Consider the following 72089-nt stretch of genomic DNA (forward strand, 5'->3'; position numbering starts at 1 on the left):
GTGACGTGCGGAGCCTCCGCTCGGCTTTCCATGACAAAATCTCTTGTTAAAAGTGAAATCTGCTGGAAAATGGTTGATGTCCAGCTCTTGTGATAACCAGAGAAATGGCACACGATGGTCACTGATCCAGACAGCCAACTGTTTAGTAATGAAATGGTCGTTCAGCCTGTCGATGGCGGCTTCAGAGCGCGGCGCGCCCCACAGCCACTGGGGGCCATCCTTAAAGCGACAGTAACACTCCTTATTCTCTACCAAGCCCGTAACATTTTCACCGAAAGCCAGATAAATTTTTCTAATGGTTTCCACCTGCCAGTCTCTAACAGTTTCTGAAAAATTCTGATGGAAAAAAAGCCCAAATCATTCCGCCATTTCCTGACAATGAAACAATGACGAGGGGGCTGGACCACTCCTCACTCAAAGCCTGCTCACAGGCGAATGACGCAACCGACAGGCGTGGAAAAACTCACGCATGCGCACGAGGGTTCAAGCTTGTCTGACGCAATCACACGTGAAATCCATATGGTTTTTGAAAAAAAAAATAAGGTTGGATACTTTTCTAATAGACCTCGTATATCATATCATATCAATCTTTATTCAAGACACAAAAAGGTCCATAAAAACATATACAATAATACAAAATAAATAAATAAATAAGTTCATAGGATCTAAGAGACCACAGTACATGACATTATTCATAGAGTCACATATAAACTGCGACACCAGTATATATATATGTACATACACACACACATATATATACATACATACATACATACATACATGTACATATACGTGGTGTGTCCATAAAGTAACGGTCCTTTTTATTTTTTTTTTAAAACTATATGGATTTCATTCATATGTTTTTACGTCAGACATGCTTGAACCCTCGTGCGCATGCGTGAGTTTTTCCACACCTGTCGGTGACGTCATTCGCCTGTGAGCACACCTTGTGGAAGGAGTGGTCCCGCCCCCTCGTCGGATTTTCATTGGCTGGAAATGGCGGAATGAAAAGGACTTTTTTCCATCAGAATTTTTTCAGAAGCTGTTAGAGACTGGCACCTGGAAACCATTCGAAAAAGTTATCTGGCTTTTGGTGAATATTTTACGGGCTTCACAGAGAATAAGGACTTTAACTACAGCTTTAAGGACCCCTTTAAGGACGATCGGTGCGCCGCGCTCCGAGCTGCGACGTCGCGGCACAAACCACTGGATCATTTCTGAGCTGATGGCTCTGTGGATACGAGACCGTCATGTGCTCTTTCTCTGGTTATCACAAGACCTGGACATCAGCCATTTTCCAGCAGATTTCAGTTTTAACAAGAGATTTTGTCATGGAAAGCCGCGCGGAGGCTTCGCGCGTCACGACCGATTCTCTGATGAAGCAAGACAAAGGAACACCTCCGTTTCGGAGTGTTAGAGCACAAGTTTGGACACGTCTAGCTCGGCTTTCAGTGCTTACCAGTTGAGTGAGTATAAGAGAACTTGTGGAGAGCTAGACATGTCCAAACTTTTATTGTGGGCAGTCTAAGGCACACCTGTGCACTCATCATGGTGTCTAATCAGCATCTTGGTATGGCACACCTGTGAGGTGGGATGGATTATCTCAGCAAAGGAGAAGTGCTCACTATCACAGATTTAGACTGGTTTGTGAACAATATTTGAGGGAAATGGTGATATTGCGTATGTGGAAAAAGTTTTAGATCTTTGAGTTCATCTCATACAAAATGGGAGCAAAACCAAAAGTGTTGTGTTTATATTTTTGTTGAGTGTATATTTATTCTCCCTTTTGACAGTTTTCTGTTATAAATCAATATATATGGCTTAGTAACATAATACAGTGATACAGCAGTGACCACGGAACACCAGAGTTTTTTGTTTTAATTGGAGCAAGCTGTAGCACGCAGCGTGTCAACAGACAGTGAGGGTTCTGATGATGAAGGAGATGATCCTTTTTGTTCTGGATGAGGAACCAGAGCAGGTGGTCCACTGACGTGCACACAGATCTCCACAGCTTCTGTTTGCAGTTTCTCCAGGACTCAGGCGCTATGAGCTCTGTCCCATTGCTGAGTCCTGGAACTCAGAGATGCAGACACACACTGCTCCAGCTGTGGCTCCAGGCTCATTTCGTTTAAAGCTTTGATTTCATTCAGTCCGTCTTTCGTCCCTTTTGCACTGTTGGTTCGCAGGCTGTTCGGTGATAAAGCTCGTTCATCCACCATTTCTCAACGAATTGTGACTTTTTTTTTTTTTTTTTTACTTTTTTCCCTTCATTCAGGACTTGTCACGTGCCATGTGACTGGGCCATTAGTCTGACTTTAGTCTAAATGCTCCTGTTGTGGATATGATCAGTCATTGATCCTGGATGCCATTGATCCTGGATGTCATTGATCTTACGTTTCGTGGAATGGGGCCCTGATCTTTTAATCTAAACATTCAGTTTTAATTCAATTTATTTTTATTTATATAGCGCCAAATCACAACAGTGCTGCCTCGAGGCGCCTCACACGAGTCAGGTCTTATTGTTTTTCATTTTCAGTATGAATACAGACCATGAAAGCAGGGCCTCACCATCCTTTTGACTTTTTAGGTTTTAATCAGGAGGTGTCAGAAATGTTACCACAGGGAGAACTGGCTTGTGGTGGCCGTGTTCATGGCAACATGATCCTTTTGATCCTTCGATGTCGACTCATCGTGAGGCAGAATTCACCAAGCGTTGGATTGTTGACCCACTAATGGGGAACCTGAGCTGGGTTTAGACCGTCGTGAGACAGGCTAGTTTTACCCTACTGATGATGTGTTGTTTCCGTAGTAATCCTGCTCAGTACGAGAGGAACCACAGATTCAGACATTTGGTGTATGTGCCTGGCTGAAGCTACCATCTGTGGGATTATGACTGAACACCTCTAAGTCACAATCCTGCCTAGACAAAGCGATACCAAATCATCATGGATTTTCGGTTGGCCCCTGAGAGCTGGGCCCGGGACCCCTGGGACCCCTGGGACCCACTGAGCAGAGCTGCTCATGACTGGACTGGGGCGTGGCCGGTTATGTAGCCACCCCTCTCATTGCTCACACCTCGTGTTTGTGGAGAACCTGGTGCTAAATCACGACAGTCAAGTCTAGGCTAAAAAACATTTATTTTGCCATGCTTATGATTAGCATTTTATGTTTTTACAATTTTTATTGTGCTATTTGCCTTTTATTTCATTGTCTTTTAAACTGTGCTTTTTAATCTTTTAATTCTTTTTAATCTGTTTTTAAATTGTTTTCATGTGAGGCGCCTTGAGACAATGTTGTTGTGAGTTGGCGTGGTATAAATTGAATAAATTGAACTGAAAATGTGGTCCAATCTCATGATTTCAATACATTTTTATGTCTACTCACACATTGTTCTTTTTCTGTTCCAAATCAATCAATCAAATTTTTTTTTTATATAGCGCCAAATCACAACAAACAGTTGCCCCAAGGCGCTTTATATTGAAAGGCAAGGCCATACAATAATTATGTAAAACCCCAACGGTCAAAACGACCCCCTGTGAGCAAGCACTTGGCTACAGTGGGAAGGAAAAACTCCCTTTTAACAGGAAGAAACCTCCAGCAGAACCAGGCTCAGGGAGGGGCAGTCTTCTGCTGGGACTGGTTGGGGCTGAGGGAGAGAACCAGGAAAAAGACATGCTGTGGAGGGGAGCAGAGATCGATCACTAATGATTAAATGCAGAGTGGTGCATACAGAGCAAAAAGAGAAAGAAACACTCAGTGCATCATGGGAACCCCCCAGCAGTCTAAGTCTATAGCAGCATAACTAAGGGATGGTTCAGGGTCACCTGATCCAGCCCTAACTATAAGCTTTAGCAAAAAGGAAAGTTTTAAGCCTAATCTTAAAAGTAGAGAGGGTGTCTGTCTCCCTGATCTGAATTGGGAGCTGGTTCCACAGGAGAGGAGCCTGAAAGCTGAAGGCTCTGCCTCCCATTCTACTCTTACAAACCCTAGGAACTACAAGTAAGCCTGCAGTCTGAGAGCGAAGCGCTCTATTGGGGTGATATGGTACTACGAGGTCCCTAAGATAAGATGGGACCTGATTATTCAAAACCTTATAAGTAAGAAGAAGAATTTTAAATTCTATTCTAGAATTAACAGGAAGCCAATGAAGAGAGGCCAATATGGGTGAGATATGCTCTCTCCTTCTAGTCCCCGTCAGTACTCTAGCTGCAGCATTTTGAATTAACTGAAGGCTTTTTAGGGAACTTTTAGGACAACCTGATAATAATGAATTACAATAGTCCAGCCTAGAGGAAATAAATGCATGAATTAGTTTTTCAGCATCACTCTGAGACAAGACCTTTCTGATTTTAGAGATATTGCGTAAATGCAAAAAAGCAGTCCTACATATTTGTTTAATATGCGCTTTGAATGACATATCCTGATCAAAAATGACTCCAAGATTTCTCACAGTATTACTAGAGGTTAGGGTAATGCCATCCAGAGTAAGGATCTGGTTAGACACCATGTTTCTAAGATTTGTGGGGCCAAGTACAATAACTTCAGTTTTATCTGAGTTTAAAAGCAGGAAATTAGAGGTCATCCATGTCTTTATGTCTGTAAGACAATCCTGCAGTTTAGCTAATTGGTGTGTGTCCTCTGGCTTCATGGATAGATAAAGCTGGGTATCATCTGCGTAACAATGAAAATTTAAGCAATACCGTCTAATAATACTGCCTAAGGGAAGCATGTATAAAGTGAATAAAATTGGTCCTAGCACAGAACCTTGTGGAACTCCATAATTAACTTTAGTCTGTGAAGAAGATTCCCCATTTACATGAACAAATTGTAATCTATTAGACAAATATGATTCAAACCACCGCAGCGCAGTGCCTTTAATACCTATGGCATGCTCTAATCTCTGTAATAAAATTTTATGGTCAACAGTATCAAAAGCAGCACTGAGGTCTAACAGAACGAGCACAGAGATGAGTCCACTGTCTGAGGCCATAAGAAGATCATTTGTAACCTTCACTAATGCTGTTTCTGTACTATGATGAATTCTAAAACCTGACTGAAACTCTTCAAATAGATCATTCCTCTGCAGATGATCAGTTAGCTGTTTTACAACTACCCTTTCAAGAATTTTTGAGAGAAAAGGAAGGTTGGAGATTGGCCTATAATTAGCTAAGATAGCTGGGTCAAGTGATGGCTTTTTAAGTAATGGTTTAATTACTGCCACCTTAAAAGCCAGTGGTACATAGCCAACTAACAAAGATAGATTGATCATATTTAAGATCGAAGCATTAAATAATGGTAGGGCTTCCTTGAGCAGCCTGGTAGGAATGGGGTCTAATAAACATGTTGATGGTTTGGATGAAGTAACTAATGAAAATAACTCAGACAGAACAATCGGAGAGAAAGAGTCTAACCAAATACCGGCATCACTGAAAGCAGCCAAAGATAACGATACGTCTTTGGGATGGTTATGAGTAATTTTTTCTCTAATAGTTAAAATTTTGTTAGCAAAGAAAGTCATGAAGTCATTACTAGTTAAAGTTAATGGAATACTCAGCTCAATAGAGCTCTGACTCTTTGTCAGCCTGGCTACAGTGCTGAAAAGAAACCTGGGGTTGCTCTTATTTTCTTCAATTAGTGATGAGTAGAAAGATGTCCTAGCTTTACGGAGGGCTTTTTTATAGAGCAACAGACTCTTTTTCCAGGCTAAGTGAAAATCTTCTAAATTAGTGAGATGCCATTTCCTCTCCAACTTACGGGTTATCTGCTTTAAGCTACGAGTTTGTGAGTTATACCACGGAGTCAGGCACTTCTGATTTAAAGCTCTCTTTTTCAGAGGAGCTACAGCATCCAAAGTTGTCTTCAATGAGGATGTAAAACTATTGACGAGATACTCTATCTCACTTACAGAGTTTAGGTAGCTACTCTGCACTGTGTTGGTATATGGCATTAGAGAACATAAAGAAGGAATCATATCCTTAAACCTAGTTACAGCACTTTCTGAAAGACTTCTAGTGTAATGAAACTTATTCCCCACTGCTGGGTAGTCCATCAGAGTAAATGTAAATGTTATTAAGAAATGATCAGACAGAAGGGAGTTTTCAGGGAATACTGTTAAGTCTTCTATTTCCATACCATAAGTCAGAACAAGATCTAAGATATGATTAAAGTGGTGGGTGGACTCATTTACTTTTTGAGCAAAGCCAATAGAGTCTAATAATAGATTAAATGCAGTGTTGAGGCTGTCATTCTCAGCATCTGTGTGGATGTTAAAATCGCCCACTATAATTATCTTATCTGAGCTAAGCACTAAGTCAGACAAAAGGTCTGAAAATTCACAGAGAAACTCACAGTAACGACCAGGTGGACGATAGATAATAACAAATAAAACTGGTTTTTGGGACTTCCAATTTGGATGGACAAGACTAAGAGTCAAGCTTTCAAATGAATTAAAGCTCTGTTTGGGTTTTTGATTAATTAATAAGCTGGAATGGAAGATTGCTGCTAATCCTCCGCCTCGGCCCGTGCTACGAGCATTCTGACAGTTTGTGTGACTCGGGGGTGTTGACTCATTTAAACTAACATATTCATCCTGCTGTAACCAGGTTCCTGTAAGGCAGAATAAATCAATATGTTGATCAATTATTATATCATTTACCAACAGGGACTTAGAAGAGAGAGACCTAATGTTTAATAGACCACATTTAACTGTTTTAGTCTGTGGTGCAGTTGAAGGTGCTATATTATTTTTTCTTTTTGAATTTTTATGCTTAAATAGATTTTTGCTGGTTATTGGTAGTCTGGGAGCAGGCACCGTCTCTACGGGGATGGGGTAATGAGGGGATGGCAGGGGGAGAGAAGCTGCAGAGAGGTGTGTAAGACTACAACTCTGCTTCCTGGTCCCAACCCTGGATAGTCACGGTTTGGAGGATTTAAGAAAATTGGCCAGATTTCTAGAAATGAGAGCTGCTCCATCCAAAGTGGGATGGATGCCGTCTCTCCTAACAAGACCAGGTTTTCCCCAGAAGCTTTGCCAATTATCTATGAAGCCCACCTCATTTTTTGGACACCACTCAGACAGCCATCAATTCAAGGAGAACATGCGGCTAAACATGTCACTCCCGGTCCGATTGGGGAGGGGCCCAGAGAAAACTACAGAGTCCGACATTGTTTTTGCAAAGTTACACACCGATTTAATGTTAATTTTAGTGACCTCCGATTGGCGTAACCGGGTGTCATTACTGCCGACGTGAATTACAATCTTACCAAATTTATGCTTAGCCTTAGCCAGCAGTTTCAAATTTCCTTCAATGTCGCCTGCTCTGGCCCCCGGAAGACAATTGACTATGGTTGCTGGTGTCGCTAACTTCACATTTCTCAAAACAGAGTCGCCAATAACCAGAGTTTGATCCTCGGCGGGTGTGTCGTCGAGTGGGGAAAAATGGTTAGAAATGTGAACGGGTTGGCAGTGTACACGGGGCTTCTGTTTAGAACTATGCTTCCTCCTCACAGTCACCCAGTCGGCCTGCTTTCCCGGCTGCTTGGGATCTGCCAGGGGGTAACTAACGGCGGCTAAGCTACCTTGGTCCGCACCGAATACAGGGGCCTGGCTAGCTGTAGAATTTTCCACGGTGCGGAGCCGAGTCTCCAATTCGCCCAGCCTGGCCTCCAAAGCTATGAATAAGCTACACTTATTACAAGTACCGTTACTGCTAAAGGAGGCCGAGGAATAACTAAACATTTCACACCCAGAGCAGAAAAGTGCGGGAGAGACAGGAGAAGCCGCCATGCTAAATTGGCTAAGAGCTAGTAGCTGCGCTAAGCTAGCGGATTCCTAAAAACACGCAAAGTGAATAATGTGTAAATAATTTAGAGGTGATTCAGCAGAAGGAGTGCTTTAGTTAAGGCACGTAAAGATTACACTGGGAAACAAATCGTAATCTAGATAACTAGATCAATCTAACTGCGCAGATTAAACAGCTAACAGATACAGAAAAACACCGCTGTGCTCCGGAACAGGAAGTGATACAATACCGCAGTGAGAGTCAACCACCAGTAGAGGCCAATATGTGGCCAATCACGTTGCTCAAGACACAAAGCGAGTCAGGAGAAGAGTCTGTCCTGTGCCTGTTCTGCTTTTTGATGGATCAACCAGCACTGTGGCTGTGGGTAACAACCCTGTGACCTCTCTCCCACAAGGGATGTTGGTGTTAACAGCGCGTGGCTACGTTTAACATGCCCTAAATGCATTGCAATGCTCATCTTTGTTACAAAACAATCCACCATCAAGACGACACGAGTGCACACAATAAAGTATCGGCTGATTGGAAATCTTTCTTTGAGAGTGGAGCAGTTTGTTACGTCAGTAGTTCTTGCAATAGTTGTGTGTTTCTGCACGATTGCTACAGGGTCACGCGTTTATTTGCTTAAATTCCTCAGCGGGATTCCACCAGATCTCGAGTCTTACCTCACTGTATTCAGGATACGCTCACAGCTGAGAGGGCTGAGACTTCGTGGGTTGTGAAAAATGCTATTCAAATGTTTCACTGTAAAGACTGACTGGATGACTGCACGGCGACACTGAGTCCCTGCTGAGGATGTTGAGTGTTAAATAAAAGCTGTCTGCTCTTAGCAGACATTCTGCTTGTGACTTCTGGAGGTCCGACTCCGTTCCACGATGCCGAGTGCCGTTCATCAGGACCATCTGTCTGCATCTGGGCGGCTGCACTGACAACTCGTTTGAATTCAGACAATAACTGGGTCACGTCTGACCCGGTCTGAGGTGCAAAGGCAGCGATCAGATACCTGCTGGTGATTTTACTCGTTAACATGCCAATGGAACAGTTCAGACGTCACTGAGGACCAAACGGGGTCAACGAGGGGGACAAAGAGACGGCAGCGTTGGTGTTACCATAGAAACACTTTCACGGGGAGCGCTTCAGAAAAGTGAGAAAACCTGGAAAAGTGCTCAAGACATAGATCGAGAGAGTGAGGAAGCAGAGGACTCACGGGGCAGCAGGTCGGCTCCGTCATCATCAGGCCTGTTGAGGAAGAGCAGCGAGAGGTCCGTCTGCAGGACGCCGTCTGCTGTGGCTCGGGCCAAAGCTGCAGCCAGCGAGCACGGACAGTTACTGTGGAGACGGGAGATGGCACATGTTCAGCAACAAATACAGGAATCAGACACACAACCCGCTGCACCCATTCAGCCCTGACGGAGCCACGTGCACTGTAGGCTGTCTCAGTTCTCTGGGGGTCTGTGGACACGCCGGTGCGTCTCAGGGTGTTTTTGTCATGTTTTTTATGAATAGATCAGTGATGGAACATTAGAGACTTTATTTGACCACTTTCTGAAACAACAAGCTGTCATCTGAAAAATGTATCTCTGCCCTGGATGACCTTTGACTCACAGCCAATGCTGGATGGCGGACAAGGTCACATGTTCCATTTGCCCGCTCTGCTTTCTGCTTGAGGCTGCAGATCCTCCCTCAAATGCCAAAGTGAAATAAAACCTGCCAACCTGAAAATACTGTTTAGTCTTACAAAGAAAATCAATGTGGGAAAAAGTATTTTCTTGAGGAAAGGTGCAGCATTCATGTTTTCTGAAAGTGCTGATTGATGTTGCAGACCACAGGGGCTGGGATATATCCCAGCAGTCTTATTACAGAGATTAGAGCATGCCATAGGTATTAAAGGCACTGCGCTGCGGTGGTTTGAATCATATTTATCTAATAGATTACAATTTCTTCATGTAAATGGGGAATCTTCTTCAGAGACTAAGGTTAATTATGGAGTTCCACAAGGTTCTGTGCTAGGACCAATTTTATTCACTTTATACATGTTTCCCTTAGGCAGTATTATTAGACGGTATTGCTTAAATTTTCATTGTTATGCAGATGATACCCAGCTTTATCTATCCATGAAGCCAGAGGACACACACCAATTAGCTAAACTGCAGGATTGTCTTACAGACATAAAGACATGGATGACCTCTAATTTCCTGCTTTTAAACTCAGATAAAACTGAAGTTATTGTACTTGGCCCCACAAATCTTAGAAACATGGTGTCTAACCAGATCCTTACTCTGGATGGCATTACCCTGACCTCTAGTAATACTGTGAGAAATCTTGGAGTCATTTTTGATCAGGATATGTCAAAGCGCATATTAAACAAATATGTAGGACTGCTTTTTTGCATTTACGCAATATCTCTAAAATTAGAAAGGTCTTGTCTCAGAGTGATGCTGAAAAACTAATTCATGCATTTATTTCCTCTAGGCTGGACTATTGTAATTCATTATTATCAGGTTGTCCTAAAAGTTCCCTGAAAAGCCTTCAGTTAATTCAAAATGCTGCAGCTAGAGTACTGACGGGGACTAGAAGGAGAGAGCATATCTCACCCATATTGGCCTCTCTTCATTGGCTTCCTGTTAATTCTAGAATAGAATTTAAAATTCTTCTTCTTACTTATAAGGTTTTGAATAATCAGGTCCCATCTTATCTTAGGGACCTCGTAGTACCATATCACCCCAATAGAGCGCTTCGCTCTCAGACTGCAGGCTTACTTGTAGTTCCTAGGGTTTGTAAGAGTAGAATGGGAGGCAGAGCCTTCAGCTTTCAGGCTCCTCTCCTGTGGAACCAGCTCCCAATTCAGATCAGGGAGACAGACACCCTCTCTACTTTTAAGATTAGGCTTAAAACTTTCCTTTTTGCTAAAGCTTATAGTTAGGGCTGGATCAGGTGACCCTGAACCATCCCTTAGTTATGCTGCTATAGACGTAGACTGCTGGGGGGTTCCCATGATGCACTGTTTCTTTCTCTTTTTGCTCTGTATGCACCACTCTGCATTTAATCATTAGTGATCGATCTCTGCTCCCCTCCACAGCATGTCTTTTTCCTGGTTCTCTCCCTCAGCCCCAACCAGTCCCAGCAGAAGACTGCCCCTCCCTGAGCCTGGTTCTGCTGGAGGTTTCTTCCTGTTAAAAGGGAGTTTTTCCTTCCCACTGTTGCCAAGTGCTTGCTCACAGGGGGTTGTTTTGACCGTTGGGGTTTCCTTACAATATAAAGCGCCTTGGGGCAACTGTTTGCTGTGATTTGGTGCTATATAAATTAAATTGATTTGATTTGAGCAGTCACTGGGTGAGAGACGGGGCTTACTCTAAAAATACGGCCAGTCTGTTGAAGGGTCACTTCTAAGAAGACAAACTCCTTCACACTCTCACAGCCAGTTCACCGAACCTGCACGTATGTTGAAGTGGGAGAACATGCAAACTCCACCCAGAAGGGACCAGGTGGACCAGAACCTGGGACTTTCTCACTGTCAGGCAGCAGCCACCACACTGCCTGACAGTGCAGCAATTATTTTGCAAGATGACAACGGACATTTTTTGACATCACTTTTCAACACAAAGTTATATGACAAGAACAGCAGACAAATAAAATTATGTATATGTGTGTGTATATATGTATATATATATATATATATATATATATATATATATATATATATATATATATATACATACACACACACACACACAAAGTTGTTTGCAGTTTGAGTTTTATGTTTTTTGACTGGGCTGGGCCACCGTACTGTTCCTGTGCATCTCCACAGTGTTGAAGCCTCAAATGTGTCTTTTTGACATATTATCTGTCTGTAAGCACTTTAATGAAAGTCTTGTTAGCTTGCTTTAGATTCCAAAGTGAGGTATTGTAGGACGTTTCCAATTTGTATTTGTACTGAAAATATAAAGCGCTAACAGCTTTAACATCCCTGTGGCTTTTTCCATATAAATTAGCATCGTGCTAACCACTACCTAATGCAATCCAATCAGTTTTGAGGTTCTAACTAACATTAGGTTACTTATATGCATATCATGTAGATACATTATGTATGTTATTTTTTAATGCATGATTGTAATGTGCATCTCTTTTTTATTGTTAGTTTTACAGTTATTCCAGTAAATTACACCAAAACAGCAAGAAGCTTCCTGGATTTTTAGTGGAGACTGTTCACTACCTGCAAAGCTGGTTCTTAAACACTAGTAAAGGCAGAATAGTACGTAAAAAGACATGATCAACGACCAGCCAAAAGATGATACAGAAAACAACACTGCTGACCACGACCTCCAAAGTAATGATACAGACAGCGACAGGACGGAACTGTTCCAGCAAGCAGAGCCCAACGCCGACCTCCTTAAACTGCATCTACAGAGTGCTGCTGCAGGAGCCACTGCCGAAGCAGAGGTCCTGGAGGCGGCTGCCGAGGATGAAGTTGGAGATACCTGCTCTCTAAGCAACAGCAAGGATGTTGTTCAACAAAAGCCAGTCCCACCTCCGCCAGCTCATACCCAATTTGACTCTGCACAAGCCACCACACTCTTACCTCCAGCAGGCCTGCAAGTAATGGACAGTGGTGACTTTGCCCAAAATAAAGTCAAACATGGTACAGTAAGTTCCAAGAGCTACCAGTGATGCAGTCACCAAAGTACAACACCAACAGTGCTGCAGAACCTTTTTATGCTCCAAGCTCATTCAAAAATACCATCTTCACATCTCACCCGCAGTATCCAACCTCAGTTACAACAGACCAAAGACTTCAGCCATTCTCTAAGAGCCATCCAGTCAGCTTCCAGCCCACACAATCACCTCCACGCCCTCTTGTCAGTGCTAACAAGTCAGATCGCTTTGCCAAATATTTGGTTCACAGGGAGTTGGTTAGCTCAGTATCAAAGCATTTGGGTCCAAATCTGAAAGCCCCAGACGAGCACGATGGGGAGCAACCAGAAAGTCCCTCCCAAGCCATTGTATCCAAATGCACAGAAATCTGTGGAAAGGGTAACAGTTCACACTCTTGCTCCAAAATCTGTCTAGTAAACATCTATCCAGATGGACACAAAGAAAAAGCAGTGAAAGCCTATGTTGTGTTGCATGAGCAAAGTAATAGATCTCAAGCAAAGAGAATTTTTTTGAGATCTTTAACATTAACACAAACGTTTACACTCTGAAAACATGTTCCGGTGTGGGAGAGACAAGGGCACAGCAAGCTCACGGCTTCATACTATAGTCTCCAGACGACAACACTAGCGCTCAGCTTCCGACCTTACTTGAGTGTGACATGCTCCCAGGTGATAGATCTGAGATCCCAACACCTGAGGTCACAAAGCTCCACACTCACCTGAAACACCTGGCAGACAAGATTTCAGATTTGGACCCAAATGCTTTGATACTGGTCCTTCTTGGTCGTAACATACCAAGAATGCAGATCAGAGAACACCACAGTGGCCCTCACGATGCCCTGTAATCCCAGCACCTCGACCTTGGCTGGGCCATCATAGGTGAGGTCTGCCTCGGGGGGGCTCACATGCCTAGCAATGTCAATGTTTACCGTATAACAGTGTTGAACAATGGCCGCACATCTCTCTTGGACTCATTCCATGTCAAAGAAAAGGTCCATGCGACTGACTCCCCCTAACATGACCAGCTTGATTGACATAGATGAAAATGACTGTTTCAGCAAGAAACTGTTTATGAGAAACTCACATGATGACAAACCTGCTATGTCAGTGGACAATGAATTGTTCCTCAAGATCAAGGATGAACAAATGTTTATGAATGAGTCCAACAGCTGGGTGGCGCCACTACCTTTCAAACAAAACAGGTGCAGATTACCCAACAACCAAGTCCAAGCAGCCAAACATCTCACTTCACTGTGCCACATGCTTGCTAAACATGAAAGAACACTTCTTCAACTTCATGCAGAAGATGTTTGAATTAGGACATGCTGAACCAGTCCCGCTACTTGACAAAGATCAAGAGTGTTGGTACCTACTGATTTTTGGTGTCTACCAGCCCTGCAAACCAAACCAGATACGTGTAGTATTTGACTCTAGTGCCACTCATGAAGACACCTCTGGCTATCATCAGCATAACAATGAAAAGTGACACCATGCTTTCTGAGGACAGAGCCGACAGGAAGCATATACAGGGAGAAAAGCAAAGGTCGTAAAAGTGAACCCTGTGGGACCCCATGTAAGAGGAGGATTCACAAACCCCAAGACCAACGCTCATAGTCCTGTCTGTTAAGTAGGAAATGAACCAGTCCAGGGCACTACCACCAATGCCCACTAGCTGCTGCAGATGTAATGCTGCATTTACACATAACGACGACAAGTCATGAATGCCACGAAGTATACATTCTTGGACGCTGATCACGAATGTGATGATTTGAGGCAGAGGCGATTGCACGCAACAGCGCATGGTTCTATCACAACGTTCTGTCACGTTGTGAATGAGGCGAACTGTCTCCACACACACACACACACACACCCATATTCATCCATCAGATAAGATAAGATAAGATGCCTTTTATTGTCACTGAATAAAATTCAACAAAATTTAAATTGCAGCTTCACCTTGTCTAACATAAAACCTCATACAACAATTTAAGACAAAAGACAAAAATACACATTCAACTATATACACATAAAATACAGTAGGCAAAGAAATGCAGTAGGGAATATCAAAAAGTGCTGTACACATAGCAGCTCTATAGATAAAAGTGCTGTGTGCATGACAGTTCTATAAACAAAGTGCAATGTGCCAGGAGCTGCAAACCCTGTACATAAATAAATAAAACAGGCCAGATATACTGAATGCATGATTACAATCCCTAAAAAGATGTGTGTGTGTGTGTGTGTGTGCATATGTTTCTATGTGTCGATAACTACAAAATGATGGGGTGTATATGAAAAAAACTACAAGGGATGGGGGCAAGGGCTAATAGCTCTGACAACCCGAGAAAAAAACTGTCTCAGTCTATTTGTAGTAACCCTTATATTTCTGTACCGCTTGCCTGATGGAAGCGGTACAAACAGTCTATGGCCCGGGTGACTGGGGTCCGCAGTGATAGATTTGGCCCTTTTCTTGACACGACCCTCATAAATGGAGTCCAAGTCTGGGAGGGGGCAGCCAACAATGCCCTGTGCTGTCCGCACCACCCGCGCCAGACTCTTCTTCTCCTGGGTCGTACAGCTGCCGTACCACACAGTCACACTAAGACAGAGGATGCTTTCTATTGTGACCCTGTAAAAGTTTGCCAGCAGTCGGGAGGATAGTCCAGCGCGTTTCAGTTTCCTGAGGAAGAAGAGCCTTTGTTGCGCCCTCTTCACCAGATGGGAGGTATTCATAGACCAAGACAGATCAGATGTAATATGGAGGCCCAGAAATTTGATGTTATCCACACGCTCCACCACTTCTCCACCTATAAGGAGGGGGACGTGGTCCGTTTTCTTGGCCCTCCTAAAATCCACAATGACCTCCTTGGTCTTCCCTGTGTTCAGTGTCAGATTGTTAACTGAACACCACTGAACAAGCCGCTGGACCTCCTCTCTGTAGTGGGTCTCATTATTATCTGAAATGAGACCCACTACTGTGGTATCATCTGCAAACTTCACAACTGTGTGTGTGGGGTGGATGGCAGTACAATCGTGTGTGCAAAGAGTGAAGATGGCTGGGCTAAGCACACAGCCTTGCGGAGTGCCTGTGTTAAGGACCAGAGAAGACGATGTAAGGTCACCTATTCTCACCACCTGAGACCTATTGGTAAGAAAGTCTCTGATCTAAGAGCACAGCAGCGCAGGCAAACCCAACTGGTGTAGCTTCAGTGTCAGCTTGTCTGGTATGACTGTGTTAAAAGCTGAGCTGAAGTCTACAAATATCATCCTAACATATGTGTTAGGGTGCTGCAGATGAGTCAGGGCTGTGTGCAGAGCGATGGAAACAGCATCCTCTGTTGAACGGTTCCCTCTATAAGCGAACTGAAGGCTGTCCAGGTCCGCAGGAATGAAGTCTCTGATATACCTTAAAAGAATCCGCTCAAAGCATTTCATGATTACCGGGGTCAGAGCAACAGGCCGGTAATCATTCAGGCAGGTGATGGATGTCTTCTTTGGTATTGGTATTATGATGGAGGACTTGAGGCACCCAGGAACCTTGGCCAAACGCAAAGACAGATTGAAAATATCTGAAAACACTCCTGCTAGTTGATTAGCACATGTTCTCAGAGTCTGACCCGGCACCCCATCCGGTCTTGCAGCCTTCCGGACATTAATCCTCTGCAATGTAGACATCACCTGATGGTGCTGCAGGACAAGGGGCTGATGCTGCTCCCCATGTTGGGGTAAATGTAAATGTACAGCCTCCCTGCTGTTTAAAGTATCAAAACGGGCAAAGAAGTTGTTCAAGGTGTCAGGCAGGGTGCGGTCATGGCTGGCCAGTTGGTTCTTGCGCTTATAATCTGTCATGGTCCTGATGCCTTGCCACATATTCTGCGGGTCCTTATTATTGAAATGCTCCTCTATGCGCTGTTTATACCGGGATTTTGCCTACTTAATTCCACTCCTCAGTTCAGCTCGAGCCCTGCAGTAAGCCAGCCTGTCTCCAGCCCAGTACGCAGCATCTCAGGCCTTCAGCAGGGACCATACTGTGCTGTCCAACCATGGTTTCTGATTGGGAATCTCCTTAATTATCTTTACAGGGAGGATAGCATCAGTACAGAACTGGATGTAACCCAGGACAGATGATGTATATTCTTCCAGGTCTGCCCCATCCCTAAACACACTCTAGTCCGTATCCTCAAAGCAGGCCTGTAGTGCGGAGGAGGCCTCATCAGACCAAACGTGAACTGTCCTGATGGTTGGCTTTAATCTACAACAAACACTGCCTTTAATTCAACATGATTAAAATCTCCAGCCACAATCACAGCCGCCTCTGGGTTGGCGTTCATCTGCTCATTAATCAGGCTGTACAGCGCCTCTAACGCTACTTTAGCATTCGCCCGTGGTGGTATATAGACAGTTCTGATCACCATACATGTGAGCTCTCTCACCAGCTTAAAAGGTCTGCATTTCACCGCCAAGTATTCCAAATCAGGAGAGCAGAATGTTGCAACAATATATGTGGCTGTGCACCAAAGATTGTTTACATACAGCGCCAGGCGCCCACCTCTGCTCTTACCCGAAGCCACAGTCCCGTCCGCCCGGAAGAGAAAGCGTCCCTCTATCTCCACCGCTGTATCTGGGATATTATCATCCAACCAGGTCTTTGTAACAGCGGCCACACAACTGTCCATTCTTCGCGAGATAATCCTGAGTCGGATCTCGTCAATCTTGTTGGCAAGAGACCATTGGCAAGGAAGAGACTAGGAAGGGCCGGTCTGTACGGACTAGCTTGTAGCCTAGCATGCAAGCCGCTCTCTTACCCCTTTTCTGTTTATGGAAATGCCATCTCCTGGGCAGCTGCGTGGAAAAAAAATCATAAGCTCAGTAGTCCTTCGCAACTCTGGTAAAATAAAATCCAGTTTCGGGGATATGTGAAGCCTGCATTGTAGCCCAATATTCCATAATTCCGACCTACTGTACTGCACTAGTGCCTCCACTACCATTGTGTACACAGACATAAGTAAAAACAAAAACAAACAAACGAACACAAACATAGCCACGGGAGCTGCAAGCCGCAGCGTATACATGCGCTGCCATCTTGAAACAACATCAGCTGCTGAACAATTCAGATCACTCCAGTTTGCTCCTCAAAATCCAGCAGAAGAACTTTGTGACTGCATGCTTAGTTGGGCTCTGTGCCATGGAGTGGCACTGACAGAGAGGAGGAGGAGACAGAGAGCCAGATGTGTGGCTTCATGCGGCTCTCGTCTTGCTTGTTTTCCCAAACATCAGGCACAGCAGCAGCAGCAGGTGGAACCTCTGCAGGAACACACTGAGGAGCATTGGAACGAGACTTTTAGCCAACTTGGTGTCACTGTCCTTCTTCAGCATACTGCAGCAATGAAACTGAATGTGGTGCAACAAAGTTTAATTGTGTGCACGTGAGAGAAGAACACTGTCACACTCTATTATTCACTCTGTCTCAGAGTGATGCTGAAAAACTAATTCATGCATTTATTTCCTCTAGGCTGGACTATTGTAATTCATTATTATCAGGTTGTCCTAAAAGTTCCCTAAAAAGCCTTCAGTTAATTCAAAATGCTGCAGCTAGAGTACTGACGGGGACTAGAAGGAGAGAGCATATCTCACCCATATTGGCCTCTCTTCATTGGCTTCCTGTTAATTCTAGAATAGAATTTAAAATTCTTCTTCTTACTTATAAGGTTTTGAATAATCAGGTCCCATCTTATCTTAGGGACCTCATAGTACCATATTACCCCAATAGAGCGCTTCGCTCTCAGACTGCAGGCTTACTTGTAGTTCCTAGGGTTTGTAAGAGTAGAATGGGAGGCAGAGCCTTCAGCTTTCAGGCTCCTCTCCTGTGGAACCAGCTCCCAATTCAGATCAGGGAGACAGACACCCTCTCTACTTTTAAGATTAGGCTTAAAACTTTCCTTTTTGCTAAAGCTTATAGTTAGGGCTGGATCAGGTGACCCTGAACCATCCCTTAGTTATGCTGCTATAGACGTAGACTGCTGGGGGGTTCCCATGATGCACTGAGTGTTTCTTTCTCTTTTTGCTCTGTATGCACCACTCTGCATTTAATCATTAGTGATTGATCTCTGCTCCCCTCCACAGCATGTCTTTTTCCTGGTTCTCTCCCTCAGCCCCAACCAGTCCCAGCAGAAGACTGCCCCTCCCTGAGCCTGGTTCTGCTGGAGGTTTCTTCCTGTTAAAAGGGAGTTTTTCCTTCCCACTGTAGCCAAGTGCTTGCTCATAGGGGGTCGTTTTGACCGTTGGGGTTTTTCTGTGATTATTGTATGGCTTTTGCCTTGCAATATAAAGCGCCTTGGGGCAACTGTTTGTTGTGATTTGGCGCTATATAAAAAAAATTGATTTGATTTGATTTATTAAGGATCACCACTAATCAAGACGGATCAGCATGCTCAGTTGCGACCTCCACGACATGAGGCAAAATAAGGGTGGTGTGTGACATTCATGTAAGATTTTTTTGACAGCCAAAAACATGCACCACGAAAATCACGATTATCACGCACCAACACGCAGTATTAAGAAACCTATTCAGATGCATTAAGTCACGTTAAGAATGTCAGGAATGTGCCAAGAATGACACAAATATGACATTTGTAACACATCCTGCCTATGTGTAAATGCAACATAACAAAAATACTGTGATCTACAGTGTCAAAGGCAGCAGTCAGGTCAAGCAAGACAAGAACAACATAGTTGCCACTAACATTTGCCATTAAAATATCATAAAAAAATTTCAAAGGGCACTTTCTGTGCTATGACTGAAAAACCTTCATAACGTGTTCATCAAGGAAACTTTTCTCCAGGATTTTAGAGAGAAACAGCAGCTAAGAGATTGGCCTGAAATTCACTAAAACTGTGCTATCAAGGCCAGGCTTCTTCAGCAGAGGTTGCATTACCGCATGTTTGAAGCTTACAGGGACACCACCAGAGGACACACTGCTATTTATAACGGTCACAACTGACTGCCCTAAGGTAGAGAAAACCTCTTTAAAGAAGTGAGGTGGGACCACATCACAAGGAGAACCTGGTGGTTTTATGTGGGCCACCACATCCTCCAACAGTGACAGAGTCACAGGTTCAAATCCACTGAAGACTGCTGGGCAAGGAGCAGCGGCAGAGGGGTCAAAGGTGGGTGGAGAAATGAGAGCTCTTGCAGAAGCAACCTTCTCAATGAAAAGGTATAGAAAACTATTACAAACATCAATGGATGTTTCCAAACCTACAGGCTGTAGGACATTCAGGACAGAGTCCACTGTTCTGAACAGTTCTTGTAGCTCTCTGTGATTATGCTTGACAGATACCCTCCTTTGGATTCCTTAAGAATGTCTTGATAAGAACACCAGCGGTCCTTTAAAATTTGAAATGAAACCTGCAGCTTGTCCTTCCACCTATGTTCAGCTCTGCGACATTCCCTTCTGGCTGCACGGGTTCTGTCAGTGTACCAGGCTTCAGGCCGAGTCTTAGACTGAATGAGGAGAGGAGCCACAGAGTCCATTACAGAAAGGCAGGAGGAGTTAAAGCAGGAGCAGAACTCCTTTGTATCAACACAGGCTGAATCGGGGTGCACACAGACAGCAGAGAAGGCAAAAAAATTAATTCCATGTGACAATCCAACCCGCGCGATGTCGTGAGTTGCATTGTGCTCCTGAAGTGAGCAAAAAAGAAAAAATAAAGTTTAAAGTTCCCTGGAAAGGCTCCTGATGCAGGGGACAGCATGGCACACTGCCAGCAAACTTTCAGCGAAGCTGCCCAGTGGCACTAAGTTGGTCATGCAGCATTATCCATACAGACACACACAGAGACACACGGCTGAGTGATAACTGCAGCCCCACGAGTTTGCACGTGAGGAACACAGCGCTCCGGCCTCGTGTTTTTCATCCAGATGTTTGGACATCGGGCAGTCTTCAGCACTTTTATGGTCGTCTAACAGCAGTCTGTGTCATCTACCTGTTGTCTACATGCACTTTGGATGCCATCGTGCAGGTGGACGAGGTAATCTGGATGCGTTCTGACATGGCTGACCACGCCTCTTTTCCTCCTGACTGTGTTGGATTATGGCAATATTTGCCGTGTTGGGCTGGTTCCTGCACATTCTTTCTATGTGTAATGGAGGCTTAATGGCCCAGTCACACGGCACTTAACAAAGGGCAACGAAGCCCAAATGCAACAAGAAATCTGGACTTTCTTTGACTTTTGTGGGCATCATTTAACCTTTGCGCAGCATCATTCCTGCAGCTGGCGCTTTGTCAGGATTTTTAAACTGTTGAAATGTTTGAATGAATGCCCCTTAATTATTGTCTTTTTTATACTTTATACAACCCTAATTCCAGTGAAGTTGGGATGTTGTGTGAAATGTAAATAAAAACAGAATCCAATGATTTGCAAATCCTCTTCAATCTATATTCAATTGAATACACCACAAAGACAAGATATTTAATGTTAAAACTGATAAACTTTGTTGTTTTGTGCAAAAATGTGCTCATTTTGAAATGGATGCCTGCAACACATTTAAAAAAAACTGGGACAGTGGCAACAAAAGACTGGGAAAGTTGATGAATGCTCAAAGAACACCTAATAAAAACCTAAAGGAGCATTCCCAAAAGGCTCAGCTGTTCACAAGTAAAGATGGGGCGAGGATCACCACTTTGTGAACAACTGCATGAAAAAAATAGCCCAACAGTTTAAGAACAATGTTTCTCAACATTCAACTGCAAGGAATTTAGGGATTCCATCATCTACAATCCATAATATAATCAGAAGATTCAGAGAATCTGGAGAACATAACATACACATAAGCGGCAAGGCCGAAAACAAACATTGAATGCCCGTGACCTTCGATCGCTCAGGCGGCACTGCACTAAAAACTGACATCATCATAGGATCGTACCGCGAGGGCTCAGGAACACTTCAGAAAACCATTGTCAGTTAACACAGTTCGTCGCAACATCTACAAGTGCAAGTTAAAACTCTACCATGCAAAGTGAAAGTCAAACAACAACATCCAGAAACACCGCTGCCTTCTCTGGACCCGAGCTCATTTGAAATGGACAGACGCAAAGTGAAAAAGTGTGCTGCGGTCTGATGAGTCCACATTTCAAATTGTTTTTGGAAACTATGGACAAAAGAGGAAAAAGACCATCCAGATTGTTACCAGCACAAAGTTCAAAAGCCAGCATCTGTGATGGTATGGGGGTGTGTTAGTGCCCATGGCATGGACAACTTACACATCTGTGATGGCTCCATCAATGCGGAAAGGTACATCCAGGTTTTGGAGCAACACATGCTGCCATCCAAGCAACGTCTTTTTCAGGGACGTCCCTGCTTATTTCAGCAAGACAATGTCAAGCCACATTCTGCACGTGTTACAACAGCGTGGCTTCGTAGTAAAAGAGTGCAGGTACTAGACTGGCCTGCCTGCAGTCCAGACCTGTCGCCCACTGAAAATGTGTGGCACATTATGAAGCACTAAATACATCAACGGAGACCCCGGACTGTTGAACAACTGAAGTCGTACATCAAGCAAGAATGTGAAAGAATTCCACCTACAAAGCTTCAACAATTAGTGTCCTCAGTTCCCAAACACTTATTGAGTGTTGTTAGAAGGAAAGGTGATGTAACACAGTGGGAAACATACCACTGTCCCAGCTTTTTAGAAACATGTTGCAGGCATCCATTTCAAAATGAACAAATATTTGCACAAAAACAATAAAGTTTATCAGTTTGAACATTAAATATCTGGTCTTTGAGGTGTATTCAATTGAATATAGATTGAAGAGGATTTGCAAATTATTGTATTCTGTTTTTGACATTTTACACAACATCCCAACTTCACTGGAATTGGGGTTGTAGTTTGGTGGCCAGTAAATGACGGCACAAAGCACCAGGTCTGAGTGACCAACTTCAAAAACAGTCAGCTCAAACTGGAGAAGGATGCAGGACACTGTTTATAGTTAAAGGTTCCTTTAAAAACAGTTACCGGTCCTCCACCTAGCATCTGGCAGAGCTGGAACTTGTGGTCCAGCAAATTGCTGAACACAGAGTTGCGTCCTCAAGTTGTGAGGATTCATCCCACGCCAGCAGAGCCACGAAGAGAGGGAGCCGCGCAGCCATAACCAAATCAGTTACAGGTACCAGACAGCTGTCAATGAGATCAAGGAAGAGCCAGGGCACTGTGAGCGGATACCATGGTCCTTGTGCAGCATAGGAGTCATATGAGGAACATGCCAGACAGATCCTTAACTTTACTACCCGGCTGCTGCATTTACTGCGGCAACGACAACGACAAGTCCACCAGGAAGGTAGCGCTGAGGCTCGGAGAAGGTAAGTCAGAATCACTGACAACAGCGGAGGTAAAGTTTTTGTTGCCCACTATGATTAAAAACACTTAAGTTTCAGACATTTTGTCATAAGTCCAAGAGGGACTGGTGATCATAGACAAGCAGAGATTCGATCTGAGAGCTGTTAAAACTGAAAAACACAGACAAAAGTAGGAGCAACAGATGGCGTGCCGCACACACTGACGCCATCTTCCTGGTGCGTAATACCAACTGTTACAGGGCATACAGGTCACAGGTCACAAGTCAAATCAGTGCAGTTACCATCCTCAATCAGGTGAAGCTGTGGAAAGGGAGAATAGCACGCTGAAACAAACAAATTGGCAATACGCACTGCTGAAACAGGCCTGAACTGGGTGAAATGTCTCTAGTCCTGATGCAAATGAGATTTCACACGCGGCAGAGAAATGACCTGTCAGCCTTTGAGATCCTGCTTTGATCACCTTCTCACACAGTTAAACCAGGCCAGCGAAACCTCGGGCCTCAACCAGGCCCCAGCGGTGGCCAAACATCGGGACGGGCCTTTCACTGTGGGACGGTGCAGCTGCAGCTCAGTGGACTAAGGTAAAGCTTTCTCCATAACTGTCCATCATACCAAAAAAAAACAAAAAAAAAACATAAGTAGTGAAGACTTGGATGAAATTCAGCTGTCTCTGAATTTCATGTCTGAGGACCTAAGTGGAGTGGTAAAAAAAAACAAACCTAACTGCTTGGTTTACTGAAGGAAGTCTGAGAACTCAGAAAAATGCTGCAGGAGAAAGACAATAAAAATACTGATTTTGGAAAACCGTGTGGAGGAGTTGGAGCAGCATATTAAGATGGACGTGGTGACTGTGTCTGGATTGAACATTGCCAGGGCTGCTGCTCTCAGCAGCGGTACCAGCGTGGATGAAGACACTCCAGGAGAAATTCACTCCCTGGAGGAACAGATCATTGATTTTTTTTTTCATCTCAGGACATCAATAACAATGATGTTGCAGACTGTCACTCACTTCCAAAAAAAGATAAAAAGTTTAAACCGGTCATTATTATCCAGTTTGCAAACAGGAAACTTAAGAAGGAATTGTTAAGGCAAACAAAAAAGCTGAGAGGAACTGAGGTGGATGTAAACGAACATTTGACAAAGAAAAATGCAGATATTACAAGACAAGCCAGAGCTCTAAAAAAATAGAAAAAAAAATACAAGTAACTTGGACGAGGAACTGTAAAGTGATGATTAAGTTAAACGGATCTCTGGAGGAAGCTAAAATCATAATGGTAAGAGAGATTCGGACTTTGAAAAATTTAAATGATGAGTTTTGTTATTCGTTCATTGAGGGTTATGTTTGTGTTTTCAAATGAACTTGAGTATAAGCAATTCTGGAAAATGACTTTCATATTAGGTGAGTGTTTACATGATGTAGTGGGACCTAATTTGACTGGTTTTTGTTTTTGGGTTTTGGTTTGTGGGCTTTTCTTTTTCTTATATGATGACAGCTGATTCCTTTGATTTTACTTCTGTGCAGGAATTACAATCTTGTCAGTAAACTAAGCACCATATACAGGATCTGGAATATTTAGATAAATCCAGATAATCATTTCTATTAGTAATTATCAGTCATTAGTAATAGTAATAATAGTAAAATAGTAATTATCAGTATTACACAGATGAACAATACAATCGCATTTCAAACTAGAAGCACTCAGAGAGTGCAAACCTCCGCCAAGGCCATGGGGTCACTGACGCCATAACATCATCTACACGCCGTGGAATCATTGAACTTAAAAAAGTCTAACAATGATGTTTGCTCAGTAGTAAAAAAGTTTCATCTGCTGTGACTGGATAGCATGTATCCTTAACGCTTGGTATCACAGTTTATTGCAACTTGCACCTTTCCCAGAAGCTACTGTCATCTGAGCACTGATATTGATATTGCATGTGCTTATAGACAAAAACAAATAAGAGACAAAATTCAATTTATTATTCAACTAAACTGCAAATATATGAATTTTTTAACATTTATGAAACACTTCTCTAAACAAGGCCATAGGGTCACTGACCCTAAAGAGATTCCCTCCTTGGCACAGTGATCTATTTCTTTTTGTCTCTTTCTCTAAAATTATATATAATAATCATTAGATTATTAATATATAAACAAAAATAAATTTAAGAAAAATTACAATTTGAAAACAAATGCACCCGAACGTGATGACAGCTGCAACTGCTTAATGCTAACTTTTAACATTGAAAATGCCATAGACATGCTAACACATTAGCATCGTGGTCCGGATCACCACTAAAATTTAATCACTTGTTCCTCTTGTCATTTCCAACCACTCCACAAAATTTCATCAAAATCCACTCAAAACGTTTTGAGTTATCCTGCTGACAGACAGACAAACAAACAGACAAACAAACGCGACCGAAAACATTACCTCCTTGACGGAGGTAATGATAAAATACAATGAATACAATACAATAAATTAACAATACAATCCATCATTACCTCCTTGATGGAGGTAATGATGGGAAATTATCAATAATCCACTATAACAGTCAGAGTATGTACTGATTATTTAAAACAATTTTGTCATCCTTTTGGTATAATTGTCATATCGGAAACTTCGCTTGCAGAGGTTGATGACAGGAATTACGAATTGGACGTTTAGAAATTCAATCATTTGAATAGGCAAAACAGAGGAGGAGGAGCATTTTATGTTGACAAAAGGCGTAAATATAAAATTAAAGATCATTTGACAATGGCCATGTGATAATCTGTTGGAATGCATGACAACTGAAATATGCATGGAAAAAGGTAAAAATCAGCTACTGTCATTGACAATATATTTATGAATGATATTGATATCCAAACACTAACTGGCTTATTAATCAATTATAGTGACCATTTACCAATTTTACAATAACTGATCTAAACTTAAATAAAAAAAATGTACTGAGAAAATACAATATGGTAAGCATTTGGAATCTGAAGAAGCTATTACTGCCTTAAAACATGATTTACTTTTACAGAATTGGAATCCCATTTATGCAAAACAGGATGCTAACTTGGCATATGCAGAACATATACAACAAAAACTGTCCAGTTATACAGTATAGTAATAAGAATAAATATAAAGCATCCATGGAGAACTAAAGGTCTTCAAAAGGCTTGCAAGAAAAAAATGTTATACAGAGAATTCATTAAAACTAAATCAAAAGAGGCAGAGATTAAATATAAGGACTATAAAAATAAATTAACAACTATCATGTGGAATTGTAAAAAAATCATACTTTGGAAAAATACAAAATGACAATAAAACAACATAAAGGAAACATGGAAAATACTGAATACTATTATAACAAATAAATCCAGATCAAATAACTATCCAACATATTTTACGTATAAGAACAAAGATAAATGTGATAGGAGTCAAGTAGTGGATAGTTTCAATAAATTCTTTGCTAATGTTGGGCCAGATCTGGCAGTTGAAATTCCACACAGCCCATGGGAAAATCAGCAATTAATTGACAGAAATCCACACACAGTGTTTCTTGGTCCAGTAGATAAAAAGGAAATTAATAAGGTAGTTAGTACATGAAAAAGTAAAAGGTCAGTGGATCATAATGATGTACATATGTCTTTAGTAAAGCAAATAATTACTGAAATTGCAAAACCATTATCATATATTTTTAATAAATCATTTCAAATTTAAATCTGGCAGTAAACATCTTTTTACAAATTACAGGCCTGTGTCTCTATTGTCACAATTTTCTAAGATATGGAAAAGCTGTACAATAGCAGGTTGTATAAATGTATAGAACAACAACTTGCTAGATGAAAGTCAATATGGTTTTAGAGCAGGTAGGTCCATGGCATTGGCTCTGCTCAATTCAGTAGAAGACATCAGTAGTCATGTGGACCAAAGGGAAATAGTAATAGGTTTATTTATTGACCTGAAGCTTTTGATACAATTGATCACAACATATTTCAAAAGATGGAACTGTACGGTATCAGAGGAGTGGCTTTGAACTGGATTAAAAATTACTTACAAAACCAGAAACTGTTAAACTTGAGGACTGCTGCTCTTTGCATCTGGACATCATTTGTGGGCTTCCTCAAGGGACCAAAATTATTTATTTTTTACATTAATGATTTATGTAAAGTTTCAGATCTGTTTAAGGCAGTTCTGTTTGCAGATGATACAACCCTGTTTTGTTCAGGAGAAAATCTGCAGAAATTACTGTCCCATTTACATACTGGAATGATAAAGTTAAAGAGATGGTTTGATATTAATAAATTATCACTAAATTTGTCTAAAACTAAAATAATGTTATTTGGGAATTACAACAAAGACATACAAATTCAGTTAAATATACAAGTAAACAGAGTGTGTCAAAGAAAATAAGTTCTTAGGTGTCACTATTGATGAAAGAATTAATTGGAAAGCTCATATTCAACATATTCAAAAGAAAGTGTCAAAAAGTATTGCAGTACTAAATAAGGTAAGGCATGTTCTTGGCTGCAAAGCACTCCATACTCTGTATTGTTCATTGGTTGCTCCCTACCTGACTTACTGTGCTGAAGTTTGGGGCAATAATTATAAAACCACATTGCAATCATTGTTCATTCTTCAAAAAAAGAGCATTAAGAACATTTCACAATGTAGGTTATCGAGATCACACCAATTCATTGTTTATTAAATCTAAAACATTAAAACTACACAATATGATTACATTTAAGACTGTGCAAATAATGTATAAAGTGAAAAGTAAGCAACTGCCCTTTAGAAGTCAAGACTTTTTCAGTGAGAGTGAAGGAAAATATAATTTAAGGAGCTTGTATCATTTTCAAATTGCTGGCGCTCGGACGACCAGGAAAGGTTTCTGTGTTTCTACTTGTGGCCCAAAACTATGGAATAATTTGATGAAGGAACTCAAGCGATGTCCAAATGTCAATCAGTTTAAACACCAATATAAGGAACTGATGTTTTCTGAATAGGTGAACATTTTCTAAATTCTCTGAAAATACAATTCATGTTTAAAAGACTATATAGCTGTTCTTTAAAGTATGGACAATTGTGTTATTGATTTTGTATTATACAGTATATATAGATAATGTGATGTGTGCTGTTATTGGTGTGGATATGATGAGGAATTTGAGTGTATTGATTATTTTAAGATGTCTGTGTTTTGCTGTTCTGATCAGGTTGTTTGCTTTGTTTTGGTTTTGCTGTGATAAGTAAAAGTTACTGAGGTAAAAGGGGTCGGTGTATATAAGCTTTGTTTCTACCTACACTCTTTCGGTTGCATGGGTTGACTGGCTGAGAAATCAGTTTTATTTATTTTGTTTTATTTTGTTTTATTTTGTGGTAAAGTTCTTTTCCTTGAACCGAATAAACTTGAACGTGAACTTAACCTTAACAGTTAACATGGAACAATGAGCACATGACTGATGCACAATGCGCTGTCTCCAAGTTCACAGGAACTATTAGCGCATAACTGACGCACAATGCACTGTCTCCAAGTTCACAGGAACTATTAGCGCATAACTGACGCACAATGCGCTGTCTCCAAGTTCACAGGAACTATTAGCGCATAACTGACGCACAATGCGGTGTCTCCAAGTTCACAGGAACTATTAGCGCATAACTGACGCACAATGCGCTGTCTCCAAGTTCACAGGAACTATTAGCGCATAACTGACGCACAATGCGCTGTCTCCAAGTTCACAGGAACTATTAGCGCATAACTGACGCACAATGCGCTGTCTCCAAGTTCACAGGAACTATTAGCGCATAACTGACGCACAATGCGCTGTCTCCAAGTTCACAGGAACTATTAGCGCATAACTGACGCACAATGCGCTGTCTCCAAGTTCACAGGAACTATTAGCGCATAACTGACGCACAATGCGCTGTCTCCAAGTTCACAGGAACTATTAGCGCATAACTGACGCACAATGCGCTGTCTCCAAGTTCACAGGAACTATTAGCGCATAACTGACGCACAATGCGCTGTCTCCAAGTTCACAGGAACTATTAGCGCATAACTGACGCAAAAATGCGCTGTCTCCAAGTTCACAGGAACTATTAGCGCATAACTGACGCACATTGCGCTGTCTCCAAGTTCACAGGAACTATTAGCGCATGATTGACGCACATTGCGCTGTCTCCAAGTTCACAGGAACTATTAGTGCATAACTGACGCACAATGCGCTGTCTCCAAGTTCACAGGAACTATTAGTTCATAACTGACGCACAATGCGCTGTCTCCAAGTTCACAGGAACTATTAGTGGATGATTGACGCACAATGCGCTGTCTCCAAGTTCACAGGAACTATTAGTGCATAACTGACGCACAATGCGCTGTCTCCAAGTTCACAGGAACTATTAGTGCATAACTGACGCACAATGCGCTGTCTCCAAGTTCACAGGAACTATTAGCGCATGATTGACGCACAGTGGGCCTCATGCATCAACACTGCGTCCGGCGATATTTGAGCGTATATGGGGTGTACGCCAAAACGGCTGCGCTACTTGGCATTTATCAATGTGGTCGTTGGCGTACGCTGCGCTGAAAATATACACCAGGTCGAGAGGTGGCGTAAATTATACACCAAAATGAACCAGCGCTGGAATCCACATAGAAATGAAGATGATCAACATGATAAACAGTGCCATTATACAAATCAATGCATATGTTACATAAATAACACTTTCCTGATTATACTACATAATAATTAATACAAATTGTTGATCTATCGAGCACAATCCGTGGCCACAGCGCTGACTGCAAAGAAAGCGCTGCTCGCCTTTTTCTCCAGAGCCTGGAGCCAGAGCAGCGCTGAGCTTAACTTCATGTGGTGTGATCGTTTTAGACAATGAAATTGATAATAACAACTGTAGTTTCATCATTCCCTTAATTCGCCCGTGCTGCAACCAGGTTTTGTCGTCTCCATTCGGTTGTCACAATAAAATAAATAAAGAAATACATTTAAAAAATAAGAAATCTGACAGATTAGGCGTCTTATTAATTGAGCGAGAAAATATCCACATGTCAAGAATTATTGACATGTGAAAAGAGAATACAGTGGTCCCTCGCTATAACACCGTTCACCTTTCACGGCCTCATCGTTTCGCGGATTTCTTTAGTCCAATTTTGCATCCTTTTTTTTTTTTTTTACAGTGTTCTGTGTGTCTGTTTATAAGAATCTTCTCGCCCAGAAGAAAAAAGAGCGCAAACAACTACTCATAACTGTGTTTGTCACTCAGAAACAGACACCTGCAGCCAGGTTTGACTCAGTGGAAAAAGGCGCGGCGTCAGGACGAAGAGGCGCGATCAGAGGAACTGTGAAATACTGGTCAGTCACTATTAATAATTTCTTATGTGTCCAACCTCGTACGTTGATCGTTAGAATTAAATTCGTTAGTTCTAAAAGCCATAATAATTATTTATAGGAAAACGTTCTATTTTTATTTCTCAAACAAATGTTTGGGCCTGAAAACAGGTTGGTCTTATTTCTCTACAAAGGTTTGAACATTGAGAGTGTTTACAGCTTTAAAATGTCTATAATAATTGTAAAAATAACGCTGAGTACTTAACTCCCGCAATAAACAAGGCACCACTGTAACACTTTTTTGATTATACTACAAAACAATTGATACGACGGCCGCTTTTGACGCTCTATTGGCACGCGTCGTGATTGGTGGAGTTCTTTTTCTTTGCCGTCTTCCCGGCTTCCATGTCGTAAAATGAGGGTGTGTCTGAAGCGGAGTCTGAATATTTATGGGCGTGTTTATTATAATTAAGATTGTTTTCACCCGCCGCATTTATCAAGGTCACGTCAGGCGTACGCCGGAAATGGGCAGGTGCGCACTGCTTGATACATGTCACGGCAACTTTGGTGTACTTCAAATTTACACTGTAAATTTACGCCACAAGTGCACAACTTTGATACATGAGGCTCAATGGAACACATGGAACTATTAGTGCATGATTGACGCAAAATGCTCTGTCTCCAAGTTCACAGGAACTATTAGCACATGATTGACACACAATGCGCTGTCTCCAAGTTCACATGGAACTATTAGCGCATGATTGACGCACAATGCGCTGTCTCCAAGTTCACATAGAACTATTAGCGCATGACTGACGCACAATGCGCTGTCTCCAAGTTCACATGGAACTATTAGCGCATGACTGACGCACAATGCGCTGTCTCCAAGTTCACATAGAACTATTAGCGCATGACTGATGCACAATGCGCTGTCTCCAAGTTCACATGGAACTATTAGCGCATGACTAACAACAATTGTCACAACTGTCGCCACGTTTCTGGCAGAATTTATTGCAATAGCGCTGCTCCAAGCGTTCTGCCATTTTCCGCACAAACAGAACTCCGACGAGGGGGGTGGAGCACTCCTCCCACAAGGCGTGTTCACAGGCGAATGACGTAACCGACAGGCATGAAAAAACTCAAGCATGCGCATGAAGGTTCAAGCTTGTCTGATGCAATCACACGTGATTCAAATCCATATGGTTTTTGAAAAAAATAAAAAGGTACGATACTTATCTCACAGACCTCGTAAGTGATAACAAAACCTGGCATTAAAGCCCTACAGATAACAATAAATGAAAACACAACTGACTGAAGAAAACTAGAACAGAACTGAAGAAAAGGCCAAAGTAAAAAGTAACAACATAACAGAGAATAAACCAGGATGAAAATAAACAACTAATAACTCAAAGCTGGGGCAGGAAGAGAACAGAAAGAGGAAAAAATGGGCTCAAAGCCCAGATCAGGCCAAAACCATGACAGTACTCCTCCCCCACACGGGTGCCACCAGGCGTCCACACAAAAACAACCTGACACTGGGAGGGCGGCGGGGGACCCAGGACAGGGGGCAAAAAGAGACTGGAGAAACACAAAAAGGCCTAAAAGACTGGAGATTCCAAGGATAACCTACAACCTGACCAACAATAGACAAGGGAACTAACGGGCGGTAAACTTAGCAGGAGGCCGGCCACATGGCGTTACCTGGTGCATGACTGAGTTAGAGGATAGGCCTGAGATAGGGGTCAGGAGGACAGCCATGAGGCTTTTCACAGTACACGGTAGTATTAGGGGTCCGACTATGGGGAGTACTGGACACAGAGGCAGAGTCAGGGACACATAAACAGCTCAACTCAGGGATGAAACACCTGGAATAATAATAATAATGAGGGAATCAGCCGCTTAAAGGGAAAACTCACCAAGTGGGGAACCCATTGAAACAGATTAAATAGTAGCACCCAGATTATTCCATCAACCCAATGAGAGGGAAAACCGTACATCTTAAAATCCCACCTCCAGATAGCAACACATTCCAAAAAATACAGGAACCAATGATTGAATGAATTAAACAGAGGCTTTTCTGACTCAACCAGAGACCCACTGAAAGAATCAAGAAAAAGACGAAATGAGGCCCACAGGTGCATAATGCAAATCCACAAACAGTTTTGCCCCTCTTCCTGTGATTTGCTACACGGCCACTGGGATGAGATTCCACCATATAAAGAGGTCTTTTGGACAATCTCTTTCCACACAGAGTGCAAAAACTGAAAGATTCACCCTGATATATCCTGAGCAACATCAAAGTGGAAAAACCAATCTTGGAACCGGTATGAGAGTTCAAACATAGCCTGGGTGTCATTAAAACTTCCCAAATGACAACTAACTCCCGAGGAAGACCCACAGAATGAAATAATTCTGTAGCACATCAGAAAGCACACGGGAATGATTAATTTCCTAAGATGTGACACTTTAAATAGATTCCCAACTGATTTACAAAAAAGCCATTTCAAGTTCAAACGTGGCCTTTTAAACAGATTTCCCACAGAATGACAAGCATGAAAACAAATCAACATAAACCAAACAAAAAAGAAAAGTCACTAACCATCCCACAGTTAATGTTCTCTGAGGTTGTCTTTAGAACACGTGCTGGAGATGGCTGCAGCAGCTCAGGGACGGTTGCAGTGTTCAGCTGTGTGAGCGCGTGAAACGCACCCATCAGTGCAGCTGCTGGCCGGGAACCAGAGCGTGTGGAGATCTTTTCAGCGGCCGCTGAAGGTGAATGTGCAGTGGAACACATGGAGGCTGAGTTGACAGCGAGCGATGATGAGGCAGAATGTGCCGGTAAACACACGGCTGACGTCACAGAAACAGCAGCTTTGCGTGACGTCTCCAGCAGAGTGGCCGCGTCGTACACGGAAACAGAGCCAGCTGCCAGAGGTGGAGAGACTGAGTGGGCTGCGAATGATTCCGTTGATGATGAAGACAAAGCAGACGTAGATAGCGCAGAGACGGGATCAGCTGATGCCGCAGAGAGAGCCATGCTGAATGACGCAGATGAAGCGGGTCCAGGCAAGCTCCATCTGCATAGCTACCGCTGCGTGCACTGAGGTGGAGCTGGCAGGTGCAGCCGAGGAGGTATTCACCTGTATCGCGAGGAAAACTCTCACGGTAGCCGGGCTAGTAAGCCTTCCGGCTCTTAGCGCCCGTCCGCCTTCCACAGAGCTTTATCCACTCATCAAACTTAACTGAAGTTGCTGTGACTACGTGAGAGGGGAGCGAAATCCATTGGTTAATAACTTGCTGGCTGAAGTAATTTTTTCTCAAATCAAGATTACATCTTGTCTTTTCCAGTTTCATTGTGTGGCCTCTGGTCCCGTGGGTATTAGCTACTCTGCAGAAGAACTTGCCCGATTCAACACATTCGAAACCTCCCATGATTTTAAATGTCTCGATTAAGTCTCCTCTTGTTCTACGTACTTCTAGTGTAGTCAGCCTCAGTTTTTCTAGTCTTGCTTCATACTTGAGGTTCTTCAACTCAGGAATCATCTTTGTTGCTGCTCTTTGTACTCTCTCTAACAGGTTTATATCTTTTCTATACCAAGGGGACCAAGCTTGTATGGCATATTCAAGATGTGGCCTAACAAGTTGTTTACACAATTTGCCCATTATGTATGTCGTCTTGTTGGATATGTTACGTCTGAGCATTCCTAGAATCTGGTTGGCTTTCTTCACACTTGCAATACATTGTTGAGTTGGTTTCAGGTCACTAGTTATGATTATCCCCAGGTCTTTCTCTGCAGTAGTAGAATTTAGATTTACCCCTTCCATTGAATATTGGTAGTGGTTGTTTTTATTTACCATATGCATTATCTTACATTTTTCAATATTGAAGACCATTTGCCAGTCTTCAGACCACTTTATTAACATGTCAAGATCATTTTGAAGTTGCTGCCTATGATATGGGCTAGGGACTTCCAAGTAAATTTTAGTGCCCTTTTTGTATATACATGTCACATTTGCACTCCTCCAGTCTGAGGGAACTATTCCTTCAGTTAAGCTTATTTGGTAGATAATACTCAGAGGGGTTGCCAGTACAGCCGCACTCTCCCTTAGTATTTTAGGGTAGAGTAAGTCTGGACCCAGTGCCTTGTTCTTCTTTAGAGTACTTAATTTTTTCTTCACTTCCTCCTCTACTATTATTATGGATGTCAGGACCCTTATAGACGTTTTTTGGCTTGGGTATGTGTCCTCCTTAGTAAATGTGGATGCGAAGTAGCTATTAAGTAGAGTGGCAGCCTCTTCATTGGATGTGATGGTTTCACCATTTTCCCTCTTGAGTGGTCCAACTGTACTACGTGTTTTTGTTTCTCCCACACGTATGCGTAAAACGACTTAGGGTCTTTTTTTATATTCTCTGCAAGTTTGGTTTCAAAGTTCTTTTTGGCTGCCTTAATAGCTTTCTTTGTCTCCCTTTGTACTTTACAGTATTCCATATAAGTTTCATATTCCCTAGTTTCCCGGTATCTTTTACAGAGTTTTGATTTCTTCCTTAATATTCTGATAGCACTCCTATTCATCCATAAGGGTTTCTTCCTCCCGGCCCTTTTTTTAAATTTAATGTTTTGTCTAACAGCTTCGTCAACTGTTCCTTTAAAACTCTCCCAGGCCTGCTCTAGTGGGAGCAAGCTTAGGGTTGTCCAGTCTGCCTCTTGTAGGTCCTTTTTAAGTCCCTTAAAGTTGGAATTCCTATAATCCGGAACCTGCAATATATTATCTACCCGTTGCATCTTTGTATTGATAGTGCATAATATAATATCATGGTCGCTGTCACCTAGCTTACCCGCTCCTATGTTCTCGATTCAGTCAGGTTCACTTGAGAGGATTAAGTCGAAAAATGTTATCGCCTCGAGTTGGTATTTCTACATGCTGTGTTAAACAATGGTCCAGACACCAATCTAGGATTTGACTCCCATCCTTGTCAGCATAAAGATCCTTCCAACTGACATTTGGGTAGTTAAAATCCCAATACAGAGCGGCATTAGTGGGTTGTAACAGGTGGCAAAGTGACTGTAGCAGGTCATGATAGGTGGCAGAGGGGCTGTAGAAGGTGGCAGAGTGACTGTAGTAGGTCATAGTAGGTGGCAGAATGGCTGTAGTACATCATAGTAGGTGGCAGAGTGGCTGTAGTAAGTGGCAGAGTGGCTGTAGTAGGTCGTAGTAGGTGGCAGAGTGGCTGTAGTAGGTCGTAGTAGGTGGCAGAGTGGCTGTAGTAGGTCGTAGTAGGTGGCAGAATGGCTGTAGTAGGTGGCAGAGTGGCTGTAGTAGGTGGCAGAATGGCTGTAGTAGGTAGTAGAGTGGCTGTAGTAGGTCATAGCAGGTGGCAAAATGTCTGTAGTAGGTAGAGTGGCTGTAGTAGGTCATAGCAAGTGGCAGAGTGGCTGTAGTAGATCATAGTAGGCAGCAGAATGGCTGTAGTAGGTCGTAGTAGGTGGCAAAATGTCTGTAGTAGGTAGAGTGGCTGTAGTAGGTCATAGTAGGCGGCAGAATGGCTGTAGTAGATCATAGTAGGTGGCAGAATGGCTGTAGTAGATCATAGTAGGTGGCAGAATGGCTGTAGTAGATCATAGTAGGTGGCAGAATGGCTGTAGTAGGTGGCAGAATGGCTGTAGTAGATCATAGTAGGTGGCAGAATGGCTGTAGTAGGTCGTAGCAGGTGGCAGAATGCCGTTATTTTGTACCGCGTTACTCTTATCTGGCCATTTTTTTCAGTAACGAGTAATCTAACGAGTAATCTATTCAAATCAGTAACAAGATTAAAGTTACTTTTCCAAGTCACTGTGTGTTAATATTATTTTGGCCATAGTAGGTGGCAGAGTGGCTGTAGTAGGTCGTAGTAGGTGGCAGAGTGGCTGTAGTAGGTCATAGTAGGTGGCAGAGTGGCTGTAGTAGATCATAGTAGGTGGCAGAGTGGCTGTAGCAGGTGGCAGAGTGGCTGTAGTAGATCATAGTAGGTGGCAGAATGGCTGCAGTAGGTGGCAGAGTGGATGTAGTAGGTCATAGTAGGTGGCAGAATGGCTGTAGTAGGTCATAGTAGGTGGCAGAATGGCTGTAGTAGATCATAGTAGGTGGCAGAGTGGCTGTAGTAGATCATAGTAGGTGGCAGAGTGGCTGTAGTAGGTGGCAGAGTGGCTGTAGTAGGTGGCAGAGTGGCTGTAGTAGGTGGCTGTAGTAGGTGGCTGTAGTACGTGGCAGAGTGGCTGTAGTACGTGGTAGTAGGTGGCAGAGTGGCTGTAGTAGGTGGCAGAGTGGCTGTAGTAGGTGGCAGAGTGGCTGTAGTAGGTGGTAGTAGGTGGCAGAGTGGCTGTAGTAGATCATAGTAGGTGGCAGAATGGCTGTAGTAGATCATAGTAGGTGGCAGAATGGCTGTAGTAGGTAGTAGAGTGGCTATAGTAGGTCATAGCAGGTGGCAGAGTGGCTGTAGTAGATCATAGCAGATGGCAGAATGGCTGTAGCAGGTGGCAGAGTGGCTGTAGTAGATCATAGTAGGTGGCAGAATGGCTGTAGTAGATCATAGTAGGTGGCAGAATGGCTGTAGTAGGTGGCAGAGTGGCTGTAGTAGGTCATAGTCGATGGCAGAATGGCTGTAGTAGGTCATAGTCGGTGGCAGAATGGCTGTAGTAGGTCATAGTAGGTGGCAGAGTGGCTGTAGTAGGTGGCAGAGTGGCTGTAGTAGGTGGCTGTAGTAGGTGGCTGTAGTACGTGGCAGAGTGGCTGTAGTACGTGGTAGTAGGTGGCAGAGTGGCTGTAGTAGGTGGCAGAGTGGCTGTAGTAGGTGGCAGAGTGGCTGTAGTAGGTGGCAGAGTGGCTGTAGTAGGTGGTAGTAGGTGGCAGAGTGGCTGTAGTAGATCATAGTAGGTGGCAGAAGTAGGTGGCAGAGTGGCTGTAGTAGATCATAGTAGGTGGCAGAATGGCTGTAGTAGGTAGTAGAGTGGCTATAGTAGGTCATAGCAGGTGGCAGAGTGGCTGTAGTAGATCATAGCAGATGGCAGAATGGCTGTAGCAGGTGGCAGAGTGGCTGTAGTAGATCATAGTAGGTGGCAGAATGGCTGTAGTAGATCGTAGTAGGTGGCAGAATGGCTGTAGTAGGTCGTAGCAGATGGCAGAATGGCTGTAGCAGGTGGCAGAGTGGCTGTAGTAGATCATAGTAGGTGGCAGAATGGCTGTAGTAGATCATAGTAGGTGGCAGAATGGCTGTAGTAGGTGGCAGAGTGGCTGTAGTAGGTCATAGTCGATGGCAGAATGGCTGTAGTAGGTCATAGTCGGTGGCAGAATGGCTGTAGTAGGTCATAGTAGGTGGCAGAGTGGCTGTAGTAGGTGGCAGAGTGGCTGTAGTAGGTGGCTGTAGTAGGTGGCTGTAGTAGGTGGCAGAGTGGCTGTAGTACGTGGTAGTAGGTGGCAGAGTGGCTGTAGTAGGTGGCAGAGTGGCTGTAGTAGGTGGCAGAGTGGCTGTAGTAGGTGGCAGAGTGGCTGTAGTAGGTGGTAGTAGGTGGCAGAGTGGCTGTAGTAGATCATAGTAGGTGGCAGAAGTAGGTGGCAGAGTGGCTGTAGTAGATCATAGTAGGTGGCAGAATGGCTGTAGTAGGTAGTAGAGTGGCTATAGTAGGTCATAGCAGGTGGCAGAGTGGCTGTAGTAGATCATAGCAGATGGCAGAATGGCTGTAGCAGGTGGCAGAGTGGCTGTAGTAGATCATAGTAGGTGGCAGAATGGCTGTAGTAGATCGTAGTAGGTGGCAGAATGGCTGTAGTAGGTCGTAGCAGGTGGCAGAATGGCGTTATTTTGTACCGCGTTACTCTTATCTGGCCATTTTTTCAGTAACGAGTAATCTAACGAGTAATCTATTCAAATCAGTAACAAGATTAAAGTTACTTTTCCAAGTCACTGTGTGTTAATATTATTTTGGCCATAGTAGGTGGCAGAGTGGCTGTAGTAGGTCATAGTAGGTGGCAGAGTGGCTGTAGTAGGTCGTAGTAGGTGGCAGAATGGCTGTAGTAGGTCATCGTTGGTGGCAGAATGGCTGTAGTAGATCATAGTCGATGGCAGAGTGGCTGTAGTAGGTGGCAGAGTGGCTGTAGTAGGTGGTAGGAGGTGGCAGAGTGGCTGTAGTAGGTGGTAGGAGGTGGCAGAATGGCTGTAGTAGGTCATAGTAGGTGGCAGAGTGGCTGTAGTAGGTCGTAGTCGGTGGCAGAATGGCTGTAGTAGATCGTAGTCGATGGCAGAGTGGCTGTAGTAGGTCGTAGTCGGTGGCAGAGTGGCTGTAGTAGGTGGAAGAGTGGCTGTAGTAGGTGGTAGGAGGTGGCAGAATGGCTGTAGTAGGTCATAGTAGGTGGCAGAGTGGCTGTAGTAGGTGGCAGAATGGCTGTAGTACAGGGGTGGCCAGGTTCAATCCTCGAGAGCCACCTTCTTGATACTCTTAGTTGTCTCCCTGCTCCAACACACCTGAATCCAATGAAAGACTCGTTAGCAGACTTTTAATGAGTCTTTCATTGGATTCAGGTGTGTTGGAGCAGGGAGACAACTACGAGTGTCAGGAAGGTGGCGCTCGAGGACCAAACTTGGCCACCCCTGCTGTAGTAGATTATAGTAAGTGGCAGAATGGCTGTAGTAGGTAGCAGAGTGGCTGTAGTAGATCATACTGTAGTAGGTAGCAGAGTGGCTGTAGTAGATCATACTGTAGTAGGTAGCAGAGTGGCTGTAGTAGATCATACTGTAGTAGGTAGCAGAGTGGCTGTAGTAGATCATACTGTAGTAGGTAGTAGAGTGGCTGTAGTAGATCATACTGTAGTAGGTAGCAGAGTGGCTGTAGTAGATCATACTGTAGTAGGTAGCAGAGTGGCTGTAGTAGATCATACTGTAGTAGGTAGTAGAGTGGCTGTAGTAGATCATACTGTAGTAGGTAGTAGAGTGGCTGTAGTAGATCATACTGTAGTAGGTAGTAGAGTGGCTGTAGTAGATCATACTGTAGTAGGTAGTAGAGTGGCTGTAGTAGATCATACTGTAGTAGGTAGTAGAGTGGCTGTAGTAGATCATACTGTAGTAGGTAGTAGAGTGGCTGTAGTAGATCATACTGTAGTAGGTAGTAGAGTGGCTGTAGTAGATCATACTGTAGTAGGTAGTAGAGTGGCTGTAGTAGATCATAGTAAGTGGCAGAATGGCTCTAGTAGGTCGTAGGCAGTGATGCCCGTACCGCGTTACTTTGTACCGCGTTACTCTAATCTGGCTATTTTTTCAGTAACGAGTAATCTAATGAGTAATCTATTCAAATCAGTAACAAGATTAAAGTTACTTTTCCAAGTCACTGTGTGTTAATATTATTTTGTATTCTTATGCAGTAGAAATCTATATTTTTGCTTTTTATTCTTCCGACCTGGAGAGTGATGATGATGATGTCACTTTTTTAGATCTGTCAGAAATCCTCTCAGCTGAAAGTGATGGTCAGCTATCACTTCCCCCACACTGCAGGTGTGCTTCACACACCATCAACATCATTTCCACAAGTGATGTGGAGAAGTACTTAACTTCTAACGCAGAGAGCAAGGCTGTGGACAAAAGCTGTTTGGACAAAATCAAGTAGATCTACCCTCGCAGCTGAAACAGCGGAGGAATTCACCAAAAGAAAGCTTCTGGTACCTACGTCCACAAGGTGGAATTCCTTTTTTGATGCTGTAAAGAGAATCACAGAAATACTCTTGAATGATCTGAATACTCTGTGTGTCAAGATGGGCGTTAAGTGCTTCAAAGACAAAGAGTACCAGTTCCTGCATGAGTACTGCACTGCCATGAAGCCTCTGAGTTCAGCACTGGACATCTTACAAGGTGACTGTCCTTATGGGACTTTACTACCCACACTTGAAGTTCTGATGCAGAAGACCCTGACTGTGAAAGATGCCCTCTCCAAGATGACTGCAGGCCTTCCAGATGCCATAGCGCAGGTATGTTCCACCATTAATTTAGTTACAAGTTCTTACATCACACTATTCACAAACATGGAACAGAATAGTCATTATAAATGTAAAAGGTTAAAACAAATAAAAATGTCAGGAAGTAACCTAAAACAATATTAAATCCATAAATCCATAATATTGGGCATTAGGCATTAGGCGTGGTTTGCAAATAGTTTAATGGCATACTAAATAGTAGGCCTTGTAGCCTACAACAAGATAATACTCAAAAACGTATCATATTTCTCAGGCAATCCAGACTCATTTTGCCAGTGTGATGGACAACAAAGATGCCCTTCTCGCAGCTGTCAGTTGTCCAAAATTCAAACTCCGTTGGCTGAGAGCTGAAGGTAGGAGGCAGCGCGTAAAGGAGCTTCTGACAGCAGAATGTTGCACAACTGCTCGTGCAGCACAGAGCACTGCCAGTTTGCCCACAACATCTGCCAGTGCCAGCCAAGGTGAGATGGACTTTTTCCCTTTTGTGTCAGAGCCGAGGAGACCTACTCAGCAGAAAAGGAAGTAATGGACTACCTGACGTCAGCCTATGACCTTCAGGTTCTGCATCAGTTTCCAAACATAGAGAAAATTTTCTTGAAGTATAACACTCCAACACCATCAAGCGCTCCTGTGGAGCAGCTTTTCAGTATTGGAGGTTTGGTGCTCACACCTAAAAGAAATAGACTCTCTGACAAGAGGTTTGAGAAGCTCCTGTTGATGACGTACAACCACTGGTATAGTTGCCCCACTCCACAGTTTCACTCATAACATAAAATTAGGCTAAAGTAACAAATCACAGACCTAATATTTTCAACGTAAAAAATGTTATGTTAGAAAGAATTTCATAGTTACATTTATAAACCATAAATTGTAAAATTTACCGTTACAGTGCTGTCAAGATAGTTAAATATGAGGTCAAGTCTGTCTTTGTTTTATTTTTTTATAAAACAAGTATTTACGTTCATAGACATCAAGAAAGACTATTTTATTCTTTGAAAAAGTACTTACGTTCATAAAAGTCAAGAAAGATAGTCATTTTATTTTTTTATAAAACAAAAGTATTTATATTCATTGACGTGAAGAAAAACTCTATTCTTCATAAAAGTACTTATGTTCATAAAAGTCAAGAAAGACTGTGTTTTATTTTTTATACAAGTATTTATGTTCATAGAAGTCAAGAAAGACTGTCTTTATTTTATTTTTTTACGTAAACTTTTTTCAGGAAATAAGTTCAACTTAAAAGGTCAGGAGGACATACATTGTTTACATTGCTATTATAAAAGCACTTCCAATAAAGTGAGTTCTGAGAGGTGGCAGGGCATTGTTGTTGGCAGTTGCAGAAAGTAACTAAAAAAGTAACTAGTAATCTAACAGTTACTTTTAAAATGGAGTAATCAGTAAAGTAACAAAGTTACTTTTTCAAGGAGTAATCAGTAATCTGTAATTGGATTACTTTTTCAAAGTAACTGTGGCAACACTGGTCGTAGCAGGTGGAAGAGCAACTGTACTATAATTTAGTAGGTCATAGTAGATGGCAGAGTGGCTGTACTATGATGGAGTAGGTCGTAGTAGGTGGCAGAGTGGCTGTAGTAGGATGTAGTAGGTCATAGTAGGTAGCAGACTGGCTGTAGAAGGTCATAGTAGGTGGCAGATTGGTTGTAGTAAGTGGAGGAGTGGCTGTAGGAGATCATAGTAGGTCAAAGTGCGGCTGTACTATGATCAAGTAGGTCATAGTAGGTGGAAGAGGAGCTGTAGTAGGTCATAGTAGGCAGCAGAGTGGCTGTACTAGGTCATAGTAGGCGGCAGCGTGGCTGTACTAGGTCGAAGTGGGGGGCAGAGTGGCTGTACTAGGTCGTAGTAGGTGGCAGAGTGGCTGCAGTAAGTCATAGAAGGTCATAGTAAGTGGCAGAGTGGCTGTAGTAGCTCATAGTAGGTAGCAGACTGGCTGTAGTAGGTCATAGTAGGTGGCAGAGTGGCTGTAGTAGGTCATAGCAGGTGGAGGAGTGGCTGTACTCAGTCGTAGTAGAAGGAAGAGTGGCTATACAAGGTCACAGAAGGTCATAGTAGGTGGCAGAGTGGCTGTAGTAGGTCGTAGAAGGTGGCAGAGTGACTGTAGTAGGTTGTAGAAGGTGGCAGAGTGGCTGTAGAAGGTGGTAGTACGTGACAGAGTGACTGCAGTACTTTGTAGTAGGCGGCAGAGCGGTTGTAGTAGGTAGTATTAGGCGGCAGAGAGGCTGTATTGTAATGGAGTAGGTCGTAGTAGGTGGCTGTAGTAGGTGAAAGGGGCTGTAGTAGGTCATAGTAGGTGGCAGAGAGGCTGTATTGTAATGGAGTAGGTCGTAGAAGGTGGCTGTAGTAGGTCGTAGTAGGTGGCAGAGTGGCTGTAGTAGAATGTCGTAGGTCGTAGTAGGTGGCAGACTAGCTGTAGTAGGATGTAATTGGTCATATTAGGTGACAGACTGGCTGTAGTAGGTCATAGTAGGTGACAGACTGGCTGTAGCAGGATGTAGTAGGTCATCGTAGGTGGCAGACTGGCTGTAGTAGGATGTACTAGGTCATAATAGCTGGCAGAGTGGTTGTAGTAGGTCATAGTAGCTGGCACATTGGTTGTAGTAGGTCATAGTAGTTTGAAGATTGGTTGTAGTAGGTCATAGTAGCTGGCAGATTGGTTGTAGTAGGTGGAGGAGTGGCTGTAGTAGATCATAGGTCAAAGTGTGGCTGTACTATGATGGAGTAGCTCATAGTAGGCAGCAGACGGCTGTAGTAATTCATAGTAGGCGGCAGATTGGTTGTAGTAGGTCATAGTAGGCGGCAGATTGGTTGTAGCAGGTCATAGTAGGCAGCAGAGTGGCTGTACAAAGGTCATAGTAGGAGGCAGAGTGGCTGTACTAGGTCATAGTAGGTGGCAAAGTGACTGCAGTAGGTCATAGTAGGTGGCAAAGTGACTGCAGTAGGTCATAGTACATGACAGAGTGGCTGTACTAGGTCGTAGTATGAGGCAGAGTAGCTGGACTAGGTCATAGAAGAAGGTCGGCTGTAGAAGGTCGTAGTAGGCGGCAGGGCGGCTGTAGTAGGTCATAGGAGGCAGCAGAGTGGCTGTAGTAGGACGTATTAGGTGGTAAACTGGCTGTAGTAGGTCACAGTAGGCGGCAGAGTGGCTGTAGTAGGTCGCAATAGGTGGCAGTGTGGCTGTATGAGGTCGTAGAAAGTCATAGTAGGTGGCAGAGTGGCTGTAGAAGGTCGTAGTACGTGGCAGAGTGACTGCAGTAGGTGGCAGAGTGGCCGTAGTAGGCGGCAGAGTGGCTGTACTATAATGGAGTAGGTCGTAGTTGGTGGCAGACTGGCTGTAGTAGGATGTAGTAGGTCATAGTAGGTGGCAGATTGGTTGTAGTAGGTCATAGTAGCTGGCAGATTGTTGGCTGGCAGATTGGTTGTAGTAGGTCATAGTAGCTGGCAGATTGGTTGTAGTAGGTGGAGGAGTGGCTGTAGTAGATCATAGTAGGTCAAAGTGTGGCTTTACTATGATGGAGTAGCTCATAGTAGGCAGCAGATTGGTTGTAGTAGGTCATAGTAGGTGGCAGAGTGGCTGTACTAGGTTTTAGAAGGCTGTACTAGGTTGTAGAAGGTCATAGTAGGTGGCACAGTGACTGCAGTAGGTCGTGATAGGTGGCAGAGTGGCTGTAGAAGGTCGTAGTACGTGGCAGGGTGACTGCAGTAGGTCATGGTACGTGGCAGAGTGACTGCAGTAGGTCGAAGTAGGAGGCAGAGTGGCTGTAGGAGGTGGCAGGGCGGTTGTAGTAGATCGCAGGAGGTGGCAGAGTGGCTGTAGTAGGTCGTAGTAGGTGGCAAACTGGCTGTAGTAGGTCATAGTAGCCAGCAGATTGGTTGTAGTAGGTCATAGTAGGTGGCAGAGTGGCTGTAGTAGGTCGCAATATGTGGCAGTGTGGCTGTACGAGGTCGTAGAAGGTCATAGTCGGTGGCAGAGTGGCTGTCGTAGGTCATAGAAGGTGGCAGAGTGGCTGTAGAATGTGGAAGAGCGGCTGTAGTAGGTCCTACTAGGTAGCAGACTGGCTGTAGTAGGTCATAGTCGGCGGCAGATTGGCTGTAGTAGGTCAAAGTAGCTGGTAGATTGGTTGTAGTAGGTGGAGGACTGGCTGTAGTAGATCATAGTAGGTCAAAGTGCGGCTGTACTATGATGGAGTAGCTCATAGTAGGCAGCAGACTGGCTGTAGTAGGTCATAGTCAGTGGCAGATTGGCTGTAGTACGTCAGTCGGCGGCAGATTGGCAGTAGTAGGTCATAGTAGGCGGCAGATTGGTTGTAGTAGGTCATAGAAGGTGGCAGAGTGACTGCAGTAGGTCGTAGTAGGTGTCAGAGGGGCTGTAGAAGGTCGTAGTACATGGCAGAGTGGCTGTGGAAGGTCGTAGTGGGCGGCAGGGCAGCTGTAGGAGGTGGCAGGGCGGCTGTAGTAGGTCGTAGGAGGCAGCAGAGTGGCTGTAGTAGGTCGTAGTAGGCGGCAAACTGGCTGTAGTAGGTCGTAGTAGGCGGCAGAGTGGCTGTAGTAGGTCACAACAGGTGTCAGTGTGGCTGTACGAGGTCGTAGAAAGTGACAGAGTGGCCGTAGTAGGCGGCAGAGCGGCTGTAGTCGGCTGAGTGGCTGTAATAGGCGGCAGAGCGGCTGTACTATAATGGAGTAGGTCGTAGTTGGTGGCAGAGTGGCTGTAGTACGTCGTAGTTGGTGGCAGAGTGGCTGTAGTAGGTCATCGTAGTTGGTGGCAGAGTGGCTGTCGTAGGTCATCGTAGTTGGTGGCAGACTGGCTGTAGTAGGTCATCGTAGGTAGCAGACTGGATGTAGTAGGTCATCGTAGGTAGCAGACTGGATGTAGTAGGTCATCGTAGGTAGCAGACTGGCTGTAGTAGCTCATAGTAGCTGGTTGTAGCAGGTCGTAGTAGGCGGCAGAGCGGCCGTAGCAGGTGGTAGTAGGTGGAAGAGTGGCTGTAGTAGGTCGTAGTAGGTGGCCGAGTGGCTGTAGTAGGATGTCGTAGGTCGTAGTAGGTGGCCGAGTGGCTGTAGTAGGATGTCGTAGGTCGTAGTAGGTGGCCGAGTGGCTGTAGTAGGATGTCGTAGGTCGTAGTAGGTGGCAGACTGGCTGTAGTAGGATGTCTTAGGTCGTAGTAGGTGGCAGACTGGCTGTAGTAGGATGTCTTAGGTCGTAGTAGGTGGCAGACTGGCTGTAGTAGGATGTAGTTGGTCATAGTAGGTGGCAGACTGGCTGTAGTAGGATGTAGTAGGTCATAGTACGTGGCAGACTGGCTGTAGTAGGATGTACTAGGTCATAGTAGGTGGCAGATTGGATGTAGTAGGTCATAGTAGCTGGCAGATTGGTTGTAGTAGGTAGAGGAGTGGCTGTAGTAGATCATAGTACGTCAAAGTGCGGCTGTACTGTGATGGAGTAGCTATAATATAATAATAATAATTTATTAATTTCTATAGCGCCAAATCACGACAAAGTCGCCCCAAGGCGCTTCACATAATTCACAACAACACAAATTAATCTAAAATCAAAATTAAAAGCAAGAAAAGCACAGTAAAAAGATAAAACACAGTAAATAAAAAGAAATTACAAAGCAAACACAAACAGATTAAAAAATTAATGATAAGACAGTCTAAAAAAGTGGGTCTTCAGTTTAGATTTAAAAATCTCCACCATGTCAGACTGCCGAATAACAGCAGGTAGATCGTTCCAAAGAGCCGGACCACGGTAGGAGAAGGCTCTATACCCCACAGACTTTTTGTTCATCCTCGGAACACACAGAAGCCCTGCGCCCTGCGAACGCAAAGGCCTCGCAGGTACGTAGGGCTTAACCAAGTCCGCCAGGTAGGAAGGTGCCAGTCCATGAACAATTTTAAAAACCAACAATAAAACTTTAAAATCCGATCTGACAGAAACCGGTAGCCAATGAAGGGATGCCAGAATGGAAGTAATGTGGTCAAACCTTCTACTTTGTGTCAAAAGTCTGGCAGCAGCATTCTGTACCAACTGAAGTCCTCGAATGCTAGACTGCAGCAGGCCAGAAAATAAAGCATTACAATAATCCAATCTAGAAGAGACAACTGCATGAATCAGAGTCTCAGCATCAGCCATAGACAGGATGGGGCGAATCTTTGCTATATTTCTCAGATGAAAGAAAGCAGTCCTCGTAATGTTCCTAACGTGGAGGTCAAAGGACAACGTAGGATCAAAGATTACCCCAAGGATCCTCACTTTGTCAGTATGATGTATAACACATGAACCTAGGCTAAGCGCCAGCTGATCAAATTGATGCCGATGTCTTGCTGGACCAAGAACCATCATTTCAGTCTCAAGTTTGGAACTACGCCATTTCTGTTCCAACCCTCTAGCCTTCTGCCTAAGGTCACGCAAATAACTGTTGAACCAAGGTGTCTGTGCTTTGGGAAAGCGTGGCTTTAATAGAGGAGGCGCAATCTTATCAAGTATGGTTTTTAGCACTAAATTCAGGCTATCTGCAAGACTGTCTACCAACTGAAATTTCATCAAGCTTGAAGTTAGGATTTCAGGTAGTCTCGCTTCGAGTTCAGTCAAAGTTGAAGGTTTAATTTGTCGCTGCAATGATAGGCAAGGTTGTTGCTCCACTAAACACGGCAGTGTAATTGTAAACCTAATAAGCGAGTGGTCAGAGACCACTGATGCAAGAGGCAGGATGTCGATATTTGTGACAGCAAGGCCACGTGCAAGAACCAAATCCAGAGTATTACCACTGATATGTGTTGAACCATGAATGAACTGCCAAAATCCTAGTGCATCCATGATTTCCATAAATGATTTACCAAGGGGATCAGAGGGCTTATTGATATGAATGTTAAAGTCACCAATAATCAAAATGTTGTTTACACTAGTTGAAAGACTAGAGATGAACACGCCAAATTCATCTAAAACATGAGAATATGGGCCAGGAGGCCTGTAGACAGTGACAATATAACATAGCTGATTTCCAGTTTTATGACCTTGGCAGTACTTAGAATCATGGGCATAAAGGAGAATCAGATACTCAAATGAATTATATTTATGACCCCCAACAGATACTAAAGTAAACCTGGATTTATAAATAAAAGCAACACCCCCACCTTTCCTCACATCACGTGAAACATGACTAAAAGTGTATGCCGGTGGGCAGGCCTCATTCAGAGGAAGGACAGCTGTGGATTTCATCCAGGTTTCACATAATCCAAGCATATCCAGGCGATGATCCACAATTAAGTCATTCACCGGCAATGACTTCAGAGACAATGATCTGATGTTAATGAGACCCAAACTAAGGATCTCGGTGGGATCAGCAGATTTTAATGAAGTCATGCGGAATTCTGCTCCTCAGCAGCCAGTGATGCAGCGTGTTTCAGTGGCTGGAGGAGCTCAGGTGAAACCGCAGACGACAGCACCGGAGTAAAAACTCCGCAGCCCGGCGAGAGGCAGCAGCAGGAAGCTGCGGCAAAAATGGACACAGCTTTAGTGGAGCCGGTCCGGTCATCAGAGAGGACAGTCCAGGAACGACAGGACGAATCCAGCAGCCTCTCGTATAGTCCATCCCACAGGAGGCGAGGATCAGACCCTCTAGTGAAGGCTGCCAGGTAGAACTTAAATTTCACTGATGCACCGCTCCGCTTTCCACGCCTTCTAAAGCGCCTCCTCCGGAGAGGAGCGCAAGGAAAACGGAGCAGGTGGAGCGGGACGTCCACGAGCACAGGTGGCAGAGCAGGGCGGGGCCCTCCCAGCCCGGACCCAGACAACAACAGCGGCTCATAAAGAGCATTAATGTCCAAGAGAGACTGGCGATTATACACAAGCAAGGCAGAGGTGTCCCGGCAGAACACACAGAGCAAAAACACAGCTACAAATAACAAAAAACTCGACGAGCGGTAAACACAGAGCTGACGGCATGCCAAACACACAGGCGCCATCTTGCCACCTCATAGTAGCTCATAGTAGGCGGCAGGGTGGCTGCAGGAGGTCGTAGCAGGCGGCAGGTGTGGCTGCAGGAGGTCGTAGCAGGCGGCAGGGTGGCTGCAGGAGGTCGTAGCAGGCGGCAGGGTGGCTGCAGGAGGTCGTAGCAGGCGGCAGGGTGGCTGCAGGAGGTCGTAGCAGGCGGCAGGGTGGCTGCAGGAGGTCGTAGTAGGTGGCAGAATGGCTGTAGGAAGTGGCAGGGCGGCTGTAGTAAGTCATAGGAGGCAGCAGAGTAGTCGGCCGTAGAAGTAGTAGGTCGTAGAAGGTGGCAGAGTGACTGTAGTAGGTGGCAGAATGGCTGTAGAAGGTCGTAGTACGTGGCAGAGTGACTGCACTAAGTGGAAGAGTGGCTGTAGTAGGCAGCAGAGCGGCCGTAGTCGGTCATATTATGTGGCAGAGCGGCTGTAATAGGTCGTAGTTGGTGGCAGAGTGGCTGTCATAGGTCATAGTTGGTGGCAGAGTGGCTGTCGTAGGACATCGTAGGTGGCAGACTGGCTGTAGTAGGTCATCATAGGTGGCAGACTGGCTGTAGTAGCTCATAGTAGGCGGCAGAGAGGTTGTATTGTAATGGAGTAGGTCGTAGTAGGTGGCACAGTGGCTGTAGTAGCCCGTAGTAGCCAGCAGAGTGGCTGTAGTAGGATGTCGTAGGTCGTAGTAGGTGGCAGACTGGCTGTAGTAGGATGTAGCAGGTCATTGTAGGTAGCAGACTGGCTGTAGTAGGATGTACTAGGTCATAGTAGGTGGCAGATTGGTTGTAGTAGGTCATAATAGGTGGCAGATTGGATGTAGTAGGTCATAGTAGCTGGCAGATTGGTTGTAGTAGGTAATAATAGCTGGCAGATTGCTTGTAGTGGGTCATAGTAGCTGGCAGATTGGTTGTAGTAGGTGGAGGAGTGGCTGTAATAGATCATAGTAGGTCAAAGTGTGGCTTTACAATGATGGAGTAGCTCATAGTAGGTGCCAGATTGGTTGTACTAGATCATAGTAGGTGGCACAGTGACTACAGTAGGTCGTGATAGGTGGCAGAGTGGCTGTAGAAGGTCGTAGTACGTGGCAGAGTGACTGTAGAAGGTCATAGTACGTGGCAGAGTGGCTGTAGAAGGTCGTAGTACGTGGCAGAGTGACTGCAGTAGGTCGTAGTACATGGCAGAGTGACTGCAGTAGGTCATAGGTGGTGGCCGAGTGGCTGAACTAGGTTATAAAAGGTGGCAGAGTGTCTGCAGTAGGTCGTAGTCAGTGGCAGAGTGGCTGTAGAAGGTCGTAGTAGGTGGCAGAGTGGCTGTAGTAGGTCGCAGGAGGTGGCAGAGTGGCTGTAGTAGGTTGTAGTAGATGGCAAACTGGCTGTAGTAGTTCATAGTAGTCAGCAGATTGGTTGTAGTAGGTCATAGTAGGTGGCAGAGTGGCTGTAGTAGGTCGCAATAGGTGGCAGTGTGGCTGTACGAGGTCGTAGAAGGTCATAGTCGGTGGGAGATTGGCTGTCGTAGGTCATAGAAGGTGGCAGAGTGACTGTAGTAGGTTGTAGTAGGTGGCAGAGTGACTGCAGTAGGTGGCAGAGTGGCCGTAGTAGAAGGCAGAGTGGCTGTAGTAGGTCATAGTAGGTGGTAGAGTGGCTGTAATCGGCGGCAGAGCGGCTGTAGTAGGGTCGTATTTGGTGGCAGAGCGGCTGTAGTAGGGTCGTATTTGGTGGCAAAGTGGCTGTCGTAGGTCAACGTAGGTAGCAGACTGGCTGTAGTAGCTCAAAGTAGCTGGGAGATTGCTTGCAGTAGGTGGAGGAGTGGCTGTAGTAGATAATAGTATGTCAAAGTGCGGCTGTACTATGATGGAGTAGATCATAGTAGGTGGCAGACTGGCTGTAGTAGGTCATACTAGGTAGCAGCCTGGCTGTAGTAGGTCATAGTCGGCAGCAGATTGGCTGTAGTAGGTCATAGTAGGCGGCAGATTGGTTGTAGTAGGCTGTAGTCTGTCAAAGCGCGGCTGCAGAGTGACTGCAGTAGGCCGTAGTATGTGGCAGAGTGGCTGTACTAGGTTATAAAAGGTGGCAGAGTGTCTGCAGTAGGTCGTAGTCAGTAGCAGAGTGGCTGTAGAAGGTCGTAGTAGGCGGCAGCGTGGCTGTAGTAGGTCGCAGGACGTGGCAGAGTGGCTGTTGTAGGTCGTAGTAGGTGGCAAACTGGCTGTAGTAGTTCATAGTAGTCAGCAGATTGGTTGTAGTAGGTCATAGTAGTCAGCAGATTGGTTGTAGTAGGTCATAGTAGGTGGCAGAGTGGCTGTAGTAGACCGCAATAGGTGGCAGTGTGGCTGTACGAGGTCGTAGAAGGTCATAGTCGGTGGGAGATTGGCTGTCGTAGGTCATAGAAGGTGGCAGATTGACTGTAGTAGGTTGTAGTAGGTGGTAGAGTGGCTGTAGAAGGTCGTAGTATGTGGCAGAGTGACTGCAGTAGGTGGCAGAGTGGCCGTAGTAGGCAGCAGAGCAGCTGTAGTAGGTTGTAGTAGGCGGCGGAGTGGCTGTAATAGGCGGAAGAGCGACTGTAGTAGGTCGTAGTAGGTGGTAGACCAGCTGTAATCAGCGGCAGAGTGGCTGTCATAGGTCATCGTAGGTAGCAGACTGGCTGTAGTAGGATGTAGTAGGTCATCGTAGGTAGCAGACTGGCTGTAGTAGCTCAAAGTAGCTGGCAGATTGGTTGCAGTAGGTGGAGGAGTGGCTGTAGTAAATAGTGTGTCAAAGTGCGGCTGTACTATGATGGAGTAGATCATAGTAGGTGGCAGACTGGCTGTAGTAGGTCATACTAGGTAGCAGCCTGGCTGTAGTAGGTCACAGGCGGCAGCAGATTGGCTGTAGTAGGTCATAGTCGGCGGAAGATTGGCTGTAGTAGGTCATAGTAGGCGGCGGATTGGTTATAGTAGGCCGTAGTCTGTCAAAACGCGGCTACAGAGTGACTGCAGTAGGTCGTAGTCAGTGGCAGAGTGGCTGTAGAAGGTCATAGTAGGCGGCAGCGCGGCTGTAGTAGGTCGCAGAGTGGCTGTCCTAGGTCGTAGTAGGTGGCAAACTGGCTGTAGTAGTTCATAGTAGTCAGCAGATTGGTTGTAGTAGGTCATAGTAGGTGGCAGAGTGGCTGTAGTAGGTTGCAATAGGTGGCAGTGTGGCTGTACGAGGTTGTAGAAGGTCATAGTAGGTGGCAGAGTGGCTGTCGTAGGTCATAGAAGGTGGCAGATTGACTGCAGTAGGTCGTAGCTGGTGGCCGAGTGGCTGTACTAGGTTATAAAAGGTGGCAGAGTGTCTGCAGTAGGTCGTAGTCAGTGGCAGAGTGACTGTAGAAGGTCGTAGTACATGGCAATGTGGCTGTAGTAGGTGGAAGAGCGGCTGTAGTAGGTCTTAACAGGCAGTAGAGCGGCTGTACTATAATGGAATAGGTTTAGTAGGTGGAAGAGTGACTGCAGTAGGTGGGAGTGGCCGTGGTAGGCAGCAGAGCGGCTGCAGTAGGTCGTAGTACGTGGCAGAGTGACTGCAGTAGGTCGTAGTTGGTGGCCGAGTGGCTGTACTAGGTTATAAAAGGAGGCAGAGTGTCTGCAGTAGGTCGTAGTCAGTGGCAGAGTGGCTGTAGTAGGTGGCAGAGCAGCTGTAGTAGGTGGCAGAGCGGCTGTAGTAGGTCTTAATAGGCAGTAGAGCGGCTGTACTATAATGGAATAGGTCGTGGTTGGTGGCAGAGTGGCTGTTGTAGGTCGTAGTTGGTGGCAGAGTGGCTGTAGTAGGTCGTACTAGGTGCCAGAGTGGTTGTAGTAGGTCGTAGTTGGTGGCAGAGTGGCTGTGGTAGGTTGTACTTGTAGTTGGTGGGAGACTGGCTGTGGTAGGTTGTACTTGTAGTTGGTGGGAGACTGGCTGTAATAGCTCGTAGTAGGTGGCAGAGTGGCTGTAGTAGGTCGTAGTTGGTGGCAGAGTGACTGTGGTAGGTCGTAGTTGGTGGCAGACTGACTGTGGTAGGTCGTAGTTGGTGGGAGACTGGCTGTAGTAGGTGGTAGTAGGTGGCAGAGTGGCTGAAGTAGATCATAGTATTTCAAAGTGCGGCTGTACTATGATGGAGTCGGTCATACCTGGGTGTTTCAAATACCTGGGTGTTCACCTCAACAGCAAACTGGACTGGACTCACAACACTGACGCCCTGTACAAATAAGGCCAGAGTCGCCTCCACCTCCTGAGGAGACTGAGATCCTTTGGAGTGAGCAGGCCTCTGCTTAAGACCTTCTATGACTCTGTTGTAGCCTCTGCTCTCCTCTATGCTGTCATCTGTTGGGCCTCGGGGAGCACAGAGCGGAAGAGAAAGAGACTGAATAAGCTGGTCAGGAAGTCCAGCTCTGTCCTGGGCTGTCCTCTGGACTCTCTGGAGGAGGTGGCTGAGAGGAGGGTGTTAACCAAGTTCAAATCCATCATGAACAACTCCTCTCACCCTCTGCACCAGACTGTAGTGGAGCTGAGCAGCTCATTCATTGACAGACTGAGGCACCTTCAGTGCAAGAAGGAACCATACCGCAGGTCGTTCCTTCCTGCTGCTGTCAGACTGTACAATAACACTGAAGTAACCACATGCAATAATATGTCCACAAATCACGTACAATAACAATTCGTTTACAAATCCCTGCACTAATGTCACCTTATCACATCTAAACTCCAATTCACATATTGTAATTAAGATGCTCCTATCTCTTTCAATCACAATTATGTTTATATATGTGCATATGTACTTATATATGTGCGTACATATATTTATGCATATGTATATGTGTATATATGTTTGTATTGTCATGCTGTTTTTGATTGTTTTAATCCTGTATCTATTTGTGAGCTGACTAAAATGGTTAATCATCTTAAGTCTTCTTCCTGCACTTTGGACATAGTTCCAGGTCATTTGTTTAAAGATGTTTTTCAGTGTATTGGTCCGTACACTGCTGAACTTGTGAACGCTTCTCAATCAAGTGGCTGTTTTCCATCAGCTCTTAAACATGCTGTAGTCCAGCCGCTCATCAAAAAGAGCAATCTTGACCCAAATATGTTGTCCAACTATAGACCGAACTCTAAATTGCCATTTGTGTCTTAAGTCTTAGAGAAAGCTGTCTATGATCAATTGCAGGCTCATCTGGATCTTAATGAAATAGGGGAGAAGTTTCAATCTGGTTTTAAATTAAGACAGTACTGAAACAGCCCTTTTTAAAGTTTTTAATGACCTTCTTTTAACTGTTGATGCTGGGAACTCTGTGGTTCTTCTGCTTTTAGATTTATCTGCAGCCTTTGACACAGTGGACCACAGTGTCCTTGTGACTCGACTCAAGACGCACATAGGTATTAAGGGTTCAGCGCTGAATTGGTTTCGGTCCTATCTTTCCAACAGAAGTTTTTCTGTTAATGTAGGACAGTACTCTTCCTCTGTGTCTCCTCTTAAATATGGCGTGCCCCAGGGCTCAATTTTAGCACCGCTTCTCTTTGCTTTGTACATGATCCCTCTTAGGTCTGTTTTTAAAAGCACAGTCTGTTTTCATTGTTTTGCAGACGACATTCAGATTTACCTTCCTGTAATTTCGTGTGATACCCAGGCTGCTGTAAAAATACTACAGGACTGTCTGAATGATGTACAAGTCTGGATGAGAGCTAATTTTCTGAATCTTAATAAAAATAAAACTGAGATTTTAGTGTTCGGGCAAAGTAACCCTCTACAAGGACAAGACAGTGTTATTGGTCCTCTGTCCACTTTTTGCTGCCCTTTTGTAAAAAATCTAGGGGTGATAGTTGACCCATTGTTCAGATTTGATAAGCACATCAGCTCTGTCATCAGGGCCAGCTTCTTTCAGCTGAGGACTCTTTCCAAGATTAAATCTTATTTTACTCTAGTTGATTTTGAAAGAGCTATCCATGCATTTATAACGTCACATCTGGATTATTGTAATGCTCTTTACGTTGGGCTGGACCAGCGCTCCCTGCAGCACCTGCAGAGTGTACAGAATGCTGCAGCCCGCCTTTAGACTAAAACAAAGAAGCATGAGCACATCACCCCTGTGCTCTGCACCTTACACTGGCTCCCTGTCAGTTTTCGTGTTAAATATAAAGTTTTGCTGATTGTTTTTAAGTGTGTGCACTGTATAGGCCCAACGTATCTGAGTGAGCTCTTGCAGCCGTACGCTCCACGTAGGGCTCTGAGGTCAGCTGACCAGCTTCTCCTGGCTGTTCCTAAAGCCAGGCTTAAATCCAGAGGTGATAGAGCCTTTTCTGTTGCAGCACCACAACTCTGAAATGATCTTTCGCTGACTGTCAGGTCCTCAGAGTCTGTGGGACAGTTTAAATCCAGACTGAAAACTCATCTCTTCTCCCTGGCTTTCAACACTGGCTAAGTGGTATATGCTTTGCTCTGTATTTTTAGATTTTTTATTTATTTTTATTCTTTTCCTTTGTTAATATTTTACACTTTTGCATTGCTATTATTGTGAAGCACTTTGATCAGCTGCAGCTGTGTTTTAAATGTGCTATATAAATAAATTTGAATTGAATATACACACATATATACATATATATACACATACATATTCACATATATATATATACACTCAAAAATATAAACGCAACACTTTTGGTTTTGCTCCCATTTTGTATGAGATGAACTCAAAGATCTAAAACTTTTTCCACATATACAATATCACCATTTCTCTCAAATATTGTTCACAAACCAGTCTAAATCTGTGTTAGTGAGCACTTCTCCTTTGCTGAGATAATCCATCCCACCTCACAGGTGTGCCATACCAGGATGCTGATTAGACACCATGATTAGTGCACAGGTGTGCCTTAGACTGCCCACAATAAAAGGCCACTCTGAAAGGTGCAGTTTTATCACACAGCACAATGCCACAGATGTCACAAGATTTGAGGGAGCGTGCAGTTGGCATGCTGACAGCAGGAATGTCAACCAGAGCTGTTGCTCGTGTATTGAATGTTCATTTCTCTACCATAAGCCGTCTCCAAAGGCGTTTCAGAGAATTTGGCAGTACATCCAACCAGCCTCACAACCGCAGACCACGTGTAACCACACCAGCCCAGGACCTCCACATCCAGCATGTTCACCTCCAAGATCGTCTGAGACCAGCCACTCGGACAGCTGCTGAAACAATCGGTTTGCATAACCAAAGAATTTCTGCACAAACTGTCAGAAACCGTCTCAGGGAAGCTCATCTGCATGCTCGTCGTCCTCATCGAGGTCTCGACCTGACTCCAGTTCGTCGTCGTAACCGACTTGAGTGGGCAAACGCTCACATTCGCTGGCGTTTGGCACATTGGAGAGGTGTTCTCTTCACGGATGAATCCCGGTTCACACTGTCCAGGGCAGATGGCAGACAGCGTGTGTGGCGTCGTGTGGGTGAGCGGTTTTCTGATGTCAGTGTTGTGGATCGAGTGGCCCATGGTGGCGGTGGGGTTATGGTATGGGCAGGCGTCTGTTATGGACGAAGAACACAGGTGCATTTTATTGATGGCATTTTGAATGCACAGAGATACCGTAACGAGATCCTGAGGCCCATTGTTGTGCCATACATCCAAGAACATCACCTCATGTTGCAGCAGGATAATGCACGGCCCCATGTTGCAAGGATCTGTACACAATTCTTGGAAGCTGAAAATGTCCCAGTTCTTGCATGGCCGGCATACTCACCGGACATGTCACCCATTGAGCATGTTTGGGATGCTCTGGACCGGCGTATACGACAGCGTGTACCAGTTCCTGCCAATATCCAGCAACTTCGCACAGCCATTGAAGAGGAGTGGACCAACATTCCACAGGCCACAATTGACAACCTGATCAACTCTATGCGAAGGAGATGTGTTGCACTGCATGAGGCAAATGGTGGTCACACCAGATACTGACTGGTATCCCCCCAATAAAACAAAACTGCACCTTTCAGAGTGGCCTTTTATTGTGGGCAGTCTAAGGCACACCTGTGCACTAATCATGGTGTCTAATCAGCATCTTGATATGGCACACCTGTGAGGTGGGATGGATTATCTCAGCAAAGGAGAAGTGCTCACTATCACAGATTTAGACTGGTTTGTGAACAATATTTGAGGGAAATGGTGATATTGTGTATGTGGAAAAAGTTTTAGATCTTTGAGTTCATCTCATACAAAATGGGAGCAAAACCAAAAGAGTTGCATTTATATTTTTGTTGAGTGTGTATATATATATATATATATATATATATATATATATATATATATATATATATATATATGTGGGCTTGAGTCCAGAAGATCATGGGTTCAAATCCCCGCCTGACTGGGAAATCACTAAGGGCCCTTGCGCAAGGCCTTTATTCCCCTATTACTCCCGCTGTGTAGTGAGCACCTTGTATGGCAGCACCCTGACATCGGGGTGAGGAATAATCGTAAAGCGCTTCGAGCGTCTGATGCAGATGGAAAAGCGCTATATAAACGCAGTCCATTTACATACATACATACATACATACATATATATTAGTACTATGATGGAGTAGGTGGCTGTAGTAGGTCGTAGTAGGTGGCTGTAGTAGGTCGTAGTAGGTGGCTGTAGTAGGTCGTAGTTGGTGGCTGTAGTAGGTCGTAGTAGGTGGCTGTAGTAGGTCGTAGTTGGTGGCTGTAGTAGGTCGTAGTAGGTCGTAGTAGGTGGCTGTAGTAGGTCGTAGTAGGTGGCTGTAGTAGGTCGTAGGTCGTAGTTGGTGGCTGTAGTAGGTCGTAGTTGGTGGCTGTAGTAGGTCGTAGTAGGTGGCTGTAGTAGGTCGTAGTAGGTGGCTGTAGTAGGTCGTAGTTGGTGGCTGTAGTAGGTCGTAGTAGGTGGCTGTAGTAGGTCGTAGTAGGTGGCTGTAGTAGGTCGTAGTAGGTGGCTGTAGTAGGTCGTAGTTGGTGGCTGTAGTAGGTCGTAGTAGGTGGCTGTAGTAGGTCGTAGTTGGTGGCTGTAGTAGGTCGTAGTAGGTGGCTGTAGTAGGTCGTAGTTGGTGGCTGTAGTAGGTCGTAGTTGGTGGCAGAATGGCGGTCGTGGTTTTGAACAGTTGTATGTGTCTAGCAGGGTTTTGCCGTATTTTCCCCATAGACAGCCCATAGTAGGCCGTAGGGTGGGTTGTGAGTGAGGTTGCTGTCTGCTGTCTTTGTCTCACTTCAGGCTCATTGTTCTTCTGTCTCCACCTTTCATTGTCTCTGCTTCCTTGGTCTTCCTCCTAGTTTTTTGAAACGTCTTCTCTGGCTTTTGCCTGCAGCAGCCTGTCACATGTCGCACACAGACACTGTGGAGGAGAAGCTTCATGTGTTTGAATGTGGCGTCTTCACACCGGCCTCCTGTGAGTGAGAAAGATGCTCCACACTCTGAGGGAGTGTTAGTGGATGACTCATGTCAGCAGCCATGTTTCATACCCGCGTGTTCTCATCGCTCGTCCTTTTCAACAGAAGTAGCTCTCAGTGAAACAAGGTTGTTTCCACGGCAACAGAGAAGCCAGTGATTGACAGTTAATGTGTTAGTCACCCCGCTCCCAACGCCATCACTATAAAAAAAAAAAAAACTGCAACAAGCAGAAACCAGCTGCAGGTCCAAACTGTCCCCCGACAGACACGGAGTCCAGCGCCCCATCCCGCCTGTGACGGTATAATGCTGTAACGACCTTCACACCGGCACCTGCACGCGGTTTCCGGTTCAGAGCCCCAGTCAGGTGGGCGGGGACAAGGAAAGAAAGCACTTCAGCATTTCCTTCATTCTGCTTCATGCACCTGTAGGCCTGACCCCTGACCCCTGACCCTCTGGAATGGTGTTTGTTTCTCACGCACACACACACACCCCCTCCTGAGCTGATATGTCACCTCGGGACACAGTTTACTGCTCGACACACAGATGGAACCATCCACCGGCCTGGTGTGGCGCCTGAGCTGCTCTGCAGACGTGACAGCCTTCTGTGAGGTCACCTGGTCTGCTTTATCTTCAGAACATCAGCAACTCTGAACAGTGTGAGAACCACGAAGCCAACAGGAAGCCACCACACTTTGAAGGTCACTGCACTTCCAAAAACCGCTCTGTTAGCAGACACAATGTGAGCCACTGCTGGAAGATCCTCAATCTCTACACTGTTCCAGATGACATCACAAAGTGATGACGTCAACAAAAAACTATATTTACATTATTGTGTAAATACGCTCCGGTGACGGTTGGCGGCAGCGTGTGGGACAACAGCATTTTAAACACTGCTGGAAATATTTTAACTGCCATTTAAAGGCTCTCTTCCAAAATCTTTACCACATTGTGGAAAATTCATTTCATGGAGTCTTATTTTGGTGATTTGTTTTTTCTCTGCAACTATACGTACGATTGGAGAACGTGACCGACCTGGGTGAACTTTTCCACTGCAAAAAGTCTGTATTTTCCAAAATTCTATATTTCATAAGGAAGCACTGTGAACAATGTTTACAATCAAAGACTAAAGCATTAAAAGAACTAAAGGAGTAGAAGTATTTTTTATGAATTGTGGACTTCAGATAAAGAAAGCCTGGTTCTCTTCTAATTATTTAATGAAGCCAATCACACATTAAACTTTTGACAAATTACAACCTTTTAATTGCTGATATAAATTAATAAAAAAAATAAATAAATACTCAAAGTCTAATTATCAATCTGGGTTAACAGAAGGCGTGAGCACGCGTTAAGGTGGCGTCGATCAGCTGTCGGCGAGGCCCCTCGGGCCGCGAGCACGCGTTAAGGTGCTGTCGACGAGGCCCCTCGGGCCGCGAGCACGCGTTAAGGTGGCGTCGACCAGCTGTCAACGAGGCCCCTCGGGCCGCGAGCACGCGTTAAGGTGGCGTCGATCAGCTGTCGGCGAGGCCCCTCGGACTGCGAGCACGCGTTAAGGTGCTGTCGACGAGGCCCCTCGGGCCGCGAGCACGCGTTAAGGTGCTGTCGACGAGGCCCCTCGGGCCGCGAGCACGCGTTAAGGTGCTGTCGACGAGGCCCCTCGGGCCGCGAGCACGCGTTAAGGTGCTGTCGACGAGGCCCCTCGGGCCGCGAGCACGCGTTAAGGTGCTGTCGACGAGGCCCCTCGGACCGTGAGCACGCGTTAAGGTGCTGTCGACGAGGCCCCTCGGGCCGCGAGCACGCATTAAGGTGCTGTCGACGAGGCCCCTCGGACCGTGAGCACGCGTTAAGGTGGCGTCGACCAGCTGTCGGCCAAGCCCCTTGGACTGCGAGCACGCGTTAAGGTGCCGTCGATTGGCTGTCCGCGAGACAATAAGATTTACAGGACGTTTTGAATGCTGCCATGCCTTTTCGTATAGTATAAATGTGCTGTATGTGTTTATGTGTTCAAGTCCATGTGTTCATCAATTCATCATGTATCTGAAATCCCGGGATAACGTGCAGAACCAAAGAACCTGCTGAATGACTGTCCAGCTGAAGATGTGTTACCTGTGTCTGAAATTGACAGTCTTTGTTGTAACTGAGCTTGGACTCTTTAGTGGCCTACAAAGAGTCTGTTTCAGTTTTATGGATGTTACTGGCTGTCCTCAAACCGTCTGATTAAAGTGTGAAAAAGAGAGCAAACTCACAGTTCTGTAAGAAGAACCCAAAAAACCCAGGACTTTAACATGTGAGTGTGGAGGAGGGTGTGGTTTTGTGGTGATGTCACAGACAGGCTGGACCTGCTGCTGAATGTCTGATGTTTGTAAGTTCTGTAAGTAGTTCAGCTCAAAAAGAGGTCGTTTCATTCTCAGCCTCTTCTTCTGGGAATTAAGTGGATGGTCTGATTTGACTACTGCAAAATTACTGTCCAACATTTGTCCACTGCAGTGAAACTGGATCTAAATGGGTCCCCACTGGAGGATTAATCTGGATTTTGAAACCTGATGGAGGGACTTGGCTCAGAGGGAGATACAGGTGTCACGGTGGGGGCGGAGCCTCACCCTGGACAGGACGCCAGTCTGTCACAGGGACACATACAGACAAACAAACACAGTCACACCTACGGACAGTTTAAAGATTCCAGTCCATCTAACCTGCATGTCTTTGGACATGGGAGGAAGCCGGAGCAGCCGGAGGGAACCCTAGGCTCTGTATATAACCCTGGATGGCTCACTGGCCCACACTCTCCGTGCAAACTGCTGAAACAAACGGGTGACGGTCTAACCGCTCCCAACGTATGTGGCCCGCACACACAGAGGGCTTATTAGAACGTCAACAATTTGGAGTAAGTAAAGCTTTCTTCTTTTTGTTCTCCAGTCAATGTGACCTTCATCCCTCCTGATCGACATATATGGGTGATTCTTAGACTACGGGCACTTATGTCCTTTGATCATATTGTATGAAAAACAGAAAAAAGGGGAAATTTCACACTTTTATAGTTATCTTTACAATGAAAGTGTTTTAAGAAATTTGTTCTAGTAGTCTATGATGACTTTCACCTTTTTTCAGCATCATTATATGCAAATATTGCCGTTTTGTGCTTGTCCCACACCCAGACTTTTGATCTTCAATGATAAAAATGAATGGTAAAGAAACGTTTTTTTCTAATGTTTTAAAATATCTCTGAATAAAATATCAATAAAATAATCAAAACATAATTGGGGTATTCAATGTCATACAACTGTTGTGATTTTTTTTAAACAAAATGTAGTTGTCCCACACTATTGCCGTAATTTCCACCACAACACTGTAATGTCCCTTTAAACAGTTTGTATGAAAGATTGTTTGGGTAGTTTCTATGGAGATAAACAGTGACATCAGAGCACATGTATATAGCGCCAAATCACAACAAATAGTTGCCCCAAGGCGCTTTATATTGTAAGGCAATGGTGTGGTGGAAATTACATTTACAAGGCCAATAGTGCCCGTAGTTAAAGAATCACCCATATCTGCTCTGATTAGACATTTGATTTATTTCCTTTCTTTCTTTTAGTACTTTGACACTTTCTCCCCTTCTAGTCTCAATTACTCAGATCTCACTGGGAAAAATACTCAGTTCTAAAAATTATGATTTTTTTAATCAAAGGTTAGACAAGTGATGTGATATTTTATTAATTTATCAACAACAGAAAAGGGACTTACATTTTGGTGCTCGTCCCTGGTGCTTAACAATCCAACACGAACTATAAATAGGAGTCTAAAATTGTTCTCAGTCAACTTGGAAAAACAGTGAGATAGTTCAAAAATAGTTCAGATGATGTAGTTTATGATACTTCCAAAAAAAAAAAAAAAAAAAAAAAGACTTCCTCAGTCCAGCAAAAAAAATTATGTCAAAAATGTGTCCAGGTTTTCATCCGAACAGCTCTTCATGCCTCCAGACAGCTTATGGCGTAGTGGATTTGTGTTTGTGTGTGTGTGTTAGCACTCTCAAGTAGCTCGTTCAGTTTGTCTTTTTGTCAGTAAAACGAGCTCTGCCATGTTTAGCTAAACCCCGCCCCTGCTAGTGTGTGTGTGTGTGTGTGTGTGTGGGCGGGGTTTGCAGCGTGCAATGGCACAAAATGAATGGAACCAACTTAGTAACTGGAATGAATAATCCATGTCATGTGACGTACAAAGCACCATTCAAATGACAAGGACCCACTCAGCCGTTATGTAAACACCAAATCATGAACAAAAGTGGATGGATAACAAAGGTCATGATGGATAATATAGCAATAGTGGATTTTTAATAGTTGCACTGAAAGAATAAAACACCACTTAATTAGCTGCAGGAGAGTTGGTTTTTCCTTGAAATGACAATTTTTATTACAGCTCTATGAGCGTCAGTCTAATACTAGTAATAAAGTTCATAGCAACAACGCCTAAAGCTATTATTATTATTATTACTATTATTATCATTATTATTATTACCTATATGCTGGATAAGGGATAGAACTATTTAAATTATTGTTCATTGCAATCATACTGTTAAATGTTCGTCCACAGCCTTTGAACTGGAGATTTGTGCAGTTTATAGCTGCACATGAAGGTATTTTTTGGCAAAATCACAAAGAATAAAGTTGCGTGCGCCTGGTTGAAGATCAGTGGAAAAGAGCGTTCAGGAGCAGAACATGCGAGTGGCAATATGGCGACTGGTTTGCTGCAAAAGTACTGGCCAATGAGCTGCCCAGTGGTATATACAGATCAGTGGAGGGAACCTACACAAACAGGGAGAACATGCAAACTCCACAGGTGGGAATGGAACCCATGACCTTTTTGCTGTGAGACAGTGCTAACCACTAAGCCACCACACTGCCTAAAATTATTTCATGAACTTTTAAATTTACTTCTCAAATGGACCTTCAGAGCAGAGAGGCGATGTCAGAATCAGTTTAGCGTCGTGTCCCACTTCTCCAGAGGAAATTAATAATGAAGCCAGCTTGTCTTTGATTAAAACAAAAAAATCTTTGCTGATGACAAATGAAAAGACTTACTGGTTTGCAATGGCTGGAAGAGAATCCAGAATGGCAGAATAGGGTGGAATCTTGTTTGTCAGCCCTGACCCAGTATCTTGTATCCCGTATCGTAGACCCACTGCTTTTTCTTTCACAGACATCTGTCCAGGTTTGAGGTCCACAGAAACCACATGGTCTCGCCTGTTGTCCTCTGTGTTCTTCATCAATAGGAAATTGTAACAGTCTGTGTAAAACTGGAGACCTCCAGAGCAGAGAACGACACCGATGGTAGAGCACTCATTATCGGAGTTCAGTACACAACAAAAGAGGGGTCTGTGTTTGAGTAGGAAGAGACTGGAGGGTTGATAATTTGGTGGATAATTTGCACAACTTCCGCTCTTGTCAAAAGCTCATATGTGCACATGCAAGGCCTCCTGCAGACACTGTTAAAATGGAAATGTTTTTGATTGATAGGTAGAGAGGCTTTATTAAACGTACAAACTGTACATAAGACAATAGGATCTTAATTAAATTGCAAATTATAAAGAGCACAAGGCTCATACAGCCGAGAGTATTTTAGCATTAGATGGCAGTAGATGGCAGTGTTCTATGCATTTTGACCCATCTACTGGATGGCAGTGTGAATAGCACCCAAATATCACACGGTCGCTATTTGCTGCGCTGATTCACACTTAAACAGAATTTTCAGTTTTGTAAATGCTTTTTTTTTTTTTTTTTTTTTTTTTTTTTTTTACACAAATAAAAATGTCATATTTACAAATACACATTTATTTGTAAAAACCAACACACACGTGACAATTACTTGTGTGTTGGTTTTTACAAATAAACCAACCAATGATGAGCGGAGGCTCCTTTTCCTACAATGCCTTTTGGCATCTGTGTGTGTTAAATGACAGTTGACATTAATGTCAATAAACTGTCCGGATTAATTTGGTTTATAAATCAAATCATATGTCAAACCTGCTTTGCTTTTCATGTCTTCTGCCACACGTCTGGGGCACTGTATGTTGAATGTAAATGACTCTTCCATACAGCAGTGGGCAGGGTGCACAAAGACAGAAGCTCTGACTCGTTCGTGTTGGATTTGTGATCACCTTTGATGCTGCTCAGAAGCATCGGCAGTGCTTAAACTCAAAACCGGCTTGTCAGTAGCCGACAGCATACCAGGGTCAATACTAAAAGTTAGCAGTAAGGTGTAGCTTCTGCTAATTTTTTTTTGTGTCTTTTCAGTTTAGCATTATAAAAGTTATCTTTTCAGTTCCTGGATTAGTGGTTATCGAAGCTAACGTTTTGGTTAGCTGTGTCCGCCACTGCCTGGTGGGGAAACTCATGAACGGAACATCTCTGTGCTGTGGACAAAACACTGTCTGAAGGCCTCATGAAAACACTGACATTTGTCACCATTTATTGAAACTTCATAAACTTCACTAATTGAAAAACTGATTGGCTGTTTATGAACATGACTGTTATGCTGCCTTTGTTTGCTGCACCTTGCTGCTGGGTTTACCTCACTCCCCCTCCCTTCCTGTGTCTGCTGGAGCCACCTGTGAAACTGATTGGATTCACCTGCTCACACAACCACCTGTACAAATACCTCATCTCTTCACTCAGACGCCAGAAGCTCAGTTGCCTACAGGTTTCCATGGCCTCGTCTCTGTAGCACTGTCTATTCCATGTTTCAACAGGGTAAATTAATTGTTTCTTGCGTCCTCAGTGCTCCTGGTTCCGTCAGTTCCATCGCCACCTGATCCTGTTCTGAGCTGATTCCGGATGAACTGTGTTTGGGTGTGATGTTCCTGCCTCCTGTTTGCTCCAGCGGTCTCTCCCTCCTCCAGTGCTTGGCTTCTTGGCTTATACCATTTACAATATATCAATAAATCATTACATTTTTGTACTTCGGCTTGCTTTCTGCATTTTGGGTCCTAACAAACTGTCATCTGGGTTTAACCCTAACAGGAGTTTCCGGCCATCAAATGGACTCTGGGGAAGCAGAGCAACTTCGCCTGGTCCTCAGCTCACAGGGACGGTTACTCGGACAACAACAACTTCTGTCCACCTTATCTGATCAGCAGCAATCTCTGGAATCACAGGTGGGTGATTCTTAGACTACGGGCACTTATGTCCTTTGATCATATTGTATGAAAAACAGAAAAAAGGGGAAATTTCACACTTTTATAGTTATCTTTACAATGAAAGTGTGTTAAATTTGTTCTAGTAGTCTATGATGACTTTTTCACATTTTTTCAGCATCATATGCAAATATTGCCGTTTTCTGCTTGTCCCACACCCAGACTTTTGATCTTCAATGATAAAAATGAATGGTAAAAAAGCGTTTTTTCTAATGTTCTAAAATATCTCTGAATAAAATATCAATAAAATAATTAAAACATAATTGGGGTATTCAATGTCATACAACTGTTGTGATTTTTTTTTAAACAAAATGTAGTTGTCCCACACTATTGCCGTAATTTCCACCACAACACTGTAATGTCCCTTTAAACAGTTTGTATGAAAGATTGTTTGGGTAGTTTCTATGGAGATAAATAGTGACATCAGAGCACATGTATATAGCACCAAATCACAACAAACAGTTGCCCCAAGGTGCTTTATATTGTAAGGCAATGTTGTGGTGGAAATTACATTTACAAGGCCAATAGTGCCCGTAGTTAAAGAATCACCCAGGTATTTCAGTTATGCACCAGCATGTCTGTACTCTCTCAGCGTGTAACAGATAGCTGAGCTTTAGCCGCCCCAGCATCAGTGCCGTCAGCCGAGTCTGCCGCTCATTCCTGCTTCAGTGTTCGCTTGTTTTTTCACAACAACCGTCCATGTTTTATTTATTTATTGTTTATTTGACAAGGACAATGCACATTAATGCACACTTTGTACATTTTCATGCTTTAGTGTAAATATGCCAGATTTAGCTCAACGCTACTTTCCATCTGTAGTCCTCAGACACACAACAACAAACAATAATTACAATAAATAAATTAATACAAAACATGAGATTATGTACAATACATCTCACCTGTTTTGACAGGTTTGATTATTTTTGAGCCATTTTTTAAGCTCATTTTTAAAAGAACTCAGGGTGGGACTGTCTCATATCCTTGTTGGTAGGCTGTTCCAGTTTGTCCAACCCTTCACAGAGATGGTGTTTTGTCCTGTGGCAGTTTGTCTGAGGGGCACCTCACAGTCCCCTCTAGAAGCAGACTGAGTCCTGAGGTTAGGATCTCTATGTCTAATAAATTCCTCCAGAGGCGGTGGGGCTAGGCCATGGAGAGTTTTATAAATGAGACAAGCACGCTTAAACATTACAAAGTTATTAAAACTTAAAAGATGGTAGTTCTCCAGAATTTCACAGTAATGAGTGAAATATGGCTTTTTAGCAAACACTTTGATGGCGTTTTTATAAAGTTGATCTAAAGGTTTTAGTACTGTCATACCAGCAAATGACCATGTTGTGCAGCAATATTCAATATGAGACAGGATCATACAATGAAGACACGATCTACGGCATCAGTCAAAATACAAAGCCTGATTTGTTTAAAGTTTTGAAGATTAAATTTGTACATGTACACCACTGATAAGGATAAGATAGCTTAAATGGTTAGCTTGCTTCGGGGGAGGCCCTGGAGTGAGCAACCGCGTTATGGGAGCAGCAGTCACCGGTGTTTATCTTTTAGCCAGTTTAAAGCAGGAGTTCCGGATGGTTTTCGATCACCCAGTGCGGGGGCAAGCGATCTCCCAGCAATTGTTGACCCTCAGACAGGAGAACCGTAGTGTGGCGGCATACTCCATCGAATTCCGCATTATGGTGGCCGAATCGGGCTGGAACGTGCTACAGAGCGTTTTTATCAATGGCTTATCTGAGACGCTTAAAGACGAGCTCACAGTCCACGACCTTCCCTCTTCCCTCGACGATCTCATTTCTTTAACCGTTAAGATCGATAAGCATTTGAGGGAAAGCCGGTGGGAGAGAAGCCGAACGGCGGCGCGCATATCTTCCCCTCAGATCCCTCCGTAGGCGGAGCCTGTTCCTTCTTCCTCACTTTCCACTGGGAATGCACTCCCCACGCTCACAGCACCCCCTACCGAGGAGCCCATGCAGCTCGGTAGGGCTCGATTGACACGAGAAGAGCGTAGGCAGCGTTTGTCAGCCGGGGAGTGCCTGTATTTCAGTGCCCGGGGACATATTATTCACGAATGCCCGGTTCGGCCAAAAGAGAATGCTCGCCAATAGACCCCGGGGTATTGGTGAGCTGCACTTGTTTTTCAGTGGGTAATGCTTCACAAACCCAAATCCCGGTCACACTTTTCTGTCGCGTCCGGAGAGGGAATCAATGGAGCAGGGTCTTATTCGTCCCTCCTCCTCACCCTTAGGGGCAGACTTCTTTTTTGTAGGGACAAAGGACGGGACCCTCTATCCCTGCATTGATTTCCGTGGGTTAAACGCCATAACAGTTCGAAACCGGTATCCTTTGCCTCTATTAGACTCCCTGCAGGGGGCGGCTATTTTTTTCCAAACTTGATCTCAGAAAAGCTTACAACCTAGTCCGTATTAAAGAGGGAGATGAGTAGAAGACTGCATTTAACACGCCCTTGGGGCATTTTGAATATCTTGGTATGCCCTTCGGTCTCACTAATGCTCCCGTCATTTTTCAAGCTTTGGTTAACAATGTCCTCTGTGATTTTTCTCAATCGTTTTGTTTTTGTCTACTTAAATGACTCATCTTCTCTAAGAACCTGCCAGAACACATTCAACATGTCCGTCTAGTGTTAAAATGTCTCCTAGAGAATAGCTTCTCCGTCAAAGCCGAAAAATGTGCCTTCCATCAAACTTCCGTGTCCTTTCTAGGGTTCGCATTTGAGCACAACCAGATTAGACCAGATCCAGCCAAAGTCTCTGCCGTGGTGAAGTGGCCACCACCCTCCAATCGCAAAAAACTTCAACAGTTCCTAGGATTTGCTCATTTTTACCATTGTTTCATCCGTAACTTTAGTCTTGTAGCTGCTCCTCTCTATAAACTCACTTCTTCCATGTCCGGTTTTCAATGGTCCCCTGAAGCCGAACGAGCTTTTCAGTCACTTAAACATAGGTTTACAACCGCTCCTGTTCTTATCCAACCCGCTCCGGACCGCCAGTTCGTCATGGAGGTCAACACCTCCAACACTGGGATCGGGGACATTCTCTCCCAGCGGGCTGAGGGCAACAACCTACTGCACCCTTGTGCGTTTTTTTTCCCCCGGCGGCTTTATCCCGCTGAGTGCAACTACGATGTTGGTGACCGAGAACTCTTGGCCATGAAGGAGGCACTGGAGGGGTGGAGACACTGGCTGGAAGGTATGTCAATTCCTTTTGTTGTTTGGACTGATCATAAAAACCTGGCTTAAATTCAAAATGCTAAGAGACTTAACTCCAGACAGGCCAAGTTTTCTTTATTTTTTGGCCGATTCAACTTCACTCTCACCTACAGACCTGGTTCCAAGAATGTTAAACCCGATGCCTTGTCTTGCCAGTTTGCTCCTGAGCACTACTCCCCTACACCAGACTGCATTCTTCCCAGTCACGTGATTGTAGGCACCCTCACCTGGGACATTGAGCGAGTCATCTGGGAGGCCCAAAGAACTCATCCCAGGCCTGCAGGGGGACCTCCCGGCAGCCTTTTTGTGCTCCCCTCAGCCAAATCTGACATCCTACAGTTTGTTCATTCCTCCAAATTCTCCTGTCATCCCGGCATTCATAGAACTATACACCTTGTTCAGCAGCATTTCTGGTGGCCCTCTGTCCAAGCAGACACTCGTGAGTTTGTCAATGCCTGTACTATCTACGCCCGAAATAAATCATCTCACCAACAACCACCTGGTCTTCGTCCGCTTCCTACTCCTGGCTGACCATGGTCCCACATCTGCCTGGATTTAGTCACCGGATTGCCTCCCTCAAGTGGAAACAGTCATCCTAACCATACTGGACCGGTTTTCAAAGGCAGCACACTTCCTGGCCCTGGCCAAGTTATCTTCGGCAATGGAGACTGCAAACCTCCTGGTCCACCATGTGTTCTGGCAGCATGGCATTCCCCTGGACATCGTGTCTGACCAAGGGCCCCAGTTTACATCTCAGGTCTGGAAGGCCTTCTGTGCTGCTGGGTCCATTTGTTGTGGATAAGATTGTCAATCCTGTAGCTGTTAGGCTCAGATTGCCAAGGACCCTTAGGATCCATCCTGTCTTTCATGTGTCTCATCTGAAACCAGTCTGTTCCAGCATCTTCTGCCCTCCGGCCATTCCCCCACCTACTGCCTGGAAGGATGGCCATCTATGCCTGGACAGTGTGCAGCATCCTCGACGTTCGTCGCCGGGTCTTCCAATATCTGGTGGACTGGGTGGGGTATGGCCCTGAGGAGTGTTGAATGTTTCAAGGGCTGTCAAAAGCCAGTAAACTCATTGGGAATCCCTTTGGAATTCCTGCTTCACAAAGCAGGATCTAGCAGCCGGCGATCGGAGTGAACCTGGGAATGAGGACAGCGGTACCGATGGCTCCTGCCAGGAGGTGGCTCAGACACAAATGGCTGATCCTCTGAGATGCCAGTGGATGATGTTAAAATGATCCCCAGTCATGAGAAGAGAAGGCCAAAGCACTTTATATGGAATATTGTTTATTGTACTTTCACCCATTTAGTGATGTTCTGCCTCCTAGTCTCTCTTAGTAACCACTGGTACCCAAGGATCCTCTGAAGAGACCTGGTACCAAAGGTTCCCACTGTTCACTTTAGGTCATGAGTGTCATGGTTCTCAGGGGAGCTGGGCACAGCAGGAGATAGGAGGCACAATGCAGACTCATAAGCAGGTGGTAGAATAAAAAAGGCTATCAGAAATTCTGGCAGTGGGTCTGGTACACAAAAAGGAAGTCAGCGAGGTGAAGGTCCAGGCAGGTGTAAAGCAAAGACATTGTCAAAAATACAGGCTGAGCTCAGAGCACGGCAACCAGAGTTACAAGGGCTGAGACAAAAGGCGAGGTCGAGAAAAACAGGCACGGTTGGCAACAAGGAACTATGGCTAGGAACTAAGGTACAAGAGCTGGAACGAAGATAGAACATCAATGAAGAAGCAAAGAACACAAAACTCAAAGGGCTTAAACACACAGAGGCACTGTGTGAGGCAAGAGAGTGCAGGGACAAGTGGGTTAGGAGATGACAGACAAAACGGGGTGTGGCCAAAAGAGATGAGGAAGTGCAGGACAAGAGAGTGCAGTGATCAGAGGGAGACAGTGATACAAAAGAAACTGGGTGTGAACACATGAGAACTAAGATGAGTGTAGACAAGAGACAACATAGACATGAGTAATAACCAAAAAACAATACTAAAACATCTGGGCCAAGAACAACTAATGAACAAAGGTTTGCACCGGATCTTGACACAGATTAATATGAGACAATAAAACAGAAAAGACAGAGCAGAACTAATCAAACCAAAGGCTCCATGGAATAACAAGAACAGATCAATACTCAACCATGAATAGAAAAGAAAGCAACAAGAAAATCAAAAGCTGAAACTAGAATAGAACTGTTATGTGGCAAAGGTGTAAAATGTATAACATAACCAACGGCTGCAATGAACACAAATAAAACCTTTGACAATAAGCAATAATGAAGAAAAATCAAAGACCATGGATCAAAGATTAAACTAAACCAGAATGGAACAACATGTGACAATTGTGGGATAAAGAGAAAACAAACAGCTGTTAAAAAAAAAAGGAAAATAGATGATCAAAAAGCAGAACAAAAAGAAATCAATAGAGACATACTGACATAATGATCACAGACTGAGCAGGACCTAATCCTGACGAGTTGAGTCCAAGTCTGACAACCATACAGTCAGACCGGAAGCCCCAAAACCCTCCTGCAAAGACATCACTTCTGACCTGTGACCTGTCACTGCTGAGATACATCTCTACGAGTTGAGATACATTTCCAATGGCCGAGACTTCAACCAGAAAACTCGTAAAACCAGACAATGAATCTGCAGTCAAAATAACCACCAACTCCAAAAGGATCATCCACAAGGTCAAGGTCAGTCACCCTCACCGACACATCAACCAACATTCAGCAGCCAGGACTCATCCCTGAGGAACACCAGAACTCACAGATCTCGATTCTCTTGGAAAGGTTTTTGTCCACATCACAGACGTTGACATTTACACAAATGATGATGAATACGTCAGAAAAATAAATACATCAGCGGGTGTGCGCAGTTATGGTTGGAGTGAAAATCCTCCACAGCTGTTCAGATCGTCTCCTTTAAGTGCAACTTCCTGCTGCTGGGAGCAAAACAGATTAAAAACACACTGGACATTAAAATAAACCGAAGCAGGTTAAGAACCCCAAAGTCACCCGGGTGCTGCTCCCACACCATCAAACGCAGCATGTCATTATCTGCTCAGCCCAGAGACACACTAATGACATGTGAGGCTGAATCACCGCCTCCAGCTATCACCATGACAACACACACACACACACACACACACACAAAGCAGTGTGTTCTGTAAGAACCATGTGTACCTTCAGCTCATCCTGTAGACTGGATTCCTACTGATGTCAGAGGTCAGGGGCTGAGAGGACTCTGCACTTCAATATGCTTCAGAAGTGCTTTCCAATGATGCCTCACATTCACACACTGACCTCAGTCTGCTGCCATGTAAGATGCCCAACGACATGCTCAAGGACACTGTCTGATGGGCAAACAAACTGAAGTTCCTGGGGATCAGGGGTAGATCTAGGATTTTGTAAAGGGGAGGGGAGGTGGATTTGTGAGTGTGTCTCAGTTGGGGGGGGGGGGGGGTATCTCCACCCCACCCCCATGAAATTATTTTTTTTTTTTTTTTTTTTTTTTTTGGTGCCATTTCCCACATATTTCACCACAAAATGCAATCAGAGAAAAGAAAGTTTACAACCCATTTTTTATTCATTTGAACGTGTACAGTCTTTAATGTGATGTGATGAGGACAACAAACCAAGAACATCTGAAATGTCTTTGGCTAAAAAGGTCAACAACATTCACTGAATCAGTCTGGTACAAATTTGTTGAGTCTTGTTTCTGAACAGAGCATTCAGAAACAACCTTCAGTCGGTTTTTTGGTCCATGAATTTGGGAGCATACACCCCCCCACACGGATCCACCCCTGCTGTGGATTTGCACCATATGTGGTGAAACACCATATAACCCTTTGGTTCTGACCAAGACGCAACAGGAGTCCAGTGTGGACGTGTTTGGAAATCATTTAGTCCATGAGACAGTCATCAATTTTGGCCTAATCAGTACCACTTAAGGGGAAAAAACAACAATTAGAATCCAGCCTCAGTGTATCATGGCCTACAGAAAAATGTAGGACAGCCATCACAGGGTGGCAGCTGTAGCCAGGTAGGGGTCAGTGAAGAATTACACAGAGGTCAAGCTTTAAAAATGCTCCAATCATGTTGAAAATTATATCATATTTGTCTGATCATAACAATTCCAAAAAAGTATAGTCTGGACTATCTGTGATGGAATGTTCTGGAG

At 44.3% G+C, this 72089-nt stretch overlaps 2 long non-coding RNA genes across 3 annotated transcripts; both read left to right on the forward strand.

Annotated features, from left to right (window-relative positions):
* Positions 1 to 35241: 35241 nt before the first annotated feature.
* On the forward strand, positions 35242 to 38216 carry LOC117506020. Of its 2 annotated transcripts, none has more exons than XR_004559336.1 (3): positions 35242 to 35417; positions 36001 to 36093; positions 38105 to 38216. It is a non-coding gene; the product is annotated as an uncharacterized LOC117506020 (long non-coding RNA). The 2 variants fall into 2 exon arrangements; XR_004559335.1 differs by lacking the exon at positions 38105 to 38216 and adding an exon at positions 36453 to 36538.
* A 3471-nt stretch (positions 38217 to 41687) lies between these two features.
* On the forward strand, positions 41688 to 42273 carry LOC117506021. The gene is made up of 3 exons (XR_004559337.1): positions 41688 to 41733; positions 42095 to 42115; positions 42188 to 42273. It is a non-coding gene; the product is annotated as an uncharacterized LOC117506021 (long non-coding RNA).
* The last annotated feature ends 29816 nt before the right edge of the window (positions 42274 to 72089 follow it).

This window comes from Thalassophryne amazonica, unplaced genomic scaffold, assembly GCF_902500255.1.
Source record: "Thalassophryne amazonica unplaced genomic scaffold, fThaAma1.1, whole genome shotgun sequence".
Taxonomy (NCBI): Eukaryota; Metazoa; Chordata; class Actinopteri; order Batrachoidiformes; family Batrachoididae; genus Thalassophryne; species Thalassophryne amazonica.